The sequence below is a fragment of the Aulonocara sp. 'chitande type north' Nkhata Bay genome, linkage group LG6, assembly GCF_057382095.1.
Source record: "Aulonocara sp. 'chitande type north' Nkhata Bay isolate Kocher_YH1m ecotype deep benthic linkage group LG6, A_spYH_male_GT1.1, whole genome shotgun sequence".
Lineage (NCBI taxonomy): Eukaryota > Metazoa > Chordata > Actinopteri > Cichliformes > Cichlidae > Aulonocara > Aulonocara sp. 'chitande type north' Nkhata Bay.
In genome coordinates, this window is record NC_141349.1 from 9,971,897 (window position 1) to 10,043,985 (window position 72,089).

A 72,089-nucleotide genomic window follows, 5' to 3' on the forward strand; every position below is an offset into this window, starting at 1 on the left:
CCAAATCTTCCGTCTATAAAGTAGTTTGTACTCCACCATGTAGCACCTCCAGACACCTGTGCCTGCTGCTGCAGCAGAGTTTATCTTTGCTTATGTCTTAAATTGGCCGGTCGGGATTGCACGGCCTTATTGGCTGCAAAAATGCAGACGAAAGGTTTGAATATTAATTCAAATTGTGGGCGTACTCAGTAGTACTCAGTAGATTACATGGTGTAAGTTGTACTCAAGTATGAGTAAAATTACACACTTGAAAAATTACTCATAAAAGTACAAGTACCCAAAAAAATCTACTTAATTACAGTAACGTGAGTATTTGTAATTCATTACTTCCACCCTGACAGTAAATGACCATAAATTAACTGTAATTACACTGTGGTGAGCTCCATTCCTATAGTTCTATCACGTGCACGTGTACACGTTGACAACCGTAACCATGGCCGCCGAGGGTATATAAATGCTGCACAAGGTTCCAAACGTCCGTTTACACTTGCTCGTGGACTTGTTTCGACCTGCTCCAACCTCAGCCCGTGGAAAGCTAAGTTTTGCAAACCATTTTACTAAAAGCGGATATAACTTGAACGCATAACAAGTACTTCATCTGTGGATCGTTTGTACTTGTTTTTGTTTTTCAAGTTTGAAGATGGCTCGCCGTGGACCCGGACTCCCCGACTGTCACCTGGACTTCGCTGCAGGTACGTTTGAAAATTTCTTTAAATGTAAATTACTGTAATAATTTAACAAGTTCCAGTGTGAATATCAAGTTTTAACGTGATCAAATATGTGTATTCAAGATTGTTTCCCGTAAATTGTTTGTATGTTTTAAATTTTCCGGGAGAGGTGTAGAAATTATTAACGACTGGTGTATGAATATGAAAAAAAGGTGTTACTTTGATTTGAAGGCTTCAAATTTGACACTTTTCTTTAAAATGAAATGGTTAAAAATAGCTTAATGGACTAAAATTTGTAAAATGCCCAAAAATCAGTTTCTGTGGTAACGGCATCTTCAAGATGTCATGGCCTCAGAACACGCAGGCGTAAACACACAGATCCAGGTCCCCTCCTGACATCCTTTTCTTCTCCGGATCAAAGACTTTATTGACATAAACTATATTTTTTCTCTGCTGCAAAACACAAAGATAAAAAAATACAAATAAAATAATATCAAAAGAATATGAAAACAGTAGTAATAATGGCATTAAGACCTATCTTCTGTTACGGTAATGCTTTTAACCTTATTAGATAGCAGAGAGAGATATTGTACACAGGGATATTTACACAGGGATAGCATGTTTACCACAGATTAGATGTATCTGTCCTTATGGCAGATACAGTCCTTGTGCACATTTCTAAAAATGTGGATTCTGAGTTAAGAGTTTCTGTTTGTTTGTTTGTTTGCTTGTTTGTTTGTTTGTTTTTCACTTGACCATCATTTTCAGACATACCTGCAGAGCTTTGTGTGTGCAATTCTTGCCAACTCTTGCCAAGAAGGTTGTGTTTTTATTTAAAAAATAAAAAATATCTATATGTATGTATATATATATATATATATATATATATATATATTTAGGACATGCAATTGGTACATGTGGTCTAAATGTTACATTATGGTTTGCATCCACATATTTAACCTATGAGCTTTTTTCAAAATGTGTGACATCGTGAATTGTAAATAAAACAGGAGAATGAGCTGCATGGTTAGTTATAAATGTACTGTAGTATATTTATATAATAAGTTACTCATGTCCGGCTATTTACAAATCAATACCTATTATCCATTACCTATTCCAACATAGTGTTTGCATAAAGGCTTACAAGGAACAAATAAAACAAATTGAATGTACACAAAATACAGTGTCATATATAGTGTCAATATAGTGTCACCTTAAAAGTACACAGAGTGAGCTGCCTTGGTGGAGGTTTGGTGGTCTTCTATTAAAAAACTTGACTTAAAGATTGAACAAGTAGAAGTGTCATTCAGTCTGACATAAAATGCTTTTCTCTCATCCTCTGCTCAAACTAACAGATGTAGGTCTGTTGCTTTAACACTGGGTGTCTATTACATTCCTAATGTTATTTTAAAAATTGTTTCCTCACAGGGCGTCTTGACTATGTGGTTGAACGCCCTGCAGAAGAAGGCCTTCCTGAAGTCATCAGGATCCTGGATGACAGTCTCCAGAGCACCACCTCTTCTGGTGAAGCTCAGGACACTGATACCCAGCGTATCAGCGAAGGTGAGTATGGTGAGTATTTTATCCCTCTCTCACCCTCACCCTCTTCTGATGAAGCACCAGATGCTGATGACGGTGAACAGCAAGGTGAGTATGGTAGGTATTTTATCCCTCTCTCACCCTCACCCTCTTCTGATGAAGCACCAGATGCTGATGTCGGTGAACAGCAAGGTGAGTATGGTGAGTACCCCCCCTACCTACCTGTAGACGATGAAGAGTTTAGTGAACAGACTGACAATTCATCTGACTGGAACGACTCAGAAGAGTGGGGGGATTGGCTTAGCGATGACTCTGGGTATGACACCATGGATGAGAGAGATGATTCCCCTCTCATCCGGGAGCACCCTCCAGAGCCGTTTTGGCACGATTGGCAACGTCCTATTGCTCCAGGTGCTGCCCCCATCGCCATGCCGCCTTTCGGCCAGGCCAATGCCCCACTCTTCCCTCGAGTTGTTGCCCCAGTTGGTGATCCGCCAGCTGCTCCTCCCTCAGCTGCTCCCTCAGCTGCTCCCTCTGCTGCTCCCTCTGCTGCTCCCTCTGCTGCTCCTCCCTCAGCTGCTCCCTCTGCTGCTCCTTCCTCAGCTGCTCCCTCTGCTGCTTCTTCCTCAGCTGCTCCTTCCTCAGTTGCTCTCTCTGCTGCTCCCTCTGCTGCTCCTTCCTCAGCTGCTCCCTCTGCTGCTCCTTCTTCAGCTGCTCCCTCTGCTGCTCCTTCCTCAGCTGCTCCCTCTGCTGCTCCTTCTTCAGCTGCTCCCTCTGCTGCTTCTTCCTCAGCTGCTCCCTCTGCTGCTTCTTCCTCAGCTGCTCTCTCTGCTGCTTCTTCCTCAGCTGCTCCTCCCTCAGCTGCTCCCTCTGCTGCTCCTTCTTCAGCTGCTCCCTCTGCTGCTTCTTCCTCAGCTGCTCCCTCTGCTGCTTCTTCCTCAGCTGCTCTCTCTGCTGCTTCTTCCTCAGCTGCTCCTCCCTCAGCTGCTCCCTCTGCTGCTTCTTCCTCAGCTGATCTCTCTGCTGCTCCTTCCTCAGAAAAGAGAAGCAGAGAAGACATCTGCACCGAAGAGGTAAGTGCAAAGAGGTGCAAGGTGAGTGACCAGTTTGATGCCCCTTCAACATCCTCAGGTAGTTTTGGAGTCAGACGTTTCTGGGAGAGGCCTTTTAACCTTTCCATGGATGACAGTGACTCTGATTAGTTTATGTTAGAATGTGTTTTTAAACTTTGTTTTTACAGATATAAGAACATGTGACTCGCACATGTGAAATGTATTGCTTTTTTTGTTGATATGTGACATTAATATTAATATTACATTGTGAATTAAAGGTAGTTTTTTAGTTGTTATTACTTCCAGTTACGTCCAAGATGGAGCAAACACCCCACCCAGAAGACAGCCTTACCCCAACCAACCCGATGAGAAGGATGGATGACCAAGTGAAAAACGGGAGCGTGGTGCTGTGTTCCAACTATGTAAGTTATCACCTCACATTGACAACAAACTGTATTGAAGACAAAATTCTTCCAATAGTTGGTATAAATCATCATCCTATGTCAGCAGCACTGTAGGTTTAGCTTTATTTATATTTTTCATGTGTATACGTTGGGTTTAAAATTGCTTTTTAACAACATACTGCAGCTACCAACAATGAAAATGCTGTTTTGTGTTAAAATGACGTCTTTCTTGTGTTATTACTTTGCAGGGCAGCTGAGAGTGGACAGAGCTGCACAGAGGACCAAAGATCCACTCTCAGCACTTCATACCTGACTGGCCACAGCACCAACCCTCCTCACCCTAGGTGAGGAGGGTCCTGACCCCGCCTGCACAGAGGGAGTTGTGAACATGCACTTCTGTGTTGGTGGGTTTAGGATCCTCCTCACACTCACACTGATGAAGACTGTCACTGGAAGATGTCTCCATTGCATCAGCAGGACGTAAGCATTTGTAAAATATTACAGTTTGTGATGTTTTGTACATATTTTTATTGCATCATTTAAAACTATGAGATATAAAATAAACCAATTTTCATAACATTTTCTGTGTATTTAGTTGTTTTCTTAATAAGTTCTTTGGAACATCATTGCAACCTGTCAGCTTTTTATTGAGGATTTAGAAAGTTGCTGGTGGCCCGAGTGTGTAGAGTGGGGTGTTGTTTTTGTCACATGGTGAAAGTGACCTCATGGGGAGCAAAGAGAACAACTGAACAATTTGGGGATTCACAGACTTTCGTAATCGCTAAAAACAATTAATAAAAATTGTTCTGTGTGAACTAAAAGCTCAAATATAAACCATCCTGACACTGACACAAATGATCTGCTGTTTATAAGCAGGACAGTGTTTTCATGAGCCTGGATGAAGCTAATTTGCATGAGTTTAACCTGCTGGTCAAAAACTTGCATGACTCTGATATCACTCTAACTTTCTTCTGTTTATTTATTCATTTTTGCTAATTGTAGTAGATTAATATGTTCACCAACTGATTGTTGGCCTGAATGTTTGAATGTTTGCAGTTTCAGGTCCTACTGATCAGTTTTAAGTATTGTAGAAAGTGAGCAGCAATTGAATCAAGTCCTGGGATGAAATGGGACAAAAGGGTAATGTGACAGCCACATTAGTTCCCTTCCCTCGTTTAACAATGTGTAAGCAGACTGCTTTAACCTGCAATTTACTGCATGTTGTTAGGCTGCATGGTACAACCACAGTCTGCTAACCACCCGTGGTGATCGAAGGTTTTGAGGTCTTGCTTGAGCTACTGATGAAGTTTTATCAAAGCTTGTTAAGTTTCCCAACCACATTTTATCCTGATGGTCCAAGGCTTACCTCTTTATGCTCACAGACGTACTTCTGTAATTAATCAGTGACCGATTTATTACTTTAAGTTACAGTGTGAGGGGCATTAATGAACATAAATCAGATTTAACTGGATTATGTGTTTAGGTCAAGAGACACAGACCTTCATCTTTAAGAGGCTCTTCTTGAATATCTAATCACGATGTTTGCCATGCAAGTACACTGGGCGGTTGTTTTTAACAGAATCATTTGAAGATTCTGATGAAATGAAGTATTGTTTCAATGAGTTGTGGCACCATTCTTGCTTTAGCAGTGAAAGGAGTCAGGTAGGGCTCCATCAGGAAGAGGGCCCCAGAGGTCCTATCCCCCCGCCCACTTCCCTGGGGCTTGAACATCAGTGGATTTCCACTTAAGCAAAGCCTCATCAAGTTCCTGCAAACAGCACCATACACACACTATCATGTACAGAGTGTGGATGCTGTGTCTAAGACCACGATCAATGTGTTTCCACCATCTGGTGCAAGCTTCATCTGTCTCACTGTGTTCTCCTAAAGGCCAAGACAGCAGGACAGTGAAATCAATCTCACTTATAGGTGCCAGAAATCAGAGGATGTGAGATTAATGGTGGTAATCAGGTTATGCATTTGTTGTCTTCTCAGCAGGTGGGAAACATCTCTCTTTATTTGTTTATGTACATGTGTATCAGAAATCTATTTTCCTGTACAGCTCAGGATTAAGGAACAATGTTGATCTAATCTAATGAAGATCAGTGCCTTTTTAGAGTCAGTGAAAATACTGACATTAGTGACGTTAACCCTTGACTAAGAGTTTCTTAGTCAATTGTTAATGGGAAACACATTTCCACACCACCATCTTCTAAGCTGTGATGCTACATGTGCAGCAGCAAACGTCCAATTAGTACCGATCAGAAGGTTGGAGGTTCGATCGCAGCCTGATCTGATCTGTATCTCAAAGTATCCTTGGACACGATACTGAACCCCAAACTGCTCTTTCACGTGTCCATCAGAGTATGAATGTTAGATAGAAAGAACGTAGGTACAGAAAAGTGCTTGTATGAATGGGTGAATGAGGTGTATAAAGTACTTTGAGTGCTTGAGTAGAAAAGTGCTATTTAAGAACAAGGATGTGCAAGAATTTGCTAGACACGCTCTTCTTTTTCCAAAACTAAAAATGTTATTTCAAATTTGGCAGCCTGTGTGTCAAAGAGACTGAAGAGTAACTAAAGGGCAAAGTCCAGGAATACAGCCAAACTCAGGAGACCAGTTAGGAGCACAACTGAGCAAAGGTGATTCAAAAAAATGGAGAGAAACTCTGCCATGCAGTGCCATGCTGAGCAGACTGGTTTACAGCCACAAGAGAGACTCAGCGTTCACAGATCATAAAATCTTCAGGGAGCAAAGCTCTCAGAGAAGCTATAATGCAATCCACAGATAGAATACAGTCAATAAACTCCAAGTGAAATGTTAAACAGTGCATGGATAGCTTTTTGTTCAGCTTTTTCGTCGTATCCTTTTTCCCCCTTTCTAAAGTCTCTTCAGAGGCTTTGCAATTTGTCAAACAGCAGCTGGTAAAAAGGCTTTTGCAGTGAGGCAGGGAGCCTGTTCAAACCAGATTATGCTTGATTTGATGACTGCAGAGAACTTGGGGCTGACAGCTCAGATTAGGATCGGTTCTCCCTTGAAAAGGCATTAGTGTGTTCTGTCATGGCAGGATTTCTGTTCAATGTGCAGGTAGATTGAAATCAAAGGGCACCAAAGACACCCAAACCTGAGGGATCATTACGTGACACCCAAAGCATCTGAGCAGTCTTATTCCTTCATCTGTACCAAATTACTCAGATTCACAGACGTCGTGCACAGCAGACCTGCAATACAACGATGAATAACAGGAGTTACGCCTGCGTTTGACAGGTCAAAATGTCACAGGGAGCAGTTCAGTTAAGTTTCATTCCCCTCCAGAAATCACTTCATGCATGATTATCAGGAACCTTTGAGTAATGACAGCACTTAAGTGAGTGTTTCCTTACCATATTCCACTTTGTCACCAAGTTTTAGGATGAGAATGTTTTTTTTCTACTTTATTTTTTTTTATATCGTTGTTATTATTTCTGTTGTAATTTGTGTTTGTTTTTTGTTTGTTTGTTCAGTTTTTCAGCCCTGTTGCATTTTTTTCTATTTCCGTTGTGTTTTATTCAACTTCTGTTACATTTTGCAGGATTTTGCAGCTTTTTCTATTGACGGGTGTTTTCTTCAGGGCCACCATATTATCATTATCTTTAAAACTGCATTTGAAACTTAATGCTGAGTTTTTACTTTCTGCAGTTGAAGTTATCTAAAGAAACTGTGTGTGGGTGCAGCTGAAAAAACGTCTTTTGGCAAATAACACAGAAATTCTGAAATCCTCTACTGCTTATATCAAAGAGAATAAAAGAAACCAAAGCTAAACTCTAAAAGATTATTTATTTCAGCTTGTTTACAGTTATCCACACCTCACAGCTTTTTATGGGTTGATAGTTTTCCTGATCCAATCTGCATACTCAGGATCACAGAGGTCCATGAAGGCAGCCGGTGCTCTGCATACAAAGTCCGGATCTCCCACAAAAGAAGAGACCCCATAAATCCTGCCATTATGAACCACTCCTCCACCAGAGTCTCCCTGCAAGACAGAACTACAGTTTCCCAGTTTTATAAAATCTTTCTGTATTTTGAATGTTTAATAAATGCAGCTGTGAGCTGAGGGATCATGCAAACTCACTCGACATATATCTTTCCCAGGACTTTGTCCACAGAACCAGTGCTGATAGCTCCTGACTCGGTGGACTTCGGGGAATTTTTTCTGTAAAATATCATTGAGCTCTGTACAGCTGACAACCTCAGTCTCTGCACAGTGAAGAGAGGGTGATTCAGCAGGTTCTAGAAATAAAGGGACAATTAGTTCAGCTTAAAGCACTTTTTTAAAAAATGATGCAGATTTGTATTTTATGCAGAAATGCAGCAGAAAGAAATAAAATGGTCTGAGCTCACAGGAAAAGCTTGTTTTTGCTTTGAACACATTAGAAATGAAGAAAAATACAATTTCAGTACAAATATCTGCAACATCTCTTTACTAATAAAGTAACAGTTTGGATGGTTTGTTTTCTTTTTTCTTAATACAACAAATTTGTTAAAAATCATCTTACTCCTTTTCTCATTAGCTAGTCCAGTGGTGGCACCATAACCTGCGACCTCAACTCTGGAATGACACAAGAAGTGTTTGGACACTTTTCTCTCCTTTTTTTGTCAGTTACATACAAATACATATATTGATTGTTTTGCACGTTAACTTTGAAATGTTGCCCTGAGGCCTGTACTATGAAGCAGGATCTCATCTCTCCAGGTAACTTCAGAGTTCTATATGAAGGATTTTGACTTCTTACCAGAGAAAATTGTAAGAGTAACCCTGACCTGCTGTTATATTAGTTATGTCCTTTATAGAGTTTTAGTCACCACTTTATCATCACGCACCACACCTGGCTAGCATGCTTGCACTGTGCTTGCTCAGCGCATTGGGACACCATTCAAGCTCACTGCAGCACATGCTACTTCCTGTTTTAAAGGGCCTTGTAGCAGCCCTTGTTACATGCGTGGGCACGGAGCGTGAAGCAGAAAGCACAGCTTAAAAGAGAAGTTGATATACCCGGCGGCGTGACACTGACTGGTGTTTTACGTTTTCTCAAGCCAGCTAACGCAAAGTAAGCCAAGCCTTGTTGAATTTTCTTTGTACTATATCCCTCTGGTTAAGTTCAAGCTTAGAGATCATTTGTCCAGAAAAGCAGCATCACCATTCCTGGAAGATCCCTTGAAACTTTCAACTTTAGACCCTCCTACTGTACTACATGGACAGTGGGAGGGGCTAAAATTCTTCAATAGCATTTTTTCGTAGACATTTTTCAGTTTGCAGCCTATGTTTAAATTCTGTTGTTATATTAAGTTTTATTTTCTCTTAAACTAATAAACAGCAGAAAGTTTGCAGCTGACAGAATAAAAGCTGAAACTGTCTTTCAAACATTAATTAAATGAAATACTTAATTATCCATCCATCAGATTCTCCTGTGTAATGATAGGTCGTGATGTCAGTCAGGATTTTTGCTGTCTTTTTTTTTTTTTTTTTTTTGCCTGTCCCATTTGGTTCTTTAGCCATCAGAATTGTTGTCTGAAGACCAACAAGGATACCCAATGGATTTACTTTGCCAAATGGATCATCGTGGCATTGCCGTATTGGTCCATTTGGTCGATCTTTGTTTTTATTATTTATTATATTTTATTTTCAGATTTTACAGACGGGACAGACATGAGTGAGGGATAGGAAAGGAAGAAAGAAAGAGGAAGGAAAGGAGAAACAGAAGGGGAGAGGGACAGTGAGAAAGGGGGGGGAGAAAAAAAATCTCCTGGATCACCTGTTGAGAGAAAAATAGAAAACAAGCAAAAAAAACAAAGCAACATACTAAACACAACACCATCGCATTAATCTAGCTAAGTGTAAACAGCAGTAAATACTAAATATTCAATGTTGTTGTGCAGCACGCAGGACAGATGTGCTTCGAAGTAGCGGCCAAGAAAGGTGTAATTTGGGTCTACGAGCAGTGAACACCCGTGTGCATACCTGTGTGGATCAGCGCGCTTGTATTCCAAAGGTTTCTCCATGTAACGATCTGCTAGGGAGTGTGGGGGGGCCACAGCCCCGTCCTCCAGGGTGTGAAGCGGGTATGGAGGAGGTCAAAACTCCAGACATCCAGAGGCCCCCAGAACACAAGAGACCATGGAAGACCAACAGAGGGGCAGCCGCGCCACTGTTCCAGTAAGAGCTGAGGAGAGTCCCAGATGAGGGTTCACTCAGCAGCCGCGGAGCAGAAGCCAGGGGGAGTTGCAGTGACGCGCCCATGAGCTCCGCCGGCCCCCAGCTGCGCCTGAGTGACCGAGCCCCAGGCCGAGAGGCCGGGGGCACCCCACCCCCGAAGGGGCCCGAGCGAGCCCCAGGCTCCAGGCCCCGATAAGCGGCCACCAAGGAGTGAGCCGGTGTGTACCTGGACACCCACCCCCAGACACAAAGAACCACCAACGCACCGACACCTGAGGGAGTCCGCCACCGGCAGGGGAAGTGGTGGTGGGTGGAGATAGGCCTCCAAATCTTGGAGGGCCTGAGGTGTCCCCAGAGAGGTGGCGTCTGATACCCAACCTGACATATAGACACAGACATACAGGCACACACAGACACAAACATCCATTCCCACCCTCATGCTCTCATGTGCACTTACTCCACACTCAACCAACGTGGAGACAGACATAAAGAGACGCTGTACACACGATCACACTCCCCAAGCGTACTCTACAAACCGGGTCTAGGTACCCTTGCCCCTGGAGGGGGGAATTGCACCCAGACCCAGGTGGTGTTACCCTTTTCCCTGCGGTGGGGAGAGGCAGACCACCCCGACTCCGTAGCAGCAGGGAGGCCCCACACCCCAGACCGCAGTCGGACGGCCAACTTCTCCTAGCCCTCCCGCTCCAGCAGGCCGCAGAGAACGGGGGTGGGAGAAGACTCCAAACCTCCCTCCACCCGCTCATTGTAGTGTTGATGCATGTGTGTTCTAAGGTGCAATTAAAACCCAGGAGGGCATAGAGCTACCTGCCAAGGAGCAGCAGGTAAGCGCATAGTCCCTCCTGATAGTCTTATTGAACAAAGCATCTGAAGTTCTTGCACATTCATATAGTGCTTTTACTACTAAGCAATTTTCCACTCACACACACACACACACACACACACACACACACACTCTCACACACACACACACACACACACACACACACACACACACACACACACACACACAACACTGGTTTTTCTGCAGCAGCTGTTACTTTCAGTCTGTATTATGCATTTAAACCCTTCATATTTTTCTAATATTACAGTTTTATCTTCCTTTTTAAAACCTGCACTGCCAGTATAGTTTATCCACATCCATTAGGATTGAAAGCCCTGGTTAACTTGATAACCAGGGCTTTCAATTGATAAGCAGCTTCCTGTGAGTACTTATCCTGATTCCCACTGTTGGGATAAGATAAAGGAAATATATTCTACATATGCTGAACTCACTTCACAGCACAGAGCTCAGGTCAAGAAGAAACTTTAAGAAAAAAAACTTCAAAGCAAGAAACTTTGAGCCACAGGAACATCAAAGTATCATTTGAATCTAAAACTGAAGTTAGCACGACGTATCAGTATCTGTCAGAACACATGAACCTGAAGCAGAAACATCCACAACTCACAGTCAGGTAGTTTTATAGGATGGACATCAGAGCTGCTAGTAGCTGCAGCAGCATGATGTCATGAACTCTGCCTGTGCTGGTGTCTTTGTCTGTATAGATCTCAGCTTCTGCTGTTATCTGCACTTCTTGTTCCGGACCCCCTTGATGCACACTTAGATTTGCAAACATGGTCCTGCATGTGCACAGCAAACATAAAACATGATTACTGATGGTCACCATATTTTATTTCTCATCTTGTCTGAATGTATTTTACTTTTTACTGAATAGCAAAAACATGGCTACTAGACATTCCTTGGGTTAACAAGTTTTAGTTGCTGCTCTGGTCTCCTCACCCTCCTGGCTTCAGACGGTGAGCTGCAGAATCCAGCGGTCGCTGATCAAAGAGCCTCCACACAAGCTGGAAGGTCCATGTGGATAAACTGCTCTGAGCTGTACATGATACTGTCGCTCACATTCATCACCTCCAATGACTCTCTTTTGCAGAGCGACCTCTGTGTTCGCCGTCACACCTGAAAGAGGAATCCCCCGCCCACCAGGTCACTGCCAGTTTTTCTTTGTACCTGTAAAATATCTGCTCTCAGAAGTAAGGCAGAACCACGCAGTGAACACCAGAGCCATTAAATATAGATACTGTAGCTGAGCACTCGCTGATACAGAGAAAAGAGAAGAGGCACCACACATAGTGTTGCTGCCATTCACTCTCTAATGACTGCATTTCAGTTTGAATATTGGACACTGCATAGTCACATAGTGTCATTATGAAGCTTTATCAACTGCAAAGCTGCAAAGCTCCACACATTTATGCAAAGTTACTTATCGTCTCTTTTTGCTTTTGGCTTTCATAAAGTTACAGAAGGGAAATGAAGGTAAAATATTTCTATAGAGAAAGTGCTTCACAATAATAATCAATAAAAATAAATACAAACATTAAAAGACAATAATAATATCCACTACCTAAAATTAAGCCTGTACAAATAAGTAGAGCTGCTCTTTCAAATGTTCAGACCGCAGAGATCAAATGTAATATTAGTGCATTCCATAGATTATCAGCCAACAGCCTTGAAGACACACTTAGTCTCTTTTGGTTTTCAGCCTAGAACGAGGAACCACCAGCAGGTTTCTGTCAGAAGACCTCAGTGACCTGCACCTTATAGATGGAAGCAAATGAAGTTTGATCTCAGCTTCATGCTCTTGTTCTGCTCGTGCTCTGATTTGAATTACATGTTCTACACACTTCACTGTATCTCACTGTCAGTTTGTCAATTTGTGACATTAATTCAGAGGAATGTGGTGTAAACCAATGATTTATAAACCTAAAACAGGCCATGATCACTAACCAATGCTAACTTTGAGAAGCAATGCAGAACATATTGTGCCCTCTGTGTGGCTAATGGAGCTCTTAAGAGTAGAAGAGCAAAACAAAAGAAAAAAAAAACCTCGCTCACGAGTCTGCGACTGCGTGCTGACAGAGAGCGAGTGGGTTACCTCTGTGTGACTTCAAGCAGCAGAGGGTAAGGCTCTGACTGTGGTCTGCATATATGTGCCGAGCAGCAATTCAGAATACCCACCGTGCACAGTTTCTGTGAGGTTTGGCATAACTCGATGCATTGAATCATTTTTATATTATACAGACAGAATTATGCAGTAAGAACCTGCAGTTAAATATAGAAACTGTTGTTGAATACTCACTGATACACAGAGGCAAGAGAAGAGGCAGCAGACACAGTGTTCCTGCCATTCACCCTCTAACAACTGCCTTTCAGTTGAGCAAACACTTTGGCGACAGTGGGAAGGAAAAACTTCCTTTTAACAGGAAGAAACCTCCAGCAGAACCAGGCTCAGGGAGGGGCGGGGCCATCTGCTGGGACCGGTTGGGGTGAGAGAAGGAAGACAGGATAAAGACATGCTGTGGAAGAGAGACAGATTAATAACAAGTATGATTCAGTGCAGAGAGGTCTATTAACACATAGTGAGTGAGAAAGGTGACTGAAGAAGAAATACTCAGTGCATCATGGGAATCCCCCAGCAGCCCACCGCATTGCAGCATAACTAAGGGAGGATTCAGGGTCACCTGGTCCAGCCCTAATTATATATTTTGGAAAGTTTTAAGCCTAATCTTAAAAGTAGAGATAGTGTCTGTCCAAACAGGAAGCTGGTTCCACAGAAGAGGGGCCTGAAAATTGAAGGCTGTCTCTCTATTCTACTTTTGAATACTCTAGGAACAACAAGTAAGCCTGCAGTGTGAATATGAAGTGCTCTAATAGGGTGATATGGTACTACAAGGCTTTTCAGGGAGTTTTTAGGACATCCTGATAATAATGAATTACAGTAGTCCAACCTGGAAGTAATAACTGCAGCTTCACTCTGAGACAGGATATTTCTAATTTTAGAGATGTTGCTCAAATCGAGGAAAGCAGTCTTACATAGTTGTTTAATATCTGCATTGAAGGACATGTCCTCGTCAAAATTCACTCCAAGGTTCCTCACAGTGTTACTGGAGGCCAAGGTAACGCCATCCAGAGTAAGAATCTGGTTAGATGCCATATTTCTAAGATTTTAAGGGCCGAGTACAATAACCTCAGTTTTATCTGAATTTAAAAGCAGAAATTAGAGGTCATCCAGGTCTTTATGGCTTTGAGACATTCATGTAGTTTAACTAATTGGTCTGTGTTATTTGGCTTAGCTAAGCTAAGGTAGCAAATTCCTAAAAATACAGGGAGTGAATACAAGAGAGTGTGCTTCGGATGAAGCAAGTGAAGATTAAACTATGAAATAAGAAGTTATCTATAAGTTTTTAGTTATTTCGGCTATCCAGATAAGCTACACAAAAACACAACCATGTGTTGGAACAGGAAGTGATAGGAGGTGAGAAAAATAACCTTAGGACAGGTGAGATTGGTCAATGGTAGAGCTATTTTTCTGAAATTACACACGTTAGTAACGTGTGTAATTTCAGAAAAATAAAATAAAAATAAATAAAATAAAAATAAAAAATAAATAAAAATAGGAAGACACAGTGCTGGTTCAACAAGACAAAGTGGACAAGTTTACAACACCATTCAACGCAACACCACACAAAGTTGTAAGCAGAACTGGAAACCAAGTCATTATTGAATCACCAACAGGAGCTCGCTATCACCGGAATACCACACATGTGAAGAAATACGAGACAAATGAGACCAGAGAAGGACACTATGACACAATACCTGAAAGGGAGGAAGGTGAAACACCCACAAAGACTGACACCTTCACTCCAACACCACAAGAGGGCTCCCAGGGGCCAGAGAGACCAAGTAGATCACAGAGGGCTAAAAAGATACCCGAGAGGTTTCGTGATTTTGTGGTGAAATGAACTATAATATGTTAAGGTGAAGAGGTAACTTACATTTGGCAAGTTTCAAGTTCATATGTGTATTTCGACATGTATATATTGAAAAAAGAAAGGTACATGTGTGGTGAGACATTTAGATTATATAATTGTTAGAAAGTAAGACAAGAAGAATGTTCAATGTTGGGGGGAAAAAAGACATCAAAGTTATTACAACTAAAGTTTGAATCTAAGGAAAAGGGGGGTGTCATGTATTGATATGGCTATGTCTTAATGTGATGACCTTTGAACCGGATGTGGTTGTCCGAAGGAAGCCCCGTTAAGTGGCTAGTTGTAAGATGGACAGTGTTCAATAAAGCAACATAAAGACCGTGCTTTATGTCCTGATTCAATTCAGAGTGCTCTGCCTAATTTAGTAATAAGGTGGGCACACAACAAGTGGGCTTGACTTTTGCGCCTATTGGCTGATCGTTTACTATCGACTAGTTTTCCTGGATACCTGCTCCGCGGACGGCTGCCACAGGTAGCAAAAACGTGCTAGGTCAAAGGTCAGGGATGGCGGACTGGTGTGAACTTCAGTCAATTCTGCTCATTTTAGCAGATCAGATAGAGCGGGTAGATACATTTACCTGTAGATACTGTTTTGAGTCGTTTAGATGATGTTTCTGAAATGCTTGGGATGATAATTGCTCTTCAAGATGTTAGCATCGATGACAGCATTGTCGAAAGTTTAAGATCAATTCAGCACCGTGTTCATTTGGAATACGCCGAGGAAGAACAGTCTTCAAATGTTGGTCGTCCACGTCTTGAAATCCCGGCTGCAGCACTCAGGACTTTAGTGCTGTCCTGGATAACCATCGGGGTAATTGCCGATATGTTTTCTGTGTCTCCGAGCACAATTAGGAGGAGAATGACGGAGGAAGGTCTAAGGTAAGTTTATGCTGTAATTTAACACCTGTGTGAGTCTGTACACAGCATTATTTAGATGTTGACCTTAATTATGACGTTTGATATTGAAATATTATCGCTTACTTTTTTATTGTGAATGTCTAAAATAAGCGGGGCAGCTACGGCTAGTATAATAACTATACTAACTATATTATATATGTCAAAAAATACACTCTGTTAATATCACTAATGGCACAGGAGGATGAGTGTACTTAAGTAGTATTTGCACAGACCTAATGGAAAAGCAGAGTGTGCCATGGTTAGCAGGTGTTTCTACATTTTGGGAGAAAAACAGCAATCAGACTGCGTGAATGTTGTTCTTCCAGCAATCTGAACTCTTAACTCTATAAATATGTTTAAACAACAAACAGAATCACGTATATCCTCCCTAACCACCAGCAGGATCTCAGATAGTGTTGACTGTTTGTCATAGTTGTTCTATGTTTGACAGTTTACGTTATTTCAGTGACTTTTCTATTTCAGGAAATCCATCCATCTTTTTAACTACTGGGTCATTAAGGAGGCTGAAGCCCATCCCAGCTGTCATTAGGCAAAGGGCGGGGTAGACCTCGGACAGGCCATAAAACAGGATTAATCTGGTACACTAGTCTCTTTCTTTCTGTAAAAAAAACATCTGTGTCTGCAAACATTTGTGTTATCAGTTTCATTTGAGCCTGAATACATTTGAATATGAATATGAAATTTCTCAAGTTTTTAAAAATGAGAAATTAAACTGTTATTCTACTATGAGACCACACGGGGGCAGCCCTGCCTTATTATGTATTATTCTCTCTTACTAGACATGGTTAGGATGGCTTTTGTGTCAAACTAACCAAAGTAATGTTGTTGGTTAATGTTTTTGTGAACAGTGGTATTTCAAGTATGGTCCTGTTTTTTTCTCCATTACAGGAGTTTCACTGGTTAAACAATCAGTGAATTGAAAGATTGTTGAATGAATGAATAACCAATGAAATGAAAGGTTGCCTATGACTTGTTGGCTGATCGCTGACCTTCTCTACTCTCCCCACAGATTCGACAAATATTCAGCTAATGTGATGGTGGACAGCAAGCCGGTCAACCTGGGCCTCTGGGATACAGCTGGACAGGAAGATTATGACAGGCTCCGCCCACTGTCCTAGCCACAGACGGTACAGAATCACACATACACACACAGGCACACACAGTAACTAATGGACATAAAGTTACAGAGACAGAACTTGTATAACATGTCAGCTAATTAAAACTGCAGCAGCTATTCTAATTCTTTGTCTCCTTGTCTCTCCATCCAGGATGTTTTCCTAATCTGCTTCTCCCTGGTTAGCCCGGCATCCTATGAGAACGTCAGAGCTAAGGTGAGTTTTGGCTGTTTTTTATGAGGCCTGTCTCTCAGCTGCCGAGGAACAAAATGTAAAAAAGAACAAACAGAACAAAAGCAGTAATTTATTATAGAGAAAAAAAATAGGTACTTGGATTACAAAATGGAGAAAAAGCCTAAACAGGTCTAATAATTGATGTGAATGAATGATTGATGCTGTGGGTGAAAGTTGGATGATGTATTTCTCTCATCTTTAATAGCTACAGCATATCTTTTGTTTTTCATGCCTTCATCCACCTTTCTGTAACACCTGGCATCAGAGCTTCATCTCCCTCCACCTTTGATTCTGTTTTTTGCCTCTAACACGTTCCTTGATTTTGCGTGTTCCCCTTTCTTGCCTCTTATTTAGTTTTCCTTTACTCTGTATTCTGCCAGTGGTACCCTGAGGTCCGTCACCACTGCCCCTCCACACCCATCATCCTGGTTGGCACTAAGCTGGATCTGAGGGATGAAAAGGATACCATTGAGAAACTGAAGGACAAGAAGCTGGCGCCTATCACCTATCCACAGGGCCTAGCTCTGGCTAAGGAGATAGGTCAGTCACTCTTACTTTATTTGCTTGAAAAGCACTTTAAGATTTGAAGCTCTCCTCACCAGTGAAGATATGAAACTAGCAGATGAAGATGCTAGAGAACTTTGTAGCCTGACTGCCTCTGCAAATTTTTGTTATTCCCCTCATTTCCTGGCATCACAGTAAAAGTATAGTAGCTGTAGTTGACTATAGTGTTCTTTGAAAGTTGAACTTATTCTTCTCCACTACCAGCAAACCTTTCTTCTCTTACTTTGTCTTTGTAGTTCTTTCTCTTCTTTTATTAACATATATGTGTCTTCGCATGTATAGATGCAGTCAAATACCTGGAGTGCTCAGCCTTGACCCAGCGTGGTCTGAAGACTGTGTTTGATGAGGCCATTCGTGCCGTCCTCTGCCCTCAGCCCGCCAAGGTCAAGAAGAAGCCCTGCTCGCTGCTGTAAACGGTACGACTGAATAAAACACAGAGGAAGAGGAGGAAGAGAGATTAGACGTTTGAGAGAAGAGAGAAACAAAGTGAACTCGCTCATTAAATCAACACATAAAGTAGAGTAGAGGTTTGAGGGCTTCTTTTCTTTTCTTTGAACATAAGTCTGAAGCTATTCAATCAAGCCTTTTATTTGTCACATGCAATGTTTACATCTGCAGTGAAATTGGACCCCCCGAACATACATACGTATCAGCTCCAGCCTTGAGACCACAGCTGACACCGATACGGTAGCTGCATGAAATGATGGTGGTTTTCCTTTAGTGCGAACAACTGCATGTCAATTTCACAGTTGGTCTAACAGTCCGTCACTGGTCTCTCAGTCTCCCGTTGGAGAGCTTCTCTGAGATGTTATCAATCTTGTGCTCAGAGAGCAGAGACTGCCGTGAGCTTCTCCAAGATCGTATCCGTGCTGCGTTCAATGAGCCCATTTTGAGAAGTCACGACCCGTCCCATCATTTCCATCACAGCGGGCAGCCTTGTGGGGTTTTGGAAAGTCGATTCCGCTTTCCTTGATAAGCCAGGGCCAAGCCAACTTCGAACAGCAAGAACCCTGTTATCATGGTTCCGAAAAGGTAGATGTCTACAATGTCCTCGATTGACAGTCCCGCCAGGCACACGACCCTCCAGTTCCTCCACCCGTCCATTGTGTATCCAGAGGGGAACGTCCCTCTAGGACACTCGGACTTACTCAAGCCCAGGCTTCTCGTTGAGAAGAGCGTGTCAATTGCATTCAGGGACCAGTTGTTCAAATCCATAATTCCTCTTTTAGGTTGTAACAGACCGTGAGAGTCATCCAGGGCAAAAGTAGAAAAGTAGACGAGACTAGACAAGGACATTGAGAAGCCAAGCAGGAAAGAGAAGGAAGAGGGAGAGGAGAAAAGTGCGACTGCCTTCGTCCAGAGCCAAACGAGAAAGGAAACTGTAGACACTTATCACTAAGAGGTGATTCAGAAGTTTGTTCTTGCACATATAATGGACAGAAACATTAAAGAGAAAAGAAAAGACATAAATGAACACAACACAAGACAGAAAAGTTTCACATGCTTTGTACTCAATTTCATTTTTTTGCAGAGGAAAAATAAATTTGTCCTGAATATTGTTGGAGTAATTTTGTCCCACAGGCATCAATTTAACCCCATGATTTATGTGACCTTTGTTTTAGATTCTCACAGGAGCACAGAAGAAGAGAAAAGGACTGCAGACCCTGAAGAATATATGCAAATCTGCCATGTCTCTAATGTATATCTACAACTTTAAACAAAACAAAAAACCAAACAATGTATGGTGTGCAGGTTTGCTATTGTTTTAGAAATGCCAACGAGCTCTTCAGTCCAAATCCAGACGCTGCCCAGACAGGATTTCTTTGTAAAATATATCAGTTTAGAGATTATAGACCCTTTGAGTTTAAGTGTAAGTCTGAGAGCAGCATGCTGCCTTCATCTAAAGTACTGCCAACAATATATATGTGTTTCATGAAACCTAAAATAAAAATAACTTTTGTAACTGAAATAAACACAGTGTTTCAGTATGATTTGTTCACTGTGCTGTTTTCAGGGTGATGAATGTAAGGAGCAGAAATGGTCGTTTGTGAGGAAGCAAGCAACAAGCAAACTTGTGTCTGAATAAGATTTATTAACAAATGTATTATTTGTTGTGCTATTAAAATAAAAATAAAACATTTGATTGCACAAAAGATTCACATTATTTCTCCACAACATGTGACCTTTTGGATTGAATGCCTATACTCAACTATGGGGGATATAAAATTCTCATTTTGATACAGCTGCTGATATCGCCTATACTCTATCCTTATTTACATATTGTGGAGAACAGCATCTTTTTCTGGTGGTGAGTTGAAAATGTTCAGACTCAAACAGCACTTTCAGTTTTGCAGTTTAATGTTTGACCAGCTTTTTTTGCCAAAACACCTTCATGTCTGTGAAGGTTCTCAGTCATCCAGGTCATTGTAGTCAAAGGAGCTTGCAAAGAAAAGCGTCTGGACTTCTTTACAGTTTTTTACAGACGCTAGGACACATGTCTCAATACTTAGGTCACTTTTGCAAAACTCTTCACACAATTCTCCTAACTGACCCTCAGCGTGGCTAAGCAGTTCATTTCACATTCAAAATGCACTACAACTACCAAAACACTTCATTCAGGTCTCAAATAAACTCATTCTTCCAGAACACTAGCAAAGGTTGACAGCCGACAAACACACTTTGTCACCCACAAAACAATGACCTAAAAAACACTAACAACATGTAGCATTACACAGTGTTTTCCTGTGTAAAACAAGGAAACATCTCTGTTTATAATTTCAATATATGTTACTGGAATGAATCAGACATCATGCAGAATTCATTAATATTTGTTTATGTATTTTTATTTTTCTGCACTAAGTAATCCCAAAATACAAGAATTTGTATACACACCATCCACTGATACTCATACAATAGTAATGCTAATCTACTCGGTCTTCTCCATTTGGCCACAGGTTCTCATCCACATCACATCTTATGTCATCTAGGGCAATACACCTAGGAAAGAATCTTCTGGCTGCCAGAATTGAAGGAGTTGAAAAATTGAAGGAGTAACACCTGTGTAGATGTTCATCTACAATGAGAATCAGCTGTGGCTGGTTAAACTGCATTTTTAGATTTAAAATATGTGTCAATAAAATATTGCTGTTGGATTTTGCTGTCTTTTCAAGTTTTGCATTGTGTTATTGTTTTGGCCATAAGTTTAACAGTTTTGAAAACAGTATGTAAGCACATGCAAAATGTCCTGCACGTACAAAGGTTTTTGGCAGTTGTTGTGTCTGAGTGAGAAGATAATTCATGAAATTTGAGAGATGTAGTCATTGAATGCATTTTGTGCCAAAACAATGATAACTGGTCCTCAGTTTAGCCCACATAGACTTCTGTTGTGCTCACTGTGTGAGGAGTTTTGCAAATGTGACCTAAGTATTGAGAAATGTGTCCTAGGTCTGTAAAAAACTGTAAGTTACTTGAAGACGTTTCACCTCTCATCCGAGAAGCTTCTTCAGTTCTAAGGTCAAATGGTGGAGAGTCCCAGATATAGACCTAGTGGGAGTATCCCCCCCACAGAGGGACAAAAGGACCCCCTGATGATCCTCTAATCGCCTGAGCCAAGGTGTGAAACTGGGTGTGGGTCCCAATCAGCCAGAGTTTCGGGTGAGTTCATTGTGAAACCTGGCCCCACCTTATCATGCGAATTCCTGAGGTCAGATGGCCCAGGATGTGAGTGGGCGTTAAGGCGTCTGGGGAGGGAACTCGAAACTGGATTATAGATGGCAGAGAGTTGGTGTCGTAAACCCCCGCCTCTGTTCAAAGATTGTCGCTCACAGTGGACATAGATGGCTTCTTTCACTCCTCTTTCAAACCATCTGTCCTCTCTGTCCAAAATGTGAACATTGGCATCCTCGAAAGAGTGTCCTTTATCCTTAAGATGCAGATGGACTGCTGAGTCTTGTCCTGTGGAGGTGGCTCTTCTGTGTTGTGCCATGCACTTGTGAAGTGGCTGTTTGGTCTCTCCAATGTAGAGGTCTGGGCATTCCTCGCTGCACTGTACAGCATACACCACATTGTTAAGTCTGTGTTTTGGCGTTTTATCTTTCGGGTGAACCAGTTTCACTCGGGGACAGAAACGCGTCTTACAGAAGACGTTACAGGTCTGTGAGAGCCAGAGATTTTCCATGTTTGAGGTGACCAAATACTTATTTTCCACCCTGATTTACGAATAAATTCTTTACAAATCCTACCATGTGAATTCATGGATTTTTTTTTCACATTCTGTCTCTCACAGTTGAAGTGTACCTCTGGTGCAAATTACTGACCTCTGTCATCATTTTAGGTGGGGGAACTTGCACAATCGGTGGCTGACTAAATACTTTTTTGCCCCACTGTATGTAGCCAGGTGGAAGGTCTTTATTATCGGACATGTCGCTGACTTTGACTTCATGTCCACTCTTACCTGTTTCTTATGTGTGCTGTGTTCCTCCATCTTTCTCCCTTTTCCTCCCCAGCCCTGAAGTCTTTTGAGTTTTCACTCAATAACAGCACCTTTTAAAGTTATTTGTTTTTATTTATTTAAACATATAGTAAAATTAATATAAAGTGGTAAATGTTATGCACTACCTAAAGTGTGAAGTCACAGAATGATACTATTTAGTGCAGTTTTTAATCATTACCAGTCTTCATCTTAGAGCTTGTGCTCTTATTGTGCCATGATGTCTCCTTTTAAACTGTGTGGATGTTCACCTCTTCTTCATCCTTCCTGTTCCTTTCACCAAACTGCTCACTCTTGTTCTCCTCTGATCTCACTTCCTGTTCTGGTTATAAGAAGAATGCAGTCAGCATGTGTCAAAGACACTCCCTCCAAATATATGATTTTTGATATGATGATTAGATATTTAACATTTTATTTATCAACTATTTTATGCACTAAATTAATCAATTATTAAACAAATATCATATTGTAGAAAAGCAAATAATAATGCACTAAGCAGTTTCATGCCACAAGAGCTAAATGGTCACTTCACTGTATTTATTTCCCACAAACTACTATACCTAGGATCTTCAGGTTTCCACTATATTTCATTAATCTGCAGCGACTGTAGAACATAAAGTATATTGACCTCTATTGTTTTCTTTATGACTTGGCCTGAATACACACACATACACATCTTTGAATAGCACAACAAATGAGGTAATTTTCCATGTGTTTTAATAGGTTTTAGTGATTTATGTGTTTTATGTATGTGTGTGTATTTTGGTCTTCAGTGTAAATTTATACAAACTGTAATTATTTCAGATGAAAGATCCGTTATTTAATGTTGCTTTATGTTGTGTGTGTGTGTGTGTGTGTGTGTGTGTGTGTGTGTGTGTGTGTGTACGCTCAGCAGAGGGGAGGTCAAGGCAGGAGCTGAGTTGACCTGGTACATCAAGTTTGGATTTGCCCAGTTGTTGGTAAACAAAAAAGATTTAAACTTAAAAGATTTTGAGTTCATGCACACTGGAAAAAAAATTCTCTTCATCACAATCATTTGTTTAAAAATATGGCTATTTTACTGATCTATGGTTATTATTAAAGAGGAAGGAAAGAAGAAGAGGAAGCCTGAGCCCAGGTTCTGTCCATTTTCATAACAAGTGACAGCACAGACATCTGAGCTTTTTCGTCATAAAGATTGTGATGTGAAGCATCAGCAGGTAAAGTGTCGTTAAAGTGTCACTTCAATAATGCTGCTGGCAGAAAGAAGTGTTGACACATACTAGCTTTGAATAAAAGGCTTAAAACACAAACAGTCTAATCCTGGGTGTTGCTTTTAAGCTTAAAGAATATAATAAGTTCTAAGACAATTCAGTTTACTTCTTACTGTCCATGTTGTGTTGTGGTATTTACTTTATCATGAATGTACGCTACTTTGTTCTAGCGACTGTAAAAAATAATTGTATTCATGAAATAAACTAGACTTTCACAGTCTGCATCTTCCACAGTTTTTATGCTTTTGTTCACTCCAAATTTGACACAAACCCACAGACAACCAGAGTTAACTATGTGAAGCAATCACAGACACTGTAATGGCTGATTTTTCTAATAAACACAATCAGGTTAACATTAAGGTTTAACATTGAAGGAGATTTGTTCCATAGTCACAGTTATGCTTGTATTTCCTTTACTTACATCCAACACTACTATGTTCTGTTTCAGTCCAGGTGCTGGCAGTTTATCCTTTGTTGTTTGGACAAATAAGCTTAAAGCTAAACCTTCATGTTTTTGATGGGAAAGTTTGTTAAACCATTGCTCAACTTATGTCTGCACAGAGCAGATAATTATGATGTACTTGTAAAAAGACTTGATAAGCAGGTCACAGCTGAATCAAGGGGTAATAAAAATAAGACCACGCGGTCTCAGCACGACTACACATGCAGTGGGTTATCGCACACATTTGAAAGACTCATTGTGTAACTCAGGATGTGACCCCTTATAAAGGAGACAGAGAAGTTCTGTTGTTCAGTCAAGTAAAACCTGGTGAAAGCGCAATTCTAAGACTCTGGTCGTTGCTTAAGTGTATAGATAAAAAATCTTTTTTTCATGCATTATTTTCTTACTATATTAGTATAATCACCAAATCGATCATTTCATATTTATCTCCTGAAACGATCTACATTAACTTTTTATCCCTAGAAATGTGTTTCCAGAGTCCCAGGTTTAGTGACTTCCTGTCCACCATCACATTAGCTGAGTAGTTGTCAAATTTGAGGGGAGCAGAGAAGATCAGACACCAGTCAGTAGGTCAGAGGCCATCTCTCATTTCACAAATCAATCACTTGATTTATAAATGGAACAAACACCCCATCAGACCAGGTAATGACCCATTATGAGACAACAGCCGTCTGAGAGGAGATGTTCTGTATCACAAAACATGGGAAACAAACAAACTCTAGGCATTCTGAAATATATAAAGCTCAACAAAAAAACAAAACCATATCAGATCCTGATGTAATTCATTTTGTTGTTGTCTTTATTAGTCATTTAAAAAGAGGTCTAGAAAAAGTGTCCAGGAAGAGATTCTACTATTTATGCAGCACTGCCCCCGTGTGGCCACAAAGACACACAACAGCTTCATTTCTCAGCCTGTTGCCTTCTTTTTCCTTCATGATGTAAACAGTGAATGAACTGAAAGAAGTCAACCCATAAACTGTTAAACTGATACAACAGTCATGATGATTATGTAACAAGTTGTAGTTGACTTTCTGGTGGTGGTTTTGGTATACAATTTAAAAGCCATTTTCTTTTATAAATACACCATACACTTTGTTCTTGACCATTTCTTTTCCTCATATCCTTAATGGACAGTGGAGGAACACTACATCTAGCTTCTGTTTAACATTTATCCAGGCGCCCCCACACTGTACCTCTACAGAAACCAAGGGAGAGAGACAGACACACAAAGATTTCCACTTGAATCTTGATCTCAAAATAGAAAAAGTTTTATCACAAAATAATTACAAGAGCACAAATAAAAACCAAAGACAAATGAAATAAAAGGCAAGGCCCTGCAACTGAACACAGCACATCTTGCACCTTTAAAATTCACAAATTTCACTTTTCTTTGTCAGTCTGTGGTATTAAAAAAATCTCAACATGATGACCAACGTTTGACCTTTCACCTCTAGCATAGTTTTCTCTGGATTTCAATCTGGCCACTCCAGAAATGACATTTATCAGTGTATGTACAGCATCCATTTTTGGTTTAGACAGTCTGACACAGACCGTCTCCATGGCAACCTCCGAGACTCTTCTTTTCCTAAAAAAAAAAAAAAAGTCTATATGACCACCAACAAACCTGTTACACCATATTTTTTCACCAGCTCACCTTTGCTGAAGGTTCTCATACAAATCTAAACATCTTTTGAGAAAGTCCACATCACTCTGATCTGTAATGAAAACAGAAAAACAATGACAACACCAGCAGAGGCCTCCGACATAAACCTGGCAACATAAATCCAGATAACTTTGCTTATTTATCTCTTAAAACATTCAACAAAGATTACATTTCTAACAAATATACCAATATCAATATATATTCCAGAAACAGGACATTCCAGTTAGATCCTCTCCAAACTTACACTGGGCAGCTCAGCCCATCATCCACTTTTACAAAACAGAAAGCCGCCTGATACAACAGCCCCAAAAGTGACAAAAATCCACCTCCAAAAAGCAAAACTTCTCATAATGGAAAAACAAAAAAGATTGTCAGTCCTATCAAACACTTTCTCTTAATCTAAAGAAATTATTCCAACATCAAACTGTGAAATTTACAAATAACTACCAAGTCTCTCATGAGAAAACTCTTGTTCACATTAGAGCTGTGTGGTACACAGTACGACTGATCTCTGTGAGTGATTCATTTCACAAAGTGTTTCGGCCTGGTGGCCAGTACCTTTGAAGGAAGTTAGTAATCTGTGCATAACAGAGCCACGTCTCCAGTTCTAAGCAGAGACAAATCTCTGTTTTTTAGGGAGAAGAGAGAGCCCCACATGATGACTCGATGCCAGTAACAGTCTTTTACAGAAGTCTGCAGGCAGCCCACCCTGTGCAGGAGCCAGCTGACCAGCAGCAGCACTAATCTCCTCCAAAGAAAAGTTAGCATCCAGGACAGCTCTGTCCTCAGAGCTCAGCTGAGGAAGCCCCTGCAGCAGCTTCTCCACGCAAGCTTTGTTACTTTACTCCATCCCTAACATGGTGGTGTAAAAGTCCACGGCATACTGACCTGCTCTGCATCCAGGAAAAACCACTAACGCCACATAAACTACACTAACAACACCATACACAATTACACTAACTCATCATCAGCCTCACAACACGCCACACATAAAAAAAACACAACTTTCAGCCAGACAAACCACACAGTCCACCAAACTTCCATCATTCACCAGAGAGAGGGAGAGATATAAAACGAGAGAGTTTAGTGGATGTGTGTTTGTGTGTGTGATACACACAATTTATGAATGTACTCTCCAATAAAGGTTATGTAGTTGATGAAAAGTGGGTTAGATTAAATGTTTACATTTCTTGTGCATGAAGTAAACTATAATATTTATATGTAAAATTCCACACCTACACCTGTGCGCCCTCACACTGCAGCACATTTTACTCCCCTGGTTGCAGAAACCGTTCTATATTTTGTCACAGCTGCAAAAGAAGCTCCACTCAAAGAAACTCAAAGATGATGGAGAGGAAGAGATTTCAGAACATGAGGCAGGAAGGTGGGGAGAGAGTGAGGCGGTATGGCACACAGGAAACGGTCGAGGGCAGACTCAAACCCAAGCTCCTGCAGTGGGAACTCTAACCTTTAGTACATGTGTCCCCACTCAGCCAGGTGAGATATAGCAGAACCATCAATTCAGAGTCTGACAGTAAGGGTGAAGACGAGCCTGACTGTTGGTCTGCTCCAAAACAAGCCCATAAGCAAGCTTTGAAATAATATGTTACAAAATTGTGAAACTGCGACATGAAATTTGATTTGAAAATGAAATTCATCCTGATCAGGAGCTGTTATGATCTAAATGGTGTTCTAGATCCAGTAAGCATTCATTCAACTTGTCTGCAGCAAAATTAAAAAATAAGTTACCACAAGTTGTTTTTTAAATTGGTAAATAATTGATAAAGTGTTAAAAGTACTGGTTGTGTTTGACCTCATCACCAGGATGAGTTGGAAATACCTCAAATTCCCTCAGGTGGCCTTTTGCTGGTTGGATTGCCACTACAGTCTGTAAACTGTGGAGGTAATTTTGTGAGCTCATTGGATGAGCAGTTTCTGAAATACTCAGACCAGCCCATCTGGCACCAACAACCACGCAATCTCTTTCCCCCATTCTGATACTTGCTTTGACCTTCAGCAGGTCATCATGAACATGTCTGTATGCTTAAATACTTTAATTTGCTGACGTCTGATTGGTTCACTAGACATTTGTGTTTAACGAGCAGGTGAACAGGTGTACCTGGCAAAGTGTGTGTAACCCTCAGTGTTACTGACATGTTCCACACTGATGCACAACAATACTCTGTGCCCCACACTGTTTTATTAAGTATGTCTAATCACTGTGGACATTACATGTACCTTCTTGAAGGAGAGGTCAAAGGTCAGTTACCTTTATAGGTTCCTGCTATATGTTGTGACATATACACAGCACAGTTGTAGGAATGATAGTTTCTAAGTTCTAAAGCTTTTTGTCAATTTTCAACCAATAAATCTTAAAGTTGACCTTGAAGACCACAAGTTTGAATGGATTGTTAACATGACCCCACTCTACAGCACTGCAACATTTTAACATGAGTTATTTAAGACTTTCCAGGTATCCTGGTTACAGAAAAAGATTGATGAGCAGAAAAAAAAGAAACAAACTTTAATTGTTTCTGATTAGAAGCTGTACAATCCGGACTGACTTTAACAAATGTGCTATAGGCTCAGCTGGAAAATAGTGAGCTTTACAAGACTGATTTTGTTCCAAAGGCTTTCACAGACCTCAACCAATCCTAAGGCTAATTAGCACGGCTAGAATTTTAAAAACATTTGTTAAATGTTGTCATTGCTAACATATACCTGTTTTAGAGCATGGTGAGTAGCGAGAATGCAAAGTTATTGTTACCTCTAAAAAGAAAAATGTGAAGATGTGATGTTAGCATGAGCTATATAGTATCTCCAAAAGTTGATTCTGTTCATCTGGACTTTACGTTTTGTGGGAAAAACGTTTCGTCACTCATCCAATTGACTTCTTCAGTCTCAGCTGACTGCAGGTTTCCCCAATCTTACAGGGAGTGCAGAATTATTAGGCAAATGAGTATTTTGTCCACATCATCCTCTTCATGCATGTTGTCTTACTCCAAGCTGTATAGGCTCGAAAGCCTACTACCAATTAAGCATATTAGGTGATGTGAATCTCTGTAATGAGAAGGGGTGTGGTCTAATGACATCAACACCCTATATCAGGTGTGCATAATTATTAGGCAACGTCCCTTCCTTTGGCAAAATGGGTCAAAAGAAGGACTTGACAGGCTCAGAAAAGTCAAAAATGGTGAGATATCTTGCAGAGGGATGCAGCAGTCTCAAAATTGCAAAGCTTCTGAAGCGTGATCATCGAACAATCAAGCATTTCATTCAAAATAGTCAACAGGGTCGCAAGAAGCGTGTGGAAAAACCAAGGCGCAAAATAACTGCCCATGAACTGAGAAAAGTCAAGCGTGCAGCTGCCAAGATGCCACTTGCCACCAGTTTGGCCATATTTCAGAGCTGCAACATCACTGGAGTGCCCAAAAGCACAAGGTGTGCAATACTCAGAGACATGGCCAAGGTAAGAAAGGCTGAAAGACGACCACCACTGAATAAGACACACAAGCTGAAACGTCAAGACTGGGCCAAGAAATATCTCAAGACTGATTTTTCTAAGGTTTTATGGACTGATGAAATGAGAGTGAGTCTTGATGGGCCAGATGGATGGGCCCGTGGCTGGATTGGTAAAGGGCAGAGAGCTCCAGTCCGACTCAGACGCCAGCAAGGTGGAGGTGGAGTACTGGTTTGGGCTGGTATCATCAAAGATGAGCTTGTGGGGCCTTTTCGGGTTGAGGATGGAGTCAAGCTCAACTCCCAGTCCTACTGCCAGTTTCTGGAAGACACCTTCTTCAAGCAGTGGTACAGGAAGAAGTCTGCATCCTTCAAGAAAAACATGATTTCCATGCAGGACAATGCTCCATCACACGCGTCCAAGTACTCCACAGCGTGGCTGGCAAGAAAGGGTATAAAAGAAGAAAAACTAATGACATGGCCACCTTGTTCGCCTGATCTGAACCCCATTGAGAACCTGTGGTCCATCATCAAATGTGAGATTTACAAGGAGGGAAAACAGTACACCTCTCTGAACAGTGTCTGGGAGGCTGTGGTTGCTGCTGCACGCAATGTTGATGGTGAACAGATCAAAACACTGACAGAATCCATGGATGGCAGGCTTTTGAGTGTCCTTGCAAAGAAAGGTGGCTATATTGGTCGCTGATTTGTTTTTGTTTTTGAATGTCAGAAATGTATATTTGTGAATGTGGAAATGTTATATTGGTTTCACTGGTAAAAATAAATAATTGAAATGGGTATATATTTGTTTTTTGTTAAGTTGCCTAATAATTATGCACAGTAATAGTCACCTGCACACACAGATATCCCCCTAAAATAGCTAAAACTAAAAACTACTTCCAAAAACATTCAGCTTTGATATTAATGAGTTTTTTGGGTTCATTGAGAACATGGTTGTTGTTCAATAATAAAATTATTCCTCAAAAATACAACTTGCCTAATAATTCTGCACTCCCTGTATGAACAGTGCATGTATATGGTTACCTGTCCCCTTGCAAAACTTTGCTAGACCCGTCCCTGCACAGTTACCAGCTGTCAGTAGAAAAGGATCCTGATGTTATTTGTCTCTTAGAAACAGTTCATAACTTCCCTTCAACTCATCCATGTCACCTAAAAGGTAAACCTGTTTCTCCATCACCTGTTCAGCTCTGATGATTCAGTAAGGACATCTGCTGGTTTCATCTTCACGTTTCCCTCTCACCACATATCCAAACCGATATCAATGACCAGCAGCTGTTACAGCTGTGGCTCCAGCCAACATCAGCTGATACTAGAAAGCAATATTAAATTAATTCTAACAGCAGCTGATCAAGCTTTAACCTGCTGTTGTTGTTTAGAGCGACCACCGCTGGTTTCCTCTTTCTGGCTCGAAATGTGTGATAAACAAACAAGAGAAAAGCAGGCAGAGCTGTGTTCAGTTTAAGAGAGAGGTTTTTGATACCTGAGAAGGAGTGCAGCAGCTCCATGGTGTCTGTGGCACAAGCAAGGTAACCATCAAGCTCAACTGCACTTTGGAGCCTTCTGGAGATTGGTCTGGAGAAGAATTCATCTTCATCAGATGACTCTCTTTGCTGATCCTCACTCTCATGCTCTGTTGTTTAGTATTCAGGACAGACCATCAATAACTTACAATGTATTAGGTGAAATACTCACTTAAGCATGTGTTCAAATGTAAAAATACAAAAAAATGGGATCACATGAATCCTTACCAGCCTCTGTTACATCTGCTCTGTCAGTCCAGGAAGTCTTGAACTTGGATAAGAGGACTGCAGCTGCAGCCAACTCTGGATCCTCCATCATCGCTCCAAAACGCTTTTGAAGGCCATTTTGCAGGGCTCTGATGAGTGGCACGCATGTCTTGCTTGATGTCTCCAGCCTGCTAAGTTTGGACAGTAGTTGTTGGATTACTGGCAGGAGCCATCCCATAAAGGAAGTGGACTCAGACTGAAGAATGTTTGAAGCTTTCACCAGTGGCTTCATGGTGGTACAGTACTCCCTAAGGAATGCAACTTCTGCAGGACTCAACCTGTAAGACACAACAACAAAACCCACCATGACTATAATAGGGATCTTCTGATTTAATATTAAGAGTCTGCTCACGTTTTTAACCATCCATTAAGGAAAATTCACAAAATTTGCAACCATATTGGTAGGTGTCCAATTTTACTCACACTTTCACCTTGAACTCCTCACAAATGCTCCTGATGGCATTTTCACCCTTCTCATCAATGATGCGTATTATCCTTTCAATGGCAAGGTTGGCTGAATTCCACTTTGTTGCATTGGGACGAATGATCTGTAGTTCACACTTGTCCTCTACCACTTCATTAGCCAAATGAGTTTTGTTCCAAATGGCCTGGCATTTTGCAAAGGTTGCACGGGAGAGCCTCTTGTAGGTTTCATTCATGCTCTCTGCTAGGGCAGCATCAGATGTTGCCACAAGGTTTAGCAGGTGACATGCACATCGCTGATGAGGCGGGAGTTGATACTCCAAACCAGAGTCTTCATCAAGAATTGCACTTGCCTCATGGTAGTCAATATGGTCAGTCAGGTCAAGAGTTTCTGGGTCTGCTTCATCTTCAGCTTCATCTGCATCATTTTGTGCCCCAAACATGTGGAAGGCCTTGACAAAGTTGGATCCACTATCAGTTGTGGTTCTTACAACTTTGCCTCTAATCTTGTATTGGCAATGGATATCATCAAGCGCACCAGCAAGCATGTCAAATGTGTGAGACCCTCTCAATCTTTTGCATGCTGGTGCTGCAGATCTTCTTTCCAGGGACTCTTCCTCCAATGGCATGTGACTCCAAGGTAATTTTTCTGATGAGCTGACCAACAATCAGTAGTGGTAGCAACCAATTTGACTTTATCCAATGCTGCAACCAAAGTCATCTTCATGTGATCAGCAGCTTCACAGATTCTGGCACGGACAGTGGGTCTGGAGATGACTTTGGCTTGAGGTTGTAATGTGGTAACCAATTCTTTGAAAGATGGCTGTTCTAGCACTGCAAATGGCTGTAGACCCTCACATGTGAAATTGATGACAAGCATGTCAACAGTTGCTTGTGGAACATGTTTGTTTGCAGCTCTCAACATCAGGTCTGGTAACTTGGCTTGTGTATTTGCTGAGAGCTTGTTTGGTGTGGCTGTGGTCTTTCGCTGACGAGATGTTGATGCCACAGTGATATTGTACTGCTCAATCTTCGATGGATGTTTCCTCTGTAGAGATAAATATTATCATACGTCAGGTTCATACATTACTTCATAACATCACTGTGATTAACACTACAGGAAAACACATTTTTAAAACATCATTCAACTAGACATGAGCTAATCTTTGATTGTTTAGCATAGTATAAAAGAGTGGTGAATTTGGTCAAATCTTGCAGATATATTGCTGTATTTATTTACAAATGTAAACCAATTTTGAACGATCATTGCAAAAAACATGAATTTCTGTATACATTCTAAGTTCTGTAATCTGTATACTATCTGTAAAAAGAGTATCGACCAATGTATCAGTATCTAAATTTTTAACTCCTTTTTATCAGTATCACCCTAAAGTTTTCAGTATTAGTCAGGTTCTAAAAATACTAAGAGAGCAAAATATGTGTATATAGCAAATGTAATTTAAGAAAAGGGATCACATACACAAAAATGCTGCCCATACAGCTAACAAATAAAATCAATCCACATTATGTTCTTTGAAAAATATATCATATTGGGAAACATATAACCCTACTGATTAAGAGCCATGTCACTATGATAGACCTATATCAGGCCAATGATCCTGATCAACTGATCCATCAATCGGGCTCTGGTACATGTCAGCTGAGAGCTGGAAGATTAATTTGAGATGCAGCTCAGCACTGTGTTCAAATTTTGTTTTTGTTTTTTATATAGGCCAGCTGATTGTAGGCCTGTGTGTTTTAAATGACTACAAATTTAATTTATTGTAATGACGGTGGTTATCCAAATAATAAGCTAAAACATTCCTACGAATTTAGCTGTTCAGTGGTGACGCACGAATCCTACTTCCGGGTCTAAAGTAGTCTGCGTTTAATATGGCTTTTGTATTGTTAACATGTTTAATGTTATGTATTTTCTTCTATTTGATCTCAAAAAGCTCCTAAAACAGTCAGTGATCACTGTTGACCTCCCTCGGCTTTTATTACCGCTAATCATTTATTTAAGCTCAGTTTTTAAAACCTTAGTATGTAACTACAGCCCAGCCCATGCAGCAGTATATGAATGACTAACCTCGTATTGTGGATGGATTATCTCAGCATCCTGCCATGCGATTACATTTGTTCCTGATCACCGAGAACACTCACATTAACGTTTATGGAGTGGAAAAAAGTTAGCTTGTTTATATTATGCTAACATAGCTGTGTCGCTAGCGGTCACGTAGCACATCATTATATACCAGCTAGCCAAACTTCAGTAACCCTACAAACGTCACTGCTGTTTAGTTTTCTGTCTTCATTTATGCTGGAAGTGATAGCAGAGCTGTACGTTTGAATTTGTTTCCAAAACCCTGCAGTCAGGACATGCTATATTGTATTTAGATAGAAGCTAGCGAGCTAACGCCCTGCTAACTTCTAACTCTGTTAAATGTCATAAATTCCGTTTTCATGGATGCCTGGATGTTAAACTCAATTGTTACACCTGGTAGAGCAGAACGCTGATCATTTTATTAAAAATGAAAGACTTTAGACAGTTTTTCAACTCTCAGTAATGCCATAGTGATCGTTTGATATATGGACCTGCAGCGGAGTTTAGACCCAGACACGGCTAGTGAGGTCAGACTGAACAACCGGATAGTTCTATCACGTGCACGTGTACACGTTGACAACCGTAACCATGGCCGCTGAGGGTATATAAATGCTTCACAAGGTTCCAAACGTCTGTTTACACTTGCTCGTGGACTTGTTTCGACCTGCTCCAACCTCAGCCTGTGGAAAGCTAAGTTTTGCAAAACATTTTACTGGAAGCGGATATAACTTGAACGCATAACAAGTACTTCATCTGTCGATCGTTTGTACTTGTTTTTGTTTTTCAAGTTTGAAGATGGCTCGCCGTGGACCCGGACTCCCCGACTGTCACCTGGACTTCGCTGCAGGTACGTTTGAAAATTTCTTTAAATGTAAATTACTGTAATAATTTAACAAGTTCCAGTGTGAATATCAAGTTTTAACGTGATCAAATATGTGTATTCAAGATTGTTTCCCGTAAATTGTTTGTATGTTTTAAATTTTCCGGGAGAGGTGTAGAAATTATTAACGACTGATGTATGAATATGAAAAAAGGTGTTACTTTGACTTGAAGGCTTCAAATTTGACACTTTTCTTTAAAATGAAATGGTTAAAAATAGCTTAATGGACTAAAATTTGTAAAATGCCCAAAAATCAGTTTCTGTGGTAACGGCATCTTCAAGATGTCATGGCGGGGTCAGAACACGCAGGCGTAAACACACAGATCCAGGTCCCCTCCTGACATCCTTTTCTTCTCCGGATCAAAGGCTTTATTGACATAAACTATATTTTTTCTCTGCTGCAAAACACAAAGATAAAAAAATGCAAATAAAATAATATCAAAAGAATATGAAAACAGTAGTAATAATGGCATTAAGACCTATCTTCTGTTACGGTAATGCTTTTAACCTTATTAGATAGCAGAGAGAGATATTGTACACAGGGATATTTACACAGGGATAGCATGTTTACCACAGATTAGATGTACCTGTCCTTATGGCAGATACAGTCCTTGTGCACATTTCTAAAAATGTGGATTCTGGGTTAAGAGTTTCTGTTTGTTTGTTTTTGACTTGACCATCATTTTCAGACATACCTGCAGAGCTTTGTGTGTGCAATTCTTACTCTTGCCAAGGAGGTTGTGTTTTTATTTTAAAAAATAAATAAATAAATAAATATATATATATATATATATATATATATATATATATATATATATATATATATATATATATATATATATATATATATATATATATATATATATATGTGTGTATATATTATAGCTTATATATGTATATATTATAGCTTATGTATATATATATATAGCTTTGTGTATATATATATATATATATATATATATATATATATATATATATATATATATATATATATATATTATAGCTTATGTATATATATATATAGCTTTGTGTATATATATATATTACATTCCTAATGTTATTTTAAAATTGTTTCCTCACAGGGCGTCTTGACTATGTGGTTGAACGCCCTGCAGAAGCTCAGGACACTGATACCCAGCGTATCAGCGAAGGTGAGTATGGTGAGTATTTTATCCCTCTCTCACCCTCACCTTCTTCTCATGAAGCATCAGATGCAGATGTCGGTGAACAGCAAGGTGAGTATGGTGAGTACCGCCCCTACTTACCTGTAGATGATGAAGAGGTGAGTGAACAGACTGACAGTTCATCTGACTGGAACGACTCAGAAGAGTGGGGGGATTGGCTTAGCGATGACTCTGGGTATGACACCATGGATGAGAGAGATGATTCCCCTCTCATCCGGGAGCACCCTCCAGAGCCGTTTTGGCACGATTGGCAACGTCCTATTGCTCCAGGTGCTGCCCCCATCGCCATGCCGCCTTTCGGCCAGGCCAATGCCCCACTCTTCCCTCGAGTTGTTGCCCCAGTTGGTGATCCGCCAGCTGCTCCTCCCTCAGCTGCTCCCTCTGCTGCTCCCTCTGCTGCTCCCTCTGCTGCTTCTTCCTCAGCTGCTCTCTCTGCTGCTCTCTCTGCTGCTCCCTCTGCTGCTTCTTCCTCTTCTGCTCCCTCTGCTGCTCCTTCCTCTTCTGCTCCCTCTGCTGCTTCTTCCTCAGCTGCTCCTCCCTCAGCTGCTCCCTCTGCTGCTCCTTCCTCTTCTGCTCCCTCTGCTGCTCCTTCCTCAGAAAAGAGAAGCAGAGAAGACATCTGCACCGAAGAGGTAAGTGCAAAGAGGTGCAAGGTGAGTGACCAGTTTGATGCCCCTTCAACATCCTCAGGTAGTTTTGGAGTCAGATGTTTCTGGGAGAGGCTTTTTAACCTTTCCCTTGATGACAGTGACTCTGATTAGTTTATGTTAGAATGTGTTTTTAAACTTTGCCTTTGTGTTTTTACAGATATAAGAACATCTGACTTGCACATGTGAAATGTATTGTTTTTTTCTTGAATAATATATGTTTTTCCCAAGCCCTAATTCACCATGCAGGACAAAGGTAAGTCTGTACTTAATCTCAACACAAATAAGTAGAAAAGGTTTAAAAATGATGCAGTGAACTGACTGTAGTCTCTTGTTTTTACATAAGATATAGCCTGTGGCTAAGAATTCAACACTTCAGACACTCAACATCCAAGATGGAGCAAACACCCCACCCAGAAGACAGCCTTACCCCGACCAACCCGATGAGAAGGATGGATGACCAAGTGAAAAACGGGAGAGTGGTGCTGTGTTCCAACTATGTAAGTTATCACCTCACATTGACAACAAACTGTATTGAAGACAAAATTCTTCCAATAGTTGGTATAAATCATCATCCTATGTCAGCAGCACTGTAGGTTTAGCTTTATTTATATTTTTCATGTGTATACGTTGGGTTTAAAATTGCTTTTTAACAACATACTGCAGCTACCAACAATGAAAATGCTGTTTTGTGTTAAAATGACGTCTTTCTTGTGTTATTACTTTGCAGGGCAGCTGAGAGTGGACAGAGCTGCACAGAGGACCAAAGATCCACTCTCAGCACTTCATACCTGACTGGCCACAGCACCAACCCTCCTCACCCTAGGTGAGGAGGGTCCTGACCCCGCCTGCACAGAGGGAGTTGTGAACATGCACTTCTGTGTCGGTGGGTTTAGGATCCTCCTCACACTCACACTGATGAAGACTGTCACTGGAAGATGTCTCCATTGCATCAGCAGGACGTAAGCATTTGTAAAATATTACAGTTTGTGATGTTTTATACATATTTTTATTGCATCATTTAAAACTATGAGATATAAAATAAACCAATTTTCATAACATTTTCTGTGTATTTAGTTGTTTTCTTAATAAGTTCTTTGGAACATCATTGCAACCTGTCAGCTTTTTATTGAGGATTTATAAAGTTGCTGGTGGCCCGAGTGTGTAGAGTGGGGTGTTGTTTTTGTCACATGGTGAAAGTGACCTCATGGGGAGCAAAGAGAACAACTGAACAATTTGGGGATTCACAGACTTTTGTAATCGCTAAAAACAATTAATAAAAATTGTTCTGTGTGAACTAAAAGCTCAAATATAAACCATCCTGACACTGACACAAATGATCTGCTGTTTATAAGCAGGACAGTGTTTTCATGAGCCTGGATGAAGCTAATTTGCATGAGTTTAACCTGCTGGTCAAAAACTTGCATGACTCTGATATCACTCTAACTTTCTTCTGTTTATTTATTCATTTTTGCTAATTGTAGTAGATTAATATGTTCACCAACTGATTGTTGGCCTGAATGTTTGAATGTTTGCAGTTTCAGGTCCTACTGATCAGTTTTAAGTATTGTAGAAAGTGAGCAGCAATTGAATCAAGTCCTGGGATGAAATGGGACAAAAGGGTAATGTGACAGCCACATTAGTTCCCTTCCCTCGTTTAACAATGTGTAAGCAGACTGCTTTAACCTGCAATTTACTGCATGTTGTTAGGCTGCATGGTACAACCACAGTCTGCTAACCACCCGTGGTGATCGAAGGTTTTGAGGTCTTGCTTGAGCTACTGATGAAGTTTTATCAAAGCTTGTTAAGTTTCCCAACCACATTTTATCCTGATGGTCCAAGGCTTAAATCTTTATGCTCACAGACGTACTTCTGTAATTAATCAGTGACCGATTTATTACTTTAAGTTACAGTGTGAGGGGCATTAATGAACATAAATCAGATTTAACTCAACTTTTGCTTCTGTCAGTGTGCCCCAGGGCAGCTGTGGCTACAATGTAGCTTGCCATCACCAGTGTGTGAATTGGTGAATGACTGAATGTAGTGTGAAGCGCTTTGGGGTCCTTAGGGACTGATCTGATCTGTATCTCAAAGTATCCTTGGACACGATACTGAACCCCAAACTGCTCTTTCATGTGTCCATCAGAGTATGAATGTTAGATAGAAAGAACTTAGGTACAGAAAAGTGCTTGTATGAATGGGTGAATGAGGTGTATAAAGTACTTTGAGTGCTTGAGTAGAAAAGTGCTATTTAAGAACAAGGATGTGCAAGAATTTGCTAGACACGCTCTTCTTTTTCCAAAACTAAAAATGTTATTTCAAATTTGGCAGCCTGTGTGTCAAAGAGACTGAAGAGTAACTAAAGGGCAAAGTCCAGGAATACAGCCAAACTCAGGAGATCAGTTAGGAGCACAACTGAGCAAAGGTGATTCAAAAAAATGGAGAGAAACTCTGCCATGCAGTGCCATGCTGAGCAGACTGGTTTACAGCCACAAGAGAGACTCAGCGTTCACAGATCATAAAATCTTCAGGGAGCAAAGCTCTCAGAGAAGCTATAATGCAATCCACAGATAGAATACAGTCAATAAGCTCCAAGTGAAATGTTAAACAGTGCATGGATAGCTTTTTGTTCAGCTTTTTCGTCGTATCCTTTTTCCCCCTTTCTAAAGTCTCTTCAGAGGCTTTGCAATTTGTCAAACAGCAGCTGGTAAAAAGGCTTTTGCAGTGAGGCAGGGAGCCTGTTCAAACCAGATTATGCTTGATTTGATGACTGCAGAGAACTTGGGGCTGACAGCTCCGATTCGGATCGGTTCTCCCTTGAAAAGGCATTAGTGTGTTCTGTCATGGCAGGATTTCTGTTCAATGTGCAGGTAGATTGAAATCAAAGGGCACCAAAGACACCCAAACCTGAGGGATCATTACGTGACACCCAAAGCATCTGAGCAGTCTTATTCCTTCATCTGTACCAAATTAGTCAGATTCACAGACGTCGTGCACAGCAGACCTGCAATACAACGATGAATAACAGGAGTTACGCCTGCGTTTGACAGGTCAAAATGTCACAGGGAGCAGTTCAGTTAAGTTTCATTCCCCTCCAGAAATCACTTCATGCATGATTATCAGGAACCTTTGAGTAATGACAGCACTTAAGTGAGTGTTTCCTTACCATATTCCACTTTGTCACCAAGTTTTAGGATGAGAACGTTTTTTTTCTACTTTATTTTTTTTTATATCGTTGTTATTATTTCTGTTGTAATTTGTGTTTGTTTTTTGTTTGTTTGTTCAGTTTTTCAGCCTTGTTGCATTTTTTTCTATTTCCGTTGTGTTTTATTCAACTTCTGTTACATTTTGCAGGATTTTGCAGCTTTTTCTATTGACGGGTGTTTTCTTCAGGGCCACCATATTATCATTATCTTTAAAACTGCATTTGAAACTTAATGCTGAGTTTTTACTTTCTGCAGTTGAAGTTATCTAAAGAAACTGTGTGTGGGTGCAGCTGAAAAAACGTCTTTTGGCAAATAACACAGAAATTCTGAAACCCTCTACTGCTTATATCAAAGAGAATAAAAGAAACCAAAGCTAAACTCTAAAAGATTATTTATTTCAGCTTGTTTACAGTTATCCACACCTCACAGCTTTTTATGGGTTGATAGTTTTCCTGATCCAATCTGCATACTCAGGATCACAGAGGTCCATGAAGGCAGCCGGTGCTCTGCATACAAAGTCTGGATCTCCCACAAAAGAAGAGACCCCATAAATCCTGCCATTATGAACCACTCCTCCACCAGAGTCTCCCTGCAAGACAGAAATACAGTTTCCCAGGTTTATAAAATCTTTCTGTATTTTGAATGTTTAATAAATGCAGCTGTGAGCTGAGGGATCATGCAAACTCACTCGACATATATCTTTCCCAGGACTTTGTCCACAGAACCAGTGCTGATAGCTCCTGACTCGGTGGACCTCGGGGAATTTTTTCAGTAAAATATCATTGAGCTCTGTACAGCTGACAACCTCAGTCTCTGCACAGTGAAGAGAGGGTGATTCACCAGGTTCTAGAAAAAAGGGACAATTAGTTCAGCTTAAAGCACTTTTTTAAAAAATGATGCAGATTTGTATTTTATGCAGAAATGCAGCAGAAAGAAATAAAATGGTCTGAGCTCACAGGAAAAGCTTGTTTTTACTTTGAACACATTAGAAATGAAGCAAAATACAATTTCAGTACAAATATCTGCAACATCTCTTTACTAATAAAGTAACAGTTTGGATGGTTTGTTTTCTTTTTTCTTAATACAACAAATTTGTTAAAAATCATCTTCCTTCTTTTCTCATTAGCTAGTCCAGTGGTGGCACCATAACCTGCGACCTCAACTCTGGAATGACACAAGAAGTGTTTGGACGCTTTTCTCTCCTTTTTTTGTCAGTTACATACAAATACATATATTGATTGTTTTGCACGTTAACTTTGAAATGTTGCCCTGAGGCCTGTACTATGAAGCAGGATCTCATCTCTCCAGGTAACTTCAGAGTTCTATATGAAGGATTTTGACTTCTTACCAGAGAAAATTGTAAGAGTAACCCTGACCTGCTGTTATATTAGTTATGTCCTTTATAGAGTTTTAGTCACCACTTTATCATCACGCACCACACCTGGCTAGCATGCTTGGACTGTGCTTGCTCAGCGCATTGGGACACCATTCAAGCTCACTGCAGCACATGCTACTTCCTGTTTTAAAGGGCCTTGTAGCAGCCCTTGTTACATGCGTGGGCACGGAGCGTGAAGCAGAAAGCACAGCTTAAAAGAGAAGTTGATATACCCGGCGGCGTGACACTGACTGGTGTTTTACACCCTTTTTTGGCTCCTACCTCAAAGCACACTGTGCGCTGTCGATCTTACGTGCTGCACAGTAATGTTTAATATTTAGTATTTACAGTTATATTCCCATATATCATCGTGATGTTGTTTATTCTATTGCTCTCGTTTTCTTCTGCTTGTTTTCTTTTTTCTGCAAATGCAAGTATCCAGAGTCAAATGCTCCTATAGGCCATATCAGTGAATACCACATGGCACCATTCCTACCTCTGCATAGGAACAGAGACTTCTTCATTTCCAGCAAAGACCTGGGATATGAATACACCCACCTGCTAGATGCTAGTCAAAAGCTAGCAGAATCATTGCACCCTTCCCTCGATGAGTTGCGGGACGTGTGGCCGTGGCTGCTTCTTGCAGGGCTTTGTGGAGGAATTTTGACAATAACTACAAAACGATGGTACAAAGGATCATCCTGGTTGCGTGCTAGAAGCTGGAAACATGCATTTGCTCTCCCTGAAAGACAACCACTTATCCAGAGCAATGAAATAGAGGAGGCCAACCAACATAACTACCAAACAACTATGTGAAGGCAAAGCCTGTCTAGCTTAGCCTTATCGATCTATGAATTTTAATATAAAAGCACAGTGAATTTTTACTTTGAACTATATGCTGACTAAAAACAACTTCTATGATATCTGATATTTCCAATATATTTAACTGTATTACAAGTGGGAATAAAAACCTGTGCATGCAGTAACTTTCAAAAATGGAAAAAAAAATGTTCAGACCGCAGAGATCAAATGTAATATTAGTGCATTCCATAGATTATCAGCCAACAGCCTTGAAGACACACTTAGTCTCTTTTGGTTTTCAGCCTAGAACGAGGAACCACCAGCAGGTTTCTGTCAGAAGACCTCAGTGACCTGCACCTTATAGATGGAAGCAAATGAAGTTTGATCTCAGCTTCATGCTCTTGTTCTGCTCGTGCTCTGATTTGAATTACATGTTCTACACACTTCACTGTATCTCACTGTCAGTTTGTCAATTTGTGACATTAATTCAGAGGAATGTGGTGTAAACCAATGATTTATAAACCTAAAACAGCTCATGATCACTAACCAATGCTAACTTTGAGAAGCAATGCAGAACATATTGTGCCCTCTGTGTGGCTAATGGAGCTCTTAAGAGTAGAAGAGCAAAACAAGAGAAAAAAACAACCTCACTCACGAGTCTGCGACTGCGTGCTGACAGAGAGCGAGTGGGTTACCTCTGTGTGACTTCAAGCAGCAGAGGGTAAGGCTCTGACTGTGGTCTGCATATATGTGCCGAGCAGCAATTCAGAATACCCACCGTGCACAGTTTCTGTGAGGTTTGGCATAACTCGATGCATTGAATCATTTTTATATTATACAGACAGAATTATGCAGTAAGAACCAGCAGTTAAATATAGAAACCTTTGTTGAATACTCACTGATACACAGAGGCAAGAGAAGAGGCAGCAGACACAGTGTTCCTGCCATTCACCCTCTAACAACTGCCTTTCTGTCTGAATGGTGACCATTGTATAGTCACCAGTGTCATGATGAAGCCTTATCATGCTGCATGAAAAGCTGCAATACTCCACACATTGATGCAAAGTTACTCATCAGCAGTTTTTGCTTTTGCCTTTCATAAAGTGCTGGGAGGGAAATGAAGCTGAGAAATGAAACTTTGAGTATTGTGTAAACCGTCGATTTATTATAGAAGATCTACAGTATGAACTGACCATAAATGTATTTTGGTCAAGACCTGAATTAAATTTCATCCAAAGGCTTGTGGCTCAAATTTGAGCAGGGCCTGACAGCTTCAGTAGAAAGACGCTGAGGGTCCTGTCACTGTTGTTGATGTCTCTGTCCTGAAAGATCACAGACTGCCCTGTGATTTGTGGTGTTTCTTGTGGACTCGTAAAAGGATTTATTTATATGATATAGTCTTCACAGATGTCAGATCTCAGGCCAGCGTGAAAGAATTTTGTTTCATCATATAATTACAGTTCCTGATAGTTGGACCAATCACAGCCAAATGAAGTGAAGCTCTTCTGGTGATGGCCCAACACCATCATCTGTACTTCAGCAAACTGTCTCTGTTCTCTGCACATAAACTAAAAATATGACTATATTGTCATGAAAACGTACTAAAGGAATTAATAGTGCCCTATGTCTCCATGTGACTGTAATCTTATTAAACTATATTATTATATTATTTCAATTTCATTTTTATTTATACAGAAAACAAATCACAACAACAGTCGTCTCAAGGTGCTTTGTATTGTAAGGTAGACCCTGCAATAATACATACAGAGAAAAACCCAATAACCACATGACTCCCTGTGAGCAAACACTTTGGCGACAGTGGGAAGGAAAAACTCCTTTTTAACAGGAAGAAACCTCCAGGAGAACCAGGCTCAGGGAGGGGCGGGGCCATCTGCTGCGACCGGTTGGGGTGAGAGAAGGAAGACAGGATAAAGACATGCTGTGGAAGAGAGACAGATTAATAACAAGTATGATACAGTGCAGAGAGGTCTGTTAACACATAGTGAGTGAGAAAGGTGACTGAAGAAGAAATACTCAGTGCATCATGGGAATCCCCCAGCAGCCCACCGCATTGCAGCATAACTAAGGGAGGATTCAGGGTCACCTGGTCCAGCCCTAATTATATATTTTGGAAAGTTTTAAGCCTAATCTTAAAAGTAGAGATAGTGTCTGTCCAAACAGGAAGCTGGTTCCACAGAAGAGGGGCCTGAAAATTGAAGGCTGTCTCTCTATTCTACTTTTGAATACTCTAGGAACAACAAGTAAGCCTGCAGTGTGAGAGTGAAGTGCTCTAATAGGGTGATGGTACTACAAGGTCATTAAGTTAAGATGGGGCCTGATTATTTAAGGCCTTGTATGTGAGGAGCAGGATTTTGAATGTGTCCAAAGCCTCCCTCAGAATGCTGTCAAACTGGCAGTTAAAGGGTGTCCAGCATCCTCCCCCACCACCTGACCCAACTCACCATCAGGTGACCATCAGTTCATAGCTCAGCTCTGTTCTTCACCTAAGTGTCCATAAGATACAGTTGAAGAACCCAAACTGTTTGTTGAGGTCAGTATCTCTCAAGTAAAGTAAAAGCAAGTGTCTTTAAACAAAAGCTAAACTCCAGATATTTTCTATTTTGAGCTTAAGATGATTCGATCGGTTAATTAAGTCCATTTGAGTTCATTTGTGGCACACTTGTGGATGCATGTAAAACCACACCCCCAAACACAGAGCCTCTTTCTTTGACATCATAGGAAAATCAACCAAGACATCAGGAAATGAATTGTAGACTCCACAAGTGTGGCTCATCTTTAGGTGCAATTTTCAGATGCCTGAAGGTCCCACATTCATCCATTCAGACAATAATACGAGAGAATAAAAAGTACAGGAACGTACAACCATCATACCGCTCAGGAAGGAGACCTACAAACCTGACCCAGTTACACCAGTTCTGTCAAGAGCAGTGGGCCAAGATTCCAGCAAACTGTTGCAGAAAGCTTGTGGAAGGACACCTGAAGCGTGTGGCCCAAGTGAAACAGTTTTGGGGCAATTTTACCAAATAATAAGGAAGTGTATGCATACTTCTGACTTTGATGAAAGTTAAAGAAACAAAAAACAAACAATCAGAATCAGAATCAGAATCAGAATACTTTATTGATCCCTGGGGGAAATTAACAAACAAACTTCTCTCTCTTTATTTTGAATGTGTAAACAGAATCCGCAATAAGATGTAAACACAAAGCGCGGCTCATTCACCTGGACATGCCGTCAGGTGCTGAAAGCAGACGTCCAAAGCGAAATAGTCAATTCACTTTGAGCACGTCATTTTCAAGCAGGACGATTAACCCTAACCCTGTGAAATAGGACGTTATCTATAAGGTTATAATTAAACTGCTACGCATATAAGCTACACAAAAACACCACTATGTGTTGGAACAGGAAGTGATACTCTACCGCAGAGAGAGCGAACACCAACTGGATGGCGCTGTAGTCTGCACTATAGCTTTGTATTATTTATTCATTAATGAAAAAGCACACACATTGCAGCTCTTCCTGTTTGCTTACTGGATCTAGAACACCATTTAGATCATAACAGCTCCTGATCAGGATGAATTTCATTTTCAAATCAAATTTCATGTCCCAGTTTCACAATTTTGTGACATAATATTTCAAAGCTTGCTTATGGGCTTGTTTGGAGCAGACCAACAGTCAGGCTCGTCTTCACCCTTACTGTCAGACTCTGAATTGATGGTTCTGCTATATCTCACCTGGCTGAGTGGGGACACACGTACTAAAGGTTAGAGTTCCCACTGCAGGAGCTTGGGTGTGAGTCTGCCGCACAGGTGTAGGTGCTTGAAAAGTAACAATGTTGGAACTGTGTGCTGGAATGACAGACAATAGAAGAACACACACATGCAGGCACACCTTCAGAGTACTCTCTAAGGAGACCCAAACTACTTATGCACCACTCAGCATATCTCACACTGTGAACATGACATTTGCTTCAGCCATGTTCATGAAGCCCATTTTCACTATGCCTTGGGTTGAACTGCATTTTTGCCTTAGTTATTGCTAAGGAGGAAGGTGAAATGCACTGGCTGACGGTCGTAAAGTGACTGCCTCGTTCAGTTAAAAAGTCTGGTCTGAACATGGACTGTTAGTCAATGGCCCCTCCATTTTTACTTACAGCTATTCACAGAGGCAGAAAGATGAGAGAGCAAAGCAAAGTGCCTGCTATGTTCGTATGAATCTCTATTTTTGAACACTTTGTTTGTATTTCTGAATCAGAATTAAATGTCTAAACAAACACAGCATTTTAAAATTGCTTTGTGTAAAATATGTGACACTGTGATTGCACTATCCCTGTACTTTGTTATACAGTACTTCTTACCGCCAATTTGTCTTGAGGACTCAAATTTAAGTGCACAAAAAGTAAAAAATGAACCTATGTTAATGGCACTTGTTTAAAAAGCATAAAGTGATGGTTTTCCAAAGCTGCTGCTATGAGTAATGGCTCCAGAGATTCAGGTGCTTAGCTGTTTGTTCATTTGTGCACTCCCCGCAAAGGTATTAACAACTGATTAGTGTAATGGGAAATTTTAAGACTGTGTGAAGCTGACCTGACTCAGTGAAAGGCTCCATGTTTTGTCATTCTGTCTTCATGCACTCAGAAAATATTTATGCTCAAAATGCTGATTTTAATTTAATTACATGTCAACTTTCTGTGTCTTTGTTTTTTTAAGTCCATGAAAAAAGTTTAATGGAATCTGGCCAAAAGAAATGTACTTGATTGGTATGTATTCAATTTATTATGAGCATATCTTCCTAATAATTTGAATAAATAAACAGATTTTATTTATTTCAGTTGAATTAAAGTATTGTTTTGTGTTATGAGGGCAAAGAATAATCTTTCAGGTATACCACACGCTCATGCATCAGTTATCTTTCGCACACAGCGTTCTGACCGTATTGTGTGATCGTGGCAGTGATGTGTAAATATTGGAGGTGCTTTGTAAAAAAGCACATGGACCTGCTGGTAATTTGAACCAATGCAAAGTCAAATTAAAGTCGCAGAGAAAACCTGATTTATTTCAGATTTCCACAACATTTGCGCTCAGCTACGAGAGAGGATAATACAGGATGTGATTAAGCCGAGCATAACCATTATAATATAATGTATATATAAAACATCTAAAACTGTTTCTAGAACTAGGGTTGTGGTTTCTATTGGTTAAGAGTGTTGCTAATACGTCGTGTCTGCAGGGTCCTCGAAATTCCAACAAAAAACAGAGAGAAAGAAAAAAAAAGAAACACGGGCGCGTGTGTGCGCGCGTGGGTATTGTAGGTGGAGGCTGTTCTTACAAACCCCCTCAGCTCTCAGAGCTCTGAGACAGTCTCCGCTGTTCACGGCTCCGAGTGAGTCTGTTCTCAGCTGAAGTGCAGACCGGTGAAACACAGTGAGCGGATAGTTGTAAGTATTTTTTTCCCTTCGTCATGTCTTTAGTCTCTGTTTAGAGTGTGCAGGACAGCCTTTTTAATCCACACTGCCGCTAACACAAGCCTGTGAAAATGAAGCGTCGTTAAGTTTGTCTTACTTAGTAACATAAACTTGATGGCTCGTCCAAGCAAAAGCAGCCATTGCCGTCAGCTGGATACATTTTTATTTGCAGAATTCACCTGTGATAGCGGACAGCACACAGCCATAAACTCGTGCTTACATGTAAATACATCAGGTGAAGGTGGCTGGTGTCGTGTTTAGGTTCACTTCAGCAGTCTGTGCTTTGTGTGTTGCTCGTGTCTTTCTGTTTTGTCCTAGTTGTTGCTGTGTATTGGTGGGATTTATTTTAATCTCTAATACTCTTTATTAATGTGAGATACATTTCGCGCCGTGTCTCTGGAGGTGCAGCAAGCCAAAAACATTATCAGTCACGGTGCTCATCTGTCTGCTGCTGATACAGAACTCCTGGAATTACTGTAAAAATGAGGATTTTTGTGTATGTGGCTTTTAAAAACGATACAGGTGGAAGTGGAGGCCTTGATTTGCTCTAAAGGGTCACACATACAAAAAGGGGACTGGAATAGAAATTGAACTCAAACTAAAAACAAAAAATGCAGAATTAAGAGGAATAGGAGTCACGAGAGAAGAGATGAGGAGAAACCAAGTGAGATGAAGAAGGGTGACATGCAGTGTAGGAGATAGAAGAAGAGATGAGGGGAAAACAACAACAGGGTAGAGAGGAAATAAAAGAAAGAGGAAAGAAGAGGAAGGAATATGAAATCTGCTCCACTATCACTGATAAGGTTTAGAACACTGTTATTGAAGCCCTGCTGCTTGAATTAATGGACTGCTGTGAAACAGGTAAAAAAAATAATTAACCTCTACGTGACCCTTTGTTTTCTCTTTCTTTCACTGTCCGAGGAAACAGAGCTTTTAATTTAATTGGTCACCACTCTTTAGCTTTTAAAGCTTTTCATTCTCGTCTGTTCACCTGTGGTACGTTTTTTTTTCATAAACTGCATGTGTCCTGCACGCTGTGTAGGAAGAGGATAAAAGTGTTGCTGATATTGGTTTTAGCAGAACTGTGGCAATGCATGTAAGCATTAATGCACCCCCCACAAATTCCTGTATACCTTCCCAAAAATCTACCCTCCACAAGCAGTGTGACACTGTGGGTGCTGCAGAGTCTCCTGTGTTTTTTAACTTCAGTCACTGCCTTAGGGCCAAATGACTCATGTGTGCACACGAACACCTCCCTGCGTGTTTATCTATCCATAGATAAGTCCTTCCATATGTGTCGTTCAGAAAAACTAAAATACAACCAAAACCATTCTGTGACCATGTTTGCATTTGCAGATCTTTGATCCACATGACATGCTTGTAAGATTATTGATCACACTCTGTGCAATCTGTGAGCACTTGTCAGCTTTGTAATAAAAAGTGTGGAGGCGGGCAGCGGTGTGGAGGTGACTGGATCCAGTCCAAATCTGTTAATTAAACCGCAACAGAGGAAGTAGATTCCCTGAGGGAGTAGGACTAATGGATAGCCAATTAGCTGATGGTGTATCTCTGCTCAATCTATGCTCTCCTGCTTCGAGTGAAATTGCTTTAAAAAAAAAAAAGAACATTACTGTGTATTACATGTAAGTGTACACACATCATAAACCCACTATTTTCCCCAAAGAAATATCACAAATGAATATTTATAGTCCAAATATTTGCCTTGCTGAAAGCATATGTGTTTTTGTGAAAATACAAGCTTAGGATCTTTGTACTTTGGGCTAAAGTAACTCACAAATGTTTACTGGTCTATCTTGCAAAGATGGGGCTATTTTTAGTAACTGTAGATATTGAATAGGCTAAATTTAGTAAACAAAAAGTACAATATTTCACACTGATAATATTATCACTATTTAAATGTTACCTAAAGTCAAACACTCTATATAAAATTTGGACCCAATCACAACAAGAGCACATACTCTTTTGTGGACTACTGCTTTGAAGCTTCAAGTTTGGCATTTTGGCTGTCACCATTGTTTTTCTTTGGAAGTAAACAATGGCCATATTTGGATGAGAGGCTGTAGTGCTAGCAGCTAGTTAGCAGCTAATGTGGTTTATCTTGATTAGCAACTTGCATACATAGACTGAAGCATATTCATACAGTATTACAATTTAAGTCACAGACCTTTTTGTGACAGAAGACATATAATTTGCCAGATAAACTCGTTAAAATGGTCCAAAAGAGCACAAACATGTTCAGTGATTTTTAACTAGCTGAGGCGTTACCTAGCATTTGCTAGCAGCTTTAGCGACCCTAACCCTGGAGACTGCTGCCAACCTAGAATGTACTGACTTTGGTAAGCTTTTTTTAAATGTGTGTGTCATTAACATTATTGTTGTATTTTATAGGCATATAATGCAAATTCACAGATGCAGGAGTGTGTTTCAAGCTCCAGTCTCTAAATGTTTTGTCTACACGAAGTGTACATATACTTAGGTGTGTTCATGTCCAAGCTCAAAGCGTCGCAGCAAGGAATTCAAGTGATGATTTTGTGCAGCATCATCGTCGTGTGATGATCAGTTGTATCCACAATTATAACTAATATTATAAACCATATGAAATAAATGGACAGATGCACATAAATGTATATAGTTTATGCTGCAATTCCTTGGCACCTTCTTAATGACAGCATGATAAGTAAGGCTTTGAAATCTATTTTGTGCAGTGAGTGATGGTTACTCTTCCCCATTTCCCATGACCCTTTATGAGATACCCTCTGCAGCCTGGTGGCCACACCACCAACAGTCTTTGCTTTTTCCTGTCCTATTTTTTATATGCTAGGAATAAGGGTGGCAAAAAAAAGAAAAGACCAGACTGACATTAAAAGAAACAATAGAAATGCCCTAAAATGCACTTAGTGAATGTAACAATAATGAGCGGCCCTTTGGGCAATCAGCAGGCATTCACTTCCCCAACGAAACAGTTGCCAGACAGGCGTCTGTGTTAATGGGTACCTTGTGGCCTCTAGATTGCATCAGGAGGTTGTTTGTTCCAAGCTGTGGATTGAACAATTACGAGGTATTACGCAGGCGTCAACAGAGTTTTCAGTGAGGAGGAAACATGTATTTACCACCAGTATCAACCATGTAATCATCACCAGGCCTCTTATAAAGAGAGTCACCATTAATGTTTGTATAAATGCTTTCCAATAATTCAACTATTGAATTTTATTCAAGGACATCTCTTTTCCATCTCTTATGCTCTCTTTTGTCTTTAAGAGAGGTTAATCACACCAGAAATATGAGAGGTTAAAGCCAAATTGATGGTTGTACAACACGTAATGGTGATAGGAAAAAAACAAAAACATTAAAAAAAAAACATGGAAACTGATGTTAAAAGTGTTTATTAAAGCATCGTGCACCAAACCGCTGTCAGCATGAATGTGGCTTTTTTAAAGTTTTCAGCTTGTTCCTTTGAAAGACACAACAGCTGAAGCTCACAGCAGGTGCAAGCTATTTTCATTAGCAGAAACCATAACAATAGTATCCAGGCTTATTATGTGCCAAGCAATTGTCGCTTCACCAGATAATCTCTAAGTACAATACTGCTAGTGTCGCTTTGCAGTTATGAGCAAGCATCATTATGGAAATAACTGAATTTGGGATTCAGTGATGTTGTGGATGAACAGCTGGAATGATCGATATGGGAGTAGAGAAGTGTGTTGTCCTGCAGTGTCAGCCGTGGCATCCAGTTATGAGTACACACACCTTCAGTGAATTCCATCGAGGGACAATAACTGCTGAGGTGGTGCATGACTCAGTATAATAGTCTTTCCTCTGGAAAAGGCTCTGAAAATCTCAAGATGACATCTTGGCTTCAGCTAATTCAAAGGCTAACTGTAAAGCCTATGCTGAAATACACTGAGGCTTCAGTGAAAGTGGATTTTATTTTCTACTGATTCATGAGGAACAAAGTGACATGCATGTGTTGGTAATCACAAACTGAGTTTGCAGCATTGAGTTTAGTCAGAGTTGAATTAGAGCAGTGAGAAAGTCTCTGACGTGAAAGCCTAAAGGTGTTCAAGCAAGCACAGGAAAACATAGGACTGATGAGATTAAGAAAAAACACATTGAACTGTAATGTCGTTAAAGTGTGTAGTGAACAAGTGGATAGAAAGGACTGCTGCTTAGACCACCGACAGTTTGAAAGCGTTGCATAATTTCGGTAGGTTATGAACTGCTGCTGTTGCCTCAAATTATACTGTACAAATGGACTGATTCTTACATAGCTTTCGCTTTTCTACTCTCCCGGAGTACTCAAAGCGCTCTATACAACATGCCACAATCACCCAATCTCACAAGCACTGTCTCTAAACTGAGTGCTTTCTATCGACATTCACACACATTCATACTCCGATGGATGCATCGAGAGCAACCTGGGGTTAGTATCTTGCCCAAGGATACATGAGCCAGGGATCGAACCACCAACCAGGCCTCTCATTGTACTGCCTCAGCAAATAGGTACAATTTCACCAGTTCATTTGTAAACCCTGTGCTGTCTCACTTAAACAGAGTTTTTTTCTAGACTTTTTTCAGTTTTTTAAATATATTTACATTCAATTTATTAATTTAAAAAAAAAAACTGCAAATCAAGGTTTTAAATTAAATTTTTTATTCTTTTTCATTGTGTCACTTTGTAAAATTAATATATATTATATTTTTTATTCAGTCTCATATGTGGCATATGGCATTCACTTATTATTAATAGTTAAATTACTGTAAATGACAACCAGTAAGTTACCATTAAAGTTTAATGATCAGGCAAAATACATATTTCAGTTACACATGAGATTTTTTTCTATATTTATTTTTTTCAGCACAGCTTCAACGTCATTTAAGTTTTTTCCTGCTTGCACAGAATGATAAGGTTACGAAACCACAGAAGATTACCGTTTCACGCTCTCGATCCAGTCTTGAGTCTTTTCCAAATGTGTTTGATATTCAAATTTGTATGCTTGGCATTTGCTTTTCCCTGCTGCAGCCACAAAATGAGCTAAAAAGTGGGGAAAGTGAACCAGAACACTGAATTAGTAAGCCATATGACTGGATAACCTTGTTTGCCAGAATGATAGAGTAATCCTTGAGATGTGAAATAATAAAAAAGTAAGTACCTTCCTATTTTTAACAAACTTTCTAGCTTCTGTTTCTCCGGATGTCTGCATTAGGAGAGAACAGACTATGCAAAATTTGCCAAAGCAGCAGCTCAATCATATTTTGTGTTGAACCTATTATTTTAAGATTTGCTTTGAAAACTATACATATTCCATTCTATGCCACAAATGGCACATAAATATAGATATGTATAGCAAACAAGTGAACATTTAGAATTGTAATCATCACTTCAGCTAGCATCAGACTTTCAATAACAACCAGTTAACATAAATTTACCCTGAGATCTCTAAGACTATATTATCTTCACTCTGCAGATGCACAGAGGGCAGGTTTTGTGTACACACATGCACAAATGCATTTGTCACACACCTGGCCTCTCACACACAATACTCTTTGTATTTGAATGTAAATGCAAGGACTCTTCAATCAGCAGTCATTCAGACTCTCACTTATCTCGTCAATTTGCTCCATGCAGGGACCTTTAAGCCTTGTCTTGACCTTATGTTACCATAGCAACACCTCCCGGGAGGGTTTTCACAGAGCTGCTCGTGCAATGGCAGACAAGAGAAGTGATGCACTTCAGGAAGAAAAATTGTCAGTCTGCTCTTATTGTGTTTATCAGAGATTAGGGTGGGAGGCAATAGCAAAGGCAAAATGAGGAGAGTGTAGGGGAGTGTGTGTGTGATTAGGTTAGCCTTGCTGACTGTTCACATCTCAGTGGGACATTCAGTGACTATCTAATGTATGGTGTGAGTAAAAAAAACAAAAGATACCTGCAACCACTCCTGTTTGTGTTATGGAACCATTAAACTTCTTATTTCCCCTTTTATATATTAATTAACAGATATTCTCGTTATGACAGTGATGTGAAGCCTGTGATATGTTAGAAAATCATTTGTCTTCACTAACCATGGATGTGAATTGCATTACTATAGTTTTTATATGTTCAATTCCATTTTATTATTATAGTGCCAATTCACAGCCACAGTTGCCTCAAGGCGCTTTCTATCACAAGACAAAGATCCTACAATATCATAGAGAAAAACCCAGCAATTCACTGTGAGCAACCACATGGCAACAGAGGGGAGGAAGAACTCATTTTAATAAGAGGCAACATGTGGCAGTACCAGGCTCAGGAAGGGGCAGCCTTGTGCTGTGACTGGCTGCTGAATGAGAGGAAAGAGAAGGAGGAAAAGGGAGCATAGAGAGACAAGGACAGAACTTAAAGGTAATTGTGGATTTTTTTAAGCTTAATAAATGATGCACATACTAGCCACAAGGTTGGATTACAAAGAGAATGCACTCCAAATAGTCACAATGTGTAACCACAGAAAGGTTTTGGTTTCCTACTATTTGTTCATTATCTATCCAAAACTGTTTTTTTAATAAATTTTGGAACCATAAAAACCAGAACGATAATTTTTTTTATATTTTTTTATTTATGGAGACAGGATTTAAGAGTGAACACTGGCTCTTGTGCCTCAGCTGATTTTTAATATTTTGCTGAACCACTTTTACTGCATTACAACATTCTTTTCTTTTGTGTACTCCTGATACGCTTTATTGAAAAGGACTTATTGAGACTTTATACGTCACTCAAGTTCGCTGACTGGAAAAAAAATCAATGACTGAGGCCAGAGAAATAATTGGTGCCTCGATTTAATCTGTTGAACCATTTTAGCTCCGTGTCTTTGTACAGTGTGACACCTGAACGTTGTACAACTCCATATTCACAATCACAGCACTGTTTGTGATACGAAGCCTGTCAAAGGTTAGTCAAGAAGACTGTCTCACGTTTATACCACCCATTCATGTTCCCTCTCACACAGCACCTAGTTTATAAAGGCGACTGACTGATGATGTTCCTCTCTGTGTTTATCATAGTTTCTGTCTCTTATCCAATTTTTTGCACTGTGGTCATTTAAAAAATGTCTAAGCCTCTGCTGCTCTCTGTGGTCATTTCCTTGTCAGATTGATGGAAAACTCTTCCACCCCATTCATCCTCACTTTTAATCAGGACCTCTGTCCTCAGGTCCATCCATTAATCTCACCATTTGTCATGCTCCACATCACATCCATCCAGATCTCCAGCATCATCCTTCACCCCTGCGCTGCTATCACCACCGTCTAGACTCCCTCCAGGGGATTTTTCCAGTACAGCTCAATATATCACTACTCCCTTATATGATGATGTCACAATAGCATCTCTTCACTAAAGACTCCTTACACAATGTGCACACATTATAAAAAAATCCATCTTAGCCTTCTTTCATTTGAATAATTTCTGATTTAAACATGAGGTTTTAAAAGCCTAAATAACCCCAAGTATAAGTGTAATTCGATATTAGGTACAAGTTAATATTTCTATATTTATCGACTTCTTGTCTTTACCCTGTTGCTTCATAAAAGCAGTAGCAGCATTAAGCAGTTGAGATCCACGGCATATACCATCCTCTGGCATTCACATTTAGTAATTGAGGTCATGACCTATGGATGGCTCTTAGGTTTGGTCTAAAAACTGTACATAAGGATTGACATTCACCATGATTTGATCACGTGTTTGACCAGTGAACACTGTGGTCTTATTCTCCACTGGTGGTACTGGTGCCCTTTAGGTTGTAATGAATGAAATGTAATTAAAGCAAAGCAAAAAAAATCTCCAAACACTGAAAGAGAATTCAGTCATGCTTCAAAGTGTGTACATTTCCTGTGTGCTGCCAATATTTGTACTTATTTTAATCTAAAGTAACTGTCTCTGGGGGATTCTTTAGTGGTGTATATAATTCACCTTACCTTCCCCGCTCTTCCGCTCATCTTCACATCTGCATTAATGTACTTTACTCAGTTGAGGTCGCAGAAGATATGCCTCTGCTATTTTTCCCCCATAGGTCAGTGCATTTTGTTCCACCAATTATTAACCATCGCTGTGAGGGATGAGGGTGTGCCTGTGTGTGGAACAGTGGTGATTAAGAAGCTGGGATGGCTTCATAAACAAGTCTCGTACTAATAAAACTAAATACCTTACGTCTGTGTTCTGGTGCTCGCTTGCTTTGTTGTGACGGAAGGAAGGTTGTTATGTTTATTAATAGCTTAGTATTCATCAAGCCACTGGGCAGATATGGCCAAACTTTTGAAACTTTTAGGTGTTGTCCAACATCAGCAGCAGTCAACGTTATGTGTACATAGAAAAGTGTGTCTTTGTCAATACATGTTGTTGCCTGTTCATTCTCTCTTACTGCTGTGTATGCCATTGTTTTCTATGTTTTATCTTTCTTTGCTACATATCTTTTAGAGACACAGTTTTATATTTTATTAAACTGGCTCACTCATTCTCTTGCCAATAGTCAGATGAAAAATGTAATAGTGCTTGCACGTCTATTTTTGACAGAAGCCTGTTAAAACATTTAAATACCCCTAAAGCTCACATTAGCTAGTTATATAGTATTGTTGTCTAGATGCAAAAAAATGTCACTTGTGAGTTTTACAGAGAAGACATAAACACTAAACATGCAGCAAAAGTCTCCTGCCCACTTGAAACCAAGAACAATACAGCACTTGAGTGCCGGCTGTCTCCAGGCAACCTCAAGGTAACAAGACTTCCCAAGTTGCTGTCTATCCAATAATAATTCAAAGTCCATACTAGCAAAGAACAATCTAAGACGTGATGGGAAATCTGTTACCTTTACACAGTCAGCCTAGATGTTTCCTCTAAAACTCTAAAACATAATTATAATGCAGTTTAGTTGAAGTTTCATGGACCTGGATTAACGTTACATTAATGATAATCCAGGTGCTAAATAACACCGAGCACCTTTCTTACTCCTAAGGGTTTTACATAAATTCTATACTTTGACAAAAACTATTATTATGTACTATATTTATATTTTAAAGTTAAGCAACAAGTTTGCTGCAGTGTGTATAATTGCATGCAAACTGTGTGCTGTGTCTATTCCACCATGTAAAGCAGGGTTCCCCAATCCCAGTCCACGGGGGCCGGTGTCCCTGCAGGTTTTAGATCTCACTCTGGGTCAACACACCTGAATCACATGATTAGTTCATTACCAGGCCTCTGGAGAACTTCAGGACATGTTAAGAAGGTAATTTATCCATTTAAATCAGCTGTGATGGATCAAGGACACATCTAAAACCTGCAGGGACACCGGCCCTCGTGGACTGGGATTGGGGACCCCTGATGTAAAGGATGCTACAAAGGATGAAGCATTTTCTCCAACAACAGATCTGCTCGAACAGAAACTGAAAACAGAACTCAGAAAAGGTCCCAGAAGAAACTTTATAGCTTTACAGACACATTTCAGTGGACGAACAACCAACACGGCTGATTTGTTGGAAGAGTTGATTAACTGGACATCTCCGAAATGTTAGAATACACCTTTAATGCATTAATTGCTTTATATTTCATGTCCACATGAAGTGTGCTAAATTAATTAACTTTGCTTTCTGTAGGGCTGCTGATCTTCTACTGATGTGAGCTTACCAACAACTGTTGCCTGATAGTCGTTAACGCCTCGATGGAGCTCATCCAGTTTGCTTTGCTGCCTCAGGAAGTCCCTACAGCTACCTGGAGCAACACCTCTGCCCCCTCCTACTCTCATTTCCTGCTCCTTTCTACTCCCTCCGAACCGCTTCACAGCTTCAACCAAGATGACACTTCGTTTCTCCTTAACAGGTCCTGTCAAAATTGCACCAAAAGTAAACCAGGATCCCTCCCTGGCTTGGCTGGAATCTTCATCCCACTCATTTATGGCATCGTTTGTGTCGTTGGCTTGGTGGGAAACACTCTGGTCATCCATGTTGTCGTCAACTACACAAAACACGAGTCAGTCACAAACATCTACATCCTCAATCTAGCCATTGCAGATGAGCTTTTCATGCTGGGCCTACCCTTCTTGGCGGTACAGAACGCTTTGCTCTCGTGGCCTTTCGGCTCTCTGATGTGCCGAGTGGTTATGACAGTGGATGCCATCAACCAGTTTACCAGCATCTTTTGTCTAACTGTGATGTCAGTGGACCGATACCTGGCTGTGGTGCATCCCATCCGCTCTTCTTGGTGGCGGCGCCCCCATGTGGCTAAGGCTATCAGTGGCACCGTTTGGGCGGGGTCCTTTGTGGTGGTGCTGCCGGTAGTGGTGTTCGCGGATGTGCTGAAGGATGATGGGAACTGCAGCATCGTGTGGCCTGAACCAGCAGAAGTGTGGAAGACATCGTTTATTGTCTACACGTGCACTGTTGGATTCTTCTGCCCCCTGCTGGTCATCTGCTTGTGCTACCTGCTGATCGTCATCAAGGTATGACTTTTAGAGTAACACTGAAATAATTTGAGTTTTTAAGATAAAGGAGGAAGTATGAGGCTGCAAACTGTTTTAAGAGTATTGTGGCTTCAGTCAACTAATGTTGATGTACTTGATTGACATTTTATGATTGACATTTAACTGTTCATCCACTGTCTAAAAAAAGCCATTTCCTTTAAGGCCACTCTTACACCCTCAGGAAAGGGCTAGGGGATGAGGGGATTAACAATGATAAGCTCAGGGGACAGATAACGAGTCAACTATACTGTTATATCACTCCAACAAAGGATGTCAACAGACTAGAATCTGCTGAAAAGACAAGAAATGGGTAATCAAAGAAAAACTTCACTCTCACATAGGGCACTGGCTGCTCACTACTAGCTCAAACACAGCGCTAAACTCATCGTCAAATACGTCAAAGCACATCACTACACAAGCCTCTGCAGGCTTGGAAACAAACACCTAAGGTCACCACAGTACTGACACTGGCGTACACCGAGGAGCTCTTCACAAGCTTGTATCCAGCTATACACTGGCTCCTCAGGAGAAATGGGCGGCAGCTGAACCTGTGGGAGCCTGCTAGGGTTATAACAGCCACCCTCACTTTAAGCCAGCTTTCTTCTGTTCATTATAAACAGGTTGAAAGAGCAGGCGGTGGCTGTGTTCACAGCCAGAGCTGTGAGCATGAGATGACCATATTAACGATGTCCCCACATATTACACAGATAAACAAGCAGTAAACACTGTCCTAAACCTCACTGTGCACAGCGATTACTTGCACATGCATTGGCCACAAGGTTTACAAATTTGGGCCATGTTTAACATGAGTATCTAATTTTAACAGTATACACCAATGAGGCTTAATATTATGATCACTGATAGGTGAAGTGAATAACACTGATTATTTCTTTATCGGGGCACCTGTTAGTGGGTGGGATATATTACAGAGCAACTGAACATTTTGTAGTCAAAGTTTATGAGTTAGAAGCAGAAAAATGGGCGAGCACAGGGATTTGAGTGAGTCTGCAATATTAATAATATTAATATTGTGATGGCTGGATCATCTCCAAACTGCAGCTCTTGTGGGGGGTTCCCGGCTTGCAGTAGTATCTATCAAAAGTGGTCCAAGGAAGGAGCAGTGGTGAACCAGCAACAGGGTCATGTGCAGCGCATGAGGCTGCATAGCTGCAGACCAGTCAGGGTGCCCGTGCTGACCTCTGTACATTCATGAAAGCACCAAAAATGGGCACATGAGCATCAGAACTGAACCACGGAGCAACAGAAATACATGGCCTCTAAAGCTGTGCCCTCTTTCAGCAACGCAAACATGTTTCAGGACTGGTTTAAAGAGTACAACAACATGTTTAAGGTTGAGAAGCTCCGAGGCCCCACCTCGCAACTTCCAGAACTTAAAGGATCTGTTGCTAGAATCTTGTTGCAGATACAGCATACCTTCAGGGCTCCAGTGGAGTCCATGCTTCAGGGCTGTTTTGGTATCAAAAGGGGGACCTGTGGCCTGTGGTCATAATGTTATCCCTGATCGGTATCTGCATGAGTGTGTGTATACACTGTTACTGTAACTTGTTTATATGTAAACAAGGTTATAACTTTTCATCTTCCACTTTCACAGTTGCTAATCTTTTTGCAGTCATGATTAACATTGCTCATGTTGACTCATTGTGAATCATGTTGCTGCATCTGTGGGAAACATAAATGAACTTTGGGAACATAATGGCTCCTTCCACACTAAAACTCTGTCTCGGTTATTTTTGTTTAAAAAAAAAGAACCTCACTCCTCTCCACAGTGACGTCCTCCTAAACTTACATTACTCAGAAAATCTGCCAACATGTGCGTAGATGCTGAAGCCCAACGTAAATGGACTACACTCTGTTAATATCACTAATGGCACAGGAGGATGAGTGTACTTAAGTAGTATTTGCACAGACCTAATGGAAAAGCAGAGTGTGCCATGGTTAGCAGGTGTTTCTACATTTTGGGAGAAAAACAGCAATCAGACTGCGTGAATGTTGTTCTTCCAGCAATCTGAACTCTTAACTCTATAAATATGTTTAAACAACAAACAGAATCACGTATATCCTCCCTAACCACCAGCAGGATCTCAGATAGTGTTGACTGTTTGTCATAGTTGTTCTATGTTTGACAGTTTACGTTATTTCAGTGACTTTTCTATTTCAGGAAATCCATCCATCTTTTTAACTACTGGGTCATTAAGTAGGCTGAAGCCCATCCCAGCTGTCATTAGGCAAAGGGCGGGGTAGACCTCGGACAGGCCATAAAACAGGATTAATCTGGTACACTAGTCTCTTTCTTTCTGTAAAAAAAACATCTGTGTCTGCAAACATTTGTGTTATCAGTTTCATTTGAGCCTGAATACATTTGAATATGAATATGAAATTTCTCAAGTTTTTAAAAATGAGAAATTAAACTGTTATTCTACTATGAGACCACACGGGGGCAGCCCTGCCTTATTATGTATTATTCTCTCTTACTAGACATGGTTAGGATGGCTTTTGTGTCAAACTAACCAAAGTAATGTTGTTGGTTAATGTTTTTGTGAACAGTGGTATTTCAAGTATGGTCCTGTTTTTTTCTCCATTACAGGAGTTTCACTGGTTAAACAATCAGTGAATTGAAAGATTGTTGAATGAATGAATAACCAATGAAATGAAAGGTTGCCTATGACTTGTTGGCTGATCGCTGACCTTCTCTACTCTCCCCACAGATTCGACAAATATTCAGCTAATGTGATGGTGGACAGCAAGCCGGTCAACCTGGGCCTCTGGGATACAGCTGGACAGGAAGATTATGACAGGCTCCGCCCACTGTCCTAGCCACAGACGGTACAGAATCACACATACACACACAGGCACACACAGTAACTAATGGACATAAAGTTACACAGACAGAACTTATATAACATGTCAGCTAATTAAAACTGCAGCAGCTATTCTAATTCTTTGTCTCCTTGTCTCTCCATCCAGGATGTTTTCCTAATCTGCTTCTCCCTGGTTAGCCCGGCATCCTATGAGAACGTCAGAGCTAAGGTGAGTTTTGGCTGTTTTTTATGAGGCCTGTCTCTCAGCTGCCGAGGAACAAAATGTAAAAAAGAACAAACGGAACAAAAGCAGGAATTTATTATAGAGAAAAAAAATAGGTACTTGGATTACAAAATGGAGAAAAAGCCTAAACAGGTCTAATAATTGATGTGAATGAATGATTGATGCTGTGGGTGAAAGTTGGATGATGTATTTCTCTAATCTTTAATAGCTACAGCATATCATTTGTTTTTCATGCCTTCATCCACCTTTCTGTAACACCTGGCATCAGAGCTTCATCTCCCTCCACCTTTGATTCTGTTTTTTGCCTCTAACACGTTCCTTGATTTTGCGTGTTCCCCTTTCTTGCCTCTTATTTAGTTTTCCTTTACTCTGTATTCTGCCAGTGGTACCCTGAGGTCCGTCACCACTGCCCCTCCACGCCCATCATCCTGGTTGGCACTAAGCTGGATCTGAGGGATGAAAAGGATACCATTGAGAAACTGAAGGACAAGAAGCTGGCGCCTATCACCTATCCACAGGGCCTAGCTCTGGCTAAGGAGATAGGTCAGTCACTCTTACTTTATTTGCTTGAAAAGCACTTTAAGATTTGAAGCTCTCCTCACCAGTGAAGATATGAAACTAGCAGATGAAGATGCTAGAGAACTTTGTAGCCTGAACAGCAACTCCGAACAGCAAGAACCCTGTTATCATGGTTCCGAAAAGGTAGATGTCTACAATGTCCTCGATTGACAGTCCCGCCAGGCACACGACCCTCCAGTTCCTCCACCCGTCCATTGTGTATCCAGAGGGGAACGTCCCTCTAGGACACTCGGACTTACGCAAGCCCAGGCTTCTCGTTGAGAAGAGTGTGTCAATTGCATTCAGGGACCAGTTGTTCAAATCCATAATTCTTCTTTTAGGTTGTAACAGACCGTGAGAGTCATCCAGGGCAAAAGTAGAAAAGTAGACGAGACTAGACAAGGACATTGAGAAGCCAAGCAGGAAAGAGAAGGAAGAGGGAGAGGAGAAAAGTGCGACTGCCTTCATCCAGAGCCAAACGAGAAAGGAAACTGTAGACACTTATCACTAAGAGGTGATTCAGAAGTTTGTTCTTGCACATATAATGGACAGAAACATTAAAGAGAAAAGAAAAGACATAAATGAACACAACACAAGACAGAAAAGTTTCACATGCTTTGTACTCAATTTCATTTTTTTGCAGAGGAAAAATAAATTTGTCCTGAATATTGTTGGAGTAATTTTGTCCCACAGGCATCAATTTAACCCCATGATTTATGTGACCTTTGTTTTAGATTCTCACAGGAGCACAGAAGAAGAGAAAAGGACTGCAGACCCTGAAGAATATATGCAAATCTGCCATGTCTCTAATGTATATCTACAACTTTAAACAAAACAAAAAACCAAACAATGTATGGTGTGCAGGTTTGCTATTGTTTTAGAAATGCCAACGAGCTCTTCAGTCCAAATCCAGACGCTGCCCAGACAGGATTTCTTTGTAAAATATATCAGTTTAGAGATTATAGACCCTTTGAGTTTAAGTGTAAGTCTGAGAGCAGCATGCTGCCTTCATCTAAAGTACTGCCAACAATATATATGTGTTTCATGAAACCTAAAATAAAAATAACTTTTGTAACTGAAATAAACACAGTGTTTCAGTGTGATTTGTTCACTGTGCTGTTTTCAGGGTGATGAATGTAAGGAGCAGAAATGGTCGTTTGTGAGGAAGCAAGCAACAAGCAAACTTGTGTCTGAATAAGATTTATTAACAAATGTATTATTTGTTGTGCTATTAAAATAAAAATAAAACATTTGATTGCACAAAAGATTCACATTATTTCTCCACAACATGTGACCTTTTGGATTGAATGCTGATACTGAATTCTGGAGGATATAAAATTCTCATTTTGATACAGCTGCTGATATCGTCTGTACTCTATCCTTATTTACATATTGTGGAGAATTTTTATAGGTTAAGTGTAATTCATTTGCTGTACTTGGTGTATTTCTAGCTCATTTTTACAAGTGCACCTACTTCCAAGGCAAACCTTTGAAATATCAAAATTAATTTTGATTTGAAATTTTAAAATTAAATTTTGATACATTTTTGATTGCTGCCTACTTCAGTCAGAGATTATTAGATCTATAAAGAATATAGAAAATATATAAGAGCAAAATATAACAGTTGGTTCTGGTTCTACAATGTAAATAGTCATGAAAATAAACAAAAACCATTCAATGAGAAGCTGTGTCTAAACCTTTCACTGGTAGGGTATAAACCTGAAGCTACAGTCTCACACACAAACACAAATCCTTATCCTTCTATGGAATATGTAAGGTAGTGGATACAAAGTCTTTATATCATAGAGAACATTGGTGTTGCAAATAAAACAAATAACTAATGGTGGAGAAAATGGTTAATATTAGGATTTGATGATCACAGTTCTTTCATTTTTGCTGTTTATATCTAACATTAAAATACTACAGGTTACTGTGTTTTAAGGACTGATTGTCCCATGGCAACATGACTTTACATGATTAAAAAAAGGAGATCAGGAAATTTCTTTAGTTAGGCTCCAGATCAAATTGGATTGAGCAGGTATTCTTGTAGGTAAATAGCTTACAAATATAACTGTTATGTTTTCTAATCTGTGTTCTGCTAGCTGCAATTTCAGCAGTGTGAAACAGTGTGAGTAGCAGATTAGAACCAAACATGTTTGTTCCTAATCTGATGATGCTGATCTCAGTTTGTGTGTAGTAGGAGGAAAAATAGTGGCGTAGTCTACAGCTTAGATATGGAAATTGCTTTTTTTTATTGCAAAAACGTTTCTACAGTAGGATCACTGTGGCGACTGCTTTAAAGCTTCTTCGTGCCAGTTTTCATCTTTGCTTTGTGTTGTTGGCTTTGGGTTCATACCTAAATACTAAGAGAAAGATTGTATATGTGTCATCAGGATAGTGATTTGTGTCGGTATGTGAGATTGTAGCTTTAGGTTTATATAAACTACCAGTCAAAAATTGGGACACACCTTTACATTGTAGATTCTCACTGAAGGCATCAAAACTATGAATGAACACATATTAAATTATTTGGAAAAATTTGTCATACCCTTTGATTACTGCTTTGCAGACTCTTGGCATTCTCTTGGTGAGCTTCATGAAGTCGTCATCTGAAATGGTTTTCCAACAGTCTTGAAGGAGTTCCCAGAGATGCTGAGCACTTGTTGGCCCTTTTGCCTTCACTCTGCGGTCCATCTCATCCAAAACCATCTCGACTGAGTTTAGGTCATTTGACTGTAGCCAGGCCATCTGTGTACCAACCTGACTTCTGCACAACACAACTGATGGGCCCAACCTCATTAAGAAGGCAAGAAATTGCACAAGTGAACAAGGCACACCTGTGATGTGAAAATCATTTCAGGTGACGACATCATGAAGCTCAGTGAGAGAAGGCCAAGGGTTTGCGGCGATGTCAATAAAGCAAAGGGTGGCTACTTTCAGGAATCTAAAATATAAAACATGTTTAGAGTTTTTATCAATTTTTTATTTGCTATATATGATGTCTTCAGTATACATCCATCAAAAAACATGTGGCATAACAGATCTACAATGATAAATGCTTGACGAAGGAAGGCAAGAATAACAATCAGCCACATGTTCATTATGACGATCCTCTTTTAGCAATTAATTTCGCTCTAACTGAAAGCGCTTTGAGTACTCTGTGAGAGTAGCACTATATAAGAATCAGTCCATTTAACAATTTTAACTATATAGTGAGGGGATATAGAGCTCAATTTGTAAAGTATCTGATAAAGCGGTCAGATAAATGTATATGCAGTATTTCCCTCTTAGAAGCAGAAAAAAAATCATGAAATTAAACAAGTATAAATTTCTCATATTTGCACTTAATACCATATTACAGTAAATGTCCCCAGTGATTATCTAACAAATGACCCAACAGCTTCCATATTTTGTAGATATTCTAGAGTAGAAACAACACACAGCACACAACTTTCATGTAGATACGATTGTTTATTCTGAATGTAAATTTAATTCGGTTATTTTCCAGTGCTTTGAGCAATTTTCTGGTTTATCCAGTCCATGTAAGGACAGACATTCACAGTAACAGCTAGTCCACCAAAACAAGGGTCCTTACTGCCACTGATTACACCATAAATCCTGTCTTTGTATATCACTCCGCCACCAGAATCACCCTGAAAGAGAAAAATATAATTTACTATAAGGTTGTTTGAAAATATATGAGAGATACTCAGATGATATTTAGTAATGTTAGCGTTCATGCCAACTCACATTAAGTACATATATGTCAGGTTCTTTCAGACACAGTCTCTTGTCATACGGCACATATGCAGTACACTGAGAGTATCTGGTACGCTCACAGTCAACAACATGCATGTTTGCACACTTTAGATGAGGTGGTTGGCCATCGACTAGAGAAAAAAAAAAAAAAGAAAAGAACAAAAGTCATTCATAACCTTTGAAAAACTAAAATCTTAAGGAAAATGATATTTTCCTTTATTTCTAAAAACAATTCAAATGTTTTTCAAGCAAAATGTTTTCTTTAAAAAAAAAAACTGCATCTAAAAAGGTGGGAACCTGCCATGTAATATATACACTGTGAAATAAAATAAAAACAACTTTTTTTTTCATACAAATTAAATATACCAAAAAAACACACAAACCAAAATGAGATTTTAAAATAAACTGAACTAATCAAGAAAAATTATTCTTACTTTCATTCATGTTCTTATCTAGCTGGTAATTCCCAAAGCCTGCCACCTGAACGATGTCATTTCTAGAAACAGAAAAAATTGTCACAAATTAATTCCACATCCACACGTGTCTTGTAAACACAGAATAAAATAATAAATCATAATGATGTACACTGCATGCTGGGGATTTCCAGTCCAGCTACAGCTACTAACTCTGAGTAACTGTGAGGGTTCAGATATCACACATCACTGTTTGCCACACGTGTTTCATTGTCATTCACTGCGTGTCATGGATGTAACTCCTAAAATCAAAACAAGGAATCTTAACTCTTGATCCAGGCTCAGTGATATTATCGTTGATGTCAGTCAGGTGGAGATGCAGGTATAATGTCAGTCATGGGTTTGAAACTTCACAAGTATGATGTCATCCTGTTGATGGACTACTGCCCTGACCTGCGTGATAACCATCTTCTCCTGCTGCATTAACTTGTTTGAACCTTTCTAAGTCCCGTTCTGAAAACCGTTCCATGGTTGGATACATTTTTTGTTTCACTGAGCCTCGTGTTATCAGTTAGAGCAACAAACACTGTAAGTGGCTTTCATGGTTTCATTTATAATATTATATCAAATTATATTTTCTTATTACCCTGCTTATTAGTTGTGGGTAATGGATTCCATGACCTCCCTACAAGATGATCTTATATACAATCTCAAAGCTTATTCACTGTTTTTTAAATTCATATTTGTTAAAGGACACCTCTATGAAGACAGATTAGAAGTTCAATATGTTGTATGATTTTCACTTTAGTCAAGCAGCCTTAACAGGAATCACATTTCTTTCAGTAATGACTTATTTACCCGTTACTCTCATAATACACTGTGTGACAGGCAGATCCAATATCCAGGACTAAACTCAAAAGCAGCTTTAAATATAGAGTACTTGGCGATACTAGCTCGGCTATTGCAACAGACAAACAGGACACAGCCAGAAAGAGATCCAGACAAACAAAAGTACAAAACAAAGGACTTAAATGCACACAAAGTAATCAGGCAGATGGGACACATGAGGTAACACAGGTGAACTCAATCAGGCAAACAACAGGGGGAGCAAAACTGAACACAACACACACTGAGACTACCAAAATAAGAAGGGAAACAGAGCCAGAGGTTAAACTCCAGACATACAAACCTGGGAAGGACAAAAACCTGCTGCCTGTTACAAACAGACTACAGAGTACAGAGTTATTCTTTAGAGGGAATGAATGAAAATGATAATCATTTATTTTAAACTGGTATTAGTATGTTTATTATTACTATATTATATTATTTTTCTTAAATGGTCCTCTTTTATATTCATTCATGTTTCATATTCCACTTGCTGAATGAAATTCACTGTCTAAAAGACACAGAAATACTATTTTTAATGTTGTTAATGATGTTAATGTGTACAGTATAACGTGTCACGGTTCTGGGTCATTTTGACCCAGCATTTGCAGTTTGTTATATTTTTATGTATTATGGTTTTTATGTCTTCTGATTGTCTTGTTTTAATTCCATGTTTCAGTTTATTCTGGTTTAGGGTTTTGTTCTTAGGTTTTATGTCTTGTGCCCTCGTACTTTGTGTAGGTTTAGTTCAGTGTCAAATCTGCGCCTTTGTGGATTGTTTCCTGTTTTACTTTGGAGGTCCATGTCTCATGTCAGTGTATTCAGTTTTGCTTCCCCCTGTCTCGTTACTAGGGGTGGGTATCGAAAACTGGTTCTTACATCATAGATGTAACTTTTAAGATTTAAAAGGATTAAAATAACCTTAACTCACTCTTCAGGCTTTTTGTTAAGGTTATTGTTCTTATCCTTGCAGGTAGGAAGAGCAACAGGTTCAACATCAGTAATAGCGTTTGGTAACTTCAGGAGCATGATGTCATCTTTTTGATCATGTGGAAATATGTTCTTTTGGTCAATTTTCACTGCTGTTCCTTGACCTGGATGTACACCTACAACTGCATACCTGTAAGGAATGATAACAACATTCACCTCCAAGTTTAGCATAATGTATTTATCTGTATAGATAACTGCATGGACTTGCTGCCTCACATTTACAGATGTGATGTAACAGCTAAAAGCACTTTAGTTTTTACTTCATTAGGAACAAATTTGTCATTAATGTTATGTCAACTATAGCACAGTTTTCATAATAAATATTTCCAGAATTATATATAAATATCATGGTAACTTGCTCAGTAAAAACAGTTTTTTTTTTCTCACATTGGATCATCCTTGCAGTGAGCTGCAGTTAGAACCCATTGTTTACTGATCAGAGAGCCACCACAGTGACCGGGTTTTCCATCAGATTTGGTTGACAGGCTGACATGGTACCGTCGCTCACTTTTGTCACAGACTTTTCCATTATAAATTCTCTTTTGCAGATCCACTGCTGTGCTCAGTGTGACACCTGAAACAGAGGATCCGGCATCAAGGGACTGGTTACAACAGTTGTTTAACAAGCAGCACATTTAATCTTAAGAGATGAAAACAGGTGAGTTACCTGCAGTGACAAACTGTTACTTGTTGGTGAAATAAAACAAATGCATATTCAGCATTATTATTCTTTATTCATGCAGCCTAGACCTGTCTGAATGCACACACTTGTTTGAAAAGACACTCTGTGCTATTTGAGCAGCACAGAGAGAAATTCAAAGAAGCTCAGAAACTATTTGCTGTGTAATTACAAAAATGTAATTGACTCGTACCCAAAACATGTTTTTTTTTAATATAAATATGTAACAAATTTGAAGAAATACATACTCACCAAGCCACAGCACAAGAAGAAGAAAAGTGAGGTGAGTCATCACTGTTGCTGACCTTACTACTACCTTCTACTTCAATGACTGAACCAGTGTCAAAGTGGCCCTTTTTAAATTTGTACATGTTCTCCTATTGGCCCACAAGCCACTAATACCCTCCTAAAGTTTTATCAACACTAACCCATTGGCCACAAACACTGAACTTGCATACATTTGATTACTAATCAAATCAGATGAACATTTGCTGTGTAGGCCCCTCCCCTATACTGCAAGTATCATCCTGAATGAAACTGTTGAACAGTTTTTTAACTATTAAAAAAAAATCCATAGACCTTTCTTACTGGGAAAAACTGCACTTTCTTACAAATATTGCCTTTATACCTTAGCTTAAGAAATTTTTAAAAATCGATGGAAATACAGTGTTTAAAAAAATTAACTCACAGCATTGTATCTTTGTATCTACAGGATTACAAAATATGAAAAAAGTACAATCCATACATATATTTTGTTGTGTGACAATCAGAAGAAATCTGAAATTCCTGTATTTTAACTAGTAGCGTATGTCATGCTTTAACTTTGTATGTTTTGATAGACCCTCTCAGAGGAGATCACACTGGGCAACCTGTAAAGAGTTTGATAAAATTATTGATCATTCCATTGTACAAACTATGATCTTTTAATAAATATCAAGTATTTGTGATGCTTAAAAGGAAATTATTTGATAATTTCTATTATCAAATTTATTTTTATTTTATTCAGAGGTGAATAAACAGTGTGTTGCTTTATTTTCTACATTATTTAAAAATCATTTTAAAAACAGCATGTAGCCAAGTCTTAGAGAAAGTGATGATGTGTGGCATTATGGAAACTGCAGGTTTTCCAGATTTGCTTGTCAGCTATTTGACATGAAGAATAGAAACATTAGCATTATTGCACGTAAGGTTTTCAAGGTGTATTTGCAAGTGAAGAAATCTCCAGTATTAGGAGGGTTGCCTCACTAGTGGAGGCCTCAGAAGGTATACCTCTATGAGCCTGACTTTGTTAGAGAAAAACAAAGCTGTAAATCTCTCGGTTCAAGGATGAGCTGAAGATATAGACCTGCAACATGATATGTGGCTATGTGTAAGTGCTGTGGAATGTTATTTGTCTTCAAAGACACTCATCAAGTGTTTGCATTTTATTAACTAAAATTCCACGACAAGCTGTATCTGGATGGGTGAATACTTTTGGCAATATAGTATACCAAGCCTCATATTTTTTTCCAAGGTTTTAATCTCACTTCTCAATAGAATTAATGTTAGGGCAGCAAGAAGTAATTCCATAGGCTGACAAAGAAAACAGTTTAGGAAAATTAAACCTAGGAGTCTGTACCTCTTCAGTAAAAAAGAAGATAGTCGTAAGTAAAGCTTAGAAAGGCAAACATGTAAGTGTTTGAGGGTACACATTTGTATCTGCACTCACACCAAATAGAAGTAAAACAACAGAAAATGAAATTTTAGATCAGCATATGGATATGTTTATCTCTGTTACCAAAATAACTTCTAAGGCACGAATCATGGCAGCACAGGAACAAACTCTGAGCACAAGATCCATAGAGGCTGGGGTCTACCACACCAGGCAAGACCCCAGGTGCAAGCTGTGTAAAGATGCCCCTGAGACAATCCAGCACATAACAGCAGGGTGCAAGATGCTAGCAGGCAGGGCATACATGGAACGCCATAACCAAGTGGCCGGCATAGTGTACAGGAACATCTGTGCTGAGTATGGGCTGGAACTCTCAAAGTCAAAATGGGAGACACCCCTAGGGTGGTCGAGAATGACCAAGCAAATATATTGCTGGACTTCCAGATACAGACGGACAAAATGGTGATGGCTAAGCAACCGGACATAATAGTGATATTAGTGGTGGACAAGCAGAGGAAGACGGCTATAGTGATAGACGTAGCAATACAGAATGACAACTACGTCAGGAAGAAGGAAATTGAGAAGCTGGAGAAGTACCAAGGGCAGAATAGAAGGAATAGAAGGAAATTGTTGCTAATATTATTTGTGTCAGACTGTGGCATGTATATCAGCATAAATTCACTCAAACACTGTGTGTACTTTTCTAAAAGGACACTCTATATGTGCACTTTGGTCCAGTGGGTGCTGCACATTCTCCTATTGTTGCATCAGTTTGTTGGTGCTACATGACTTGTGCACATGAGCAGCCCATTGTACTGGATGTTTATCTGAGTCTATGCATATGTGTGGCTTGGAAAAGACATTCTGTGACCACATTTACCTCCTGTTAATTTTCTAATAAGAAATGTGGATGAAGGCAGCAGTGTGGCTGGGATGCTACACTGCTGCCGCTGTTCAGTCATCCACCCATTCACACACACACACATTCACACACAAGTGATGGCAAGCTACATTGTAGCCACAGCTGCCCTGGGACGCACTGACAGAGGCGAGGCTGCCGGACACTGGCGCCACTGGGCCCTCTGACCACCACCAGTAGGCAACGGGTGAAGTGTCTTGCCCAAGGACACAACGGCCGAGACTGTTTTACTGTTTAGTACATCTTATAATCTTGATTGAAATCATTATTACTTTTTAATAAAGTGTTTGATATTTTTATTACTGTTACTGTTATGATACCTTTTTTTATCGGCTTGAAAAAATGTTAACACACAAAATGAATACTTTGTCCTCCTGCGGAGGTGTGGCCTGTTAGTCTCACATTTGGCATTAATGTCTTCTAATGAAAATGGATTCTGTGGATGTTGACTTTCCCACTTTGACGTAACTCCCGCTCATTTCAACATGCAAACATGCTGTTCTCCCTCTTCACCCTAAAAAGGGAGATTTGGCTTTGTTTAAGAGCTGGAGACCAGTGTGGCTCTGTCAGGCACAGTTCAGTATATTGACTAAGAGATCTTGTACTTTATTTATATTAATTCAGTTTGGTTCATTTCAAATTTATTTAGTGTGATTGATCAGTAATTATAGCACTATGTCCAGATCATTCCCTATCAATAAGGATCTGGCATGTTAATATACACCCAGCAGCCAAATGCGACTCCTTAATTTTGATACGGCTGGTAAGAGGTCAAATGAGCATTTTCCTCTTCATGATGTTTGCTATATTGCTGATGGAAATATTAGTATCAGTTTCACTGTAAACATTGTACTCCTTTCATTGGGTTAAGGTAAAAAAATGTACCCTAACCCAATTTATCAGTGTAAATGTGGTCATTCGTACTCAGTGTAAAACACAGCAGTAAGACAGGAAGACAAATTAAAAACTTCCCGGTGCCCATTGTGTGCTATCTCTTCTCTGCTCTGCTGTTTATTTACAATATTTTGAAAAGATGGAACATCCATGAATTTCACAGTGGCAGACGAGCAGTGGGTGGACACTGCAAAGTTGGTGCCCAATTCCAGATGTAAGCCAGGACTAATGCTGTGTGATATTACTAAAGTCTCATAGTTACTGTATATGCAATGTCTTATCCTGATAACAGGGTAACTAGCACCACTGAATGTTCATTCTTTCAGTGGTGCTAGTTTCATGTACTGTTTATAAGACTGGGGAAACCTGCAGTCAGCTGAGACTGAAGAAGTCATTTGGATGAGTGATGAAATGTTTCTCCCACTGAAAACGCTATGTCCAGATGAACAGAATCAACCTTTTGGGGTTTACTGGATGATTCTACATGCATCAAGACATTTTAACTGAAAGATGATCAGTGGAAACAGGAAGCACCTGTGCTCAATTTTCAATGTCATGGCAAAAGCTGTAGAGTATTTTTTGTGATCACTGACCAAACTTGAGTTTGCAGCAGCTGTTTTACTTCCAGTCTGCCTGCAGATGATTAGCAGGTGCTTATCTCTATCTCTGTTAGTATAATGGGTTCTCCTGCTGTTGGCTTATCAAAGAGAGTCAAACTGGCATTGTGCTTTAACATCAGTGCGTGTTTGATGAAAGATACATTATAGTAACAGTGGACTATTGTGGGCTGCTCTTTTTATGACTGGGATTTTACACACAAATACAATAATTTACTTTGACCACAAACATTTAAACATTTCATTCAGCCCACTTTGTTTTTATTATTTTTTAAAATGTTTTTAATATCAGTATTATCTTTAAAAATATTATATAAGGTATTTCAGAAGTTGTTGTAATATTAACCTTCAGGCTTTAATGTTTGATGACAGATCATATTGACTGATTGTTC

The 72,089-nt window shown here is 39.9% G+C and overlaps 4 protein-coding genes and 2 pseudogenes across 5 annotated transcripts; 5 read left to right on the top strand and 1 right to left on the bottom strand.

Annotated features, from left to right (window-relative positions):
• The first annotated feature begins 628 nt into the window (after positions 1-628).
• LOC147327238 (uncharacterized) lies at positions 629-3,616 on the top strand. Its single transcript, XM_086297487.1, has 3 exons — positions 629-692; positions 2,097-2,984; positions 3,210-3,616. The coding sequence occupies exons 1-3, from the start codon at positions 641-643 to the stop codon at positions 3,407-3,409; spliced, it is 1,140 nt and encodes a 379-aa protein (XP_086153613.1). The 5' UTR covers positions 629-640; the 3' UTR covers positions 3,410-3,616.
• Positions 3,617-16,564: 12,948 nt separating this feature from the next.
• On the top strand, positions 16,565-18,331 carry LOC147327239 (ras-related C3 botulinum toxin substrate 2-like; annotated as a pseudogene).
• Positions 18,332-33,989: 15,658 nt separating this feature from the next.
• LOC147327240 (uncharacterized) lies at positions 33,990-36,389 on the top strand. The gene is made up of 2 exons (XM_086297488.1): positions 33,990-34,041; positions 35,157-36,389. The coding sequence occupies exons 1-2, from the start codon at positions 33,990-33,992 to the stop codon at positions 36,017-36,019; spliced, it is 915 nt and encodes a 304-aa protein (XP_086153614.1). The 3' UTR covers positions 36,020-36,389.
• Positions 36,390-46,650: 10,261 nt separating this feature from the next.
• Positions 46,651-57,274, top strand: LOC147327241 (somatostatin receptor type 3-like). 2 transcript variants are annotated; one of them, XM_086297489.1, is made up of 2 exons: positions 46,651-46,743; positions 56,407-57,274. In XM_086297489.1, exon 2 carries the CDS (start codon positions 56,472-56,474, stop codon positions 57,252-57,254), a length of 783 nt encoding a protein of 260 aa, XP_086153615.1. In that variant the 5' UTR covers positions 46,651-46,743; positions 56,407-56,471; the 3' UTR covers positions 57,255-57,274. The 2 variants fall into 2 exon arrangements, with proteins under 2 accessions (XP_086153615.1, XP_086153616.1); XM_086297490.1 differs by lacking the exon at positions 46,651-46,743 and adding an exon at positions 49,025-49,127.
• A 2,657-nt stretch (positions 57,275-59,931) lies between these two features.
• Positions 59,932-60,975, top strand: LOC147327242 (ras-related C3 botulinum toxin substrate 2-like; annotated as a pseudogene).
• A 3,347-nt stretch (positions 60,976-64,322) lies between these two features.
• Positions 64,323-67,994, bottom strand: LOC147327243 (snake venom serine protease KN9-like). The gene is made up of 6 exons (XM_086297491.1): positions 67,869-67,994; positions 67,325-67,511; positions 66,879-67,067; positions 65,084-65,145; positions 64,641-64,780; positions 64,323-64,543 (listed from the first exon to the last, which is right to left on the bottom strand). Exons 1-6 carry the CDS (start codon positions 67,906-67,908, stop codon positions 64,388-64,390), a joined length of 774 nt encoding a protein of 257 aa, XP_086153617.1. The 5' UTR covers positions 67,909-67,994; the 3' UTR covers positions 64,323-64,387.
• Positions 67,995-72,089: the final 4,095 nt, after the last annotated feature.

Excerpts from the sequence above, each read along its gene's own strand:
- LOC147327238 (XM_086297487.1), top strand. The coding sequence starts at position 641 with ATGGCTCGCCGTGGACCCGGACTCCCCGACTGTCACCTGGACTTCGCT. Across the intron at positions 693-2,096 it reads TCACCTGGACTTCGCTGCAG|GGCGTCTTGACTATGTGGTT; the intron begins GTACGTTTGAAA and ends GTTTCCTCACAG. Across the intron at positions 2,985-3,209 it reads TTCTTCAGCTGCTCCCTCTG|CTTCCTCAGCTGATCTCTCT; the intron begins CTGCTTCTTCCT and ends CCTCTGCTGCTT.
- LOC147327241 (XM_086297489.1), top strand. The coding sequence starts at position 56,472 with ATGGAGCTCATCCAGTTTGCTTTGCTGCCTCAGGAAGTCCCTACAGCT.
- LOC147327240 (XM_086297488.1), top strand. The coding sequence starts at position 33,990 with ATGGCTCGCCGTGGACCCGGACTCCCCGACTGTCACCTGGACTTCGCT. Across the intron at positions 34,042-35,156 it reads TCACCTGGACTTCGCTGCAG|GGCGTCTTGACTATGTGGTT; the intron begins GTACGTTTGAAA and ends GTTTCCTCACAG.
- LOC147327243 (XM_086297491.1), bottom strand. The coding sequence starts at position 67,908 with ATGACTCACCTCACTTTTCTTCTTCTTGTGCTGTGGCTTG. Across the intron at positions 67,512-67,868 it reads TCTTCTTGTGCTGTGGCTTG|GTGTCACACTGAGCACAGCA; the intron begins GTGAGTATGTAT and ends CCTCTGTTTCAG. Across the intron at positions 67,068-67,324 it reads CACTGCAAGGATGATCCAAT|GTATGCAGTTGTAGGTGTAC; the intron begins GTGAGAAAAAAA and ends CATTCCTTACAG.